The sequence below is a fragment of the Pagrus pagrus genome (genome assembly GCF_965226575.1).
Source record: "Pagrus pagrus genome assembly, chromosome: 20".
In the NCBI taxonomy this organism is placed as follows: domain Eukaryota; kingdom Metazoa; phylum Chordata; class Actinopteri; order Spariformes; family Sparidae; genus Pagrus; species Pagrus pagrus.
Window position 1 is genome coordinate 1203799 of NC_140207.1, and position 60948 is coordinate 1264746.

The 60948-nt window shown below is 41.4% G+C and overlaps 2 protein-coding genes across 2 annotated transcripts; both read right to left on the minus strand.

Annotated features, from left to right (window-relative positions):
- Nucleotides 1-4171: 4171 nt before the first annotated feature.
- On the minus strand, nucleotides 4172-59820 carry LOC311249183 (NLR family member X1-like). Its single transcript, XM_084340023.1, has 14 exons — nucleotides 59659-59820; nucleotides 59101-59259; nucleotides 58191-58289; nucleotides 33020-33210; nucleotides 31026-32805; nucleotides 30371-30544; nucleotides 17494-17667; nucleotides 16442-16615; nucleotides 15391-15564; nucleotides 13009-13182; nucleotides 10518-10691; nucleotides 6436-6609; nucleotides 5384-5557; nucleotides 4172-5244 (listed from the first exon to the last, which is right to left on the minus strand). The coding sequence occupies exons 2-14, from the start codon at nucleotides 59226-59228 to the stop codon at nucleotides 5238-5240; spliced, it is 3597 nt and encodes a 1198-aa protein (XP_084196149.1). The 5' UTR covers nucleotides 59229-59259; nucleotides 59659-59820; the 3' UTR covers nucleotides 4172-5237.
- On the minus strand, nucleotides 42773-56678 carry LOC311249423 (uncharacterized protein; the record flags this gene model as incomplete). The annotated part of the gene is made up of 10 exons (XM_084340439.1): nucleotides 56480-56678; nucleotides 54507-56286; nucleotides 53879-54052; nucleotides 51807-51980; nucleotides 50790-50963; nucleotides 46445-46618; nucleotides 45666-45839; nucleotides 44629-44802; nucleotides 44045-44218; nucleotides 42773-43673 (listed from the first exon to the last, which is right to left on the minus strand). The coding sequence occupies exons 1-10, from the start codon at nucleotides 56652-56654 to the stop codon at nucleotides 42773-42775; spliced, it is 4074 nt and encodes a 1357-aa protein (XP_084196565.1). The 5' UTR covers nucleotides 56655-56678.
- Nucleotides 59821-60948: the final 1128 nt, after the last annotated feature.

The following is a 60948-nucleotide window of genomic DNA, read 5'->3' on the forward strand; positions in this document are numbered from 1 at the left end:
AAAGCTAGAGACAGAAAACACAGTATAATACATTTGGGAATCTTTATAGTTGATAAAAGTTATTTTTAGGTATATGTTAAAACCAGTGTTGAGGGTGACGTGCTACAAAAGTCAAATGTTACAGTAATATATTACTTTAAGCAGTAACAGAGTAATATAACACATTTCTAAAAGGATTTGCTGTAATAATATTACAGATATTCTGTCTGGTAACATGAAATTAAGAGCAGGCAACTTGTTTAATCTGGTTCAAAGCAGCTCATAACAATAAAACATTTTTTTTAACTTTTGTCAGTACCAACATGCTATACATGGCTAGATTCTCCAAAATCCAGTCGTTCAGTTCATTCAACGGGCTAGCAAGCAGCTAACATTAACTGACAGTCTTTACTTTTGAGTCACAGGTAACATCAGAGCCTCTCTTTAAGGGAATCTACAGGAAATGCAGTGGAAGGAAAAGATCGACTTGATGAAGCACATGTTCAACACTGAGATGTGTTTTTACAGTCTGAGCTGTGACCACCAACAGCTAGCTTCACTTAACGGACTCCACTTCTTCCAGCAGTTTTTTCTAACGTTTGCTAACAAACATCCAAATAAAACACACCAACTGGTTTATGTGGAGTGAGTGTGTTCATCCAAACCTGTAACTCAGTTAGTTTCTCACATGTTCCTCCTCTCCTTTATGTTCTCCTCCTGTCGCTGTTGCTTGGCTTCCTTCTACTGTGTCAGCCATCGACAGTGTGCACAGCAGTGTCAACAATTCATGCCTAACCCACTCAGCATAAAATCTACCTAGCAACAGTCAGCCGCTCCAGATACTACAAACAGACAGAAATAGTTTTGATAATCAACATTTAAACTTTCTAGCATCACTTACAGCTTCAATACGCGAGTGGGAATTTCATTTAAGAGCTTTCTCGTCTGAAGTCTTCTGACTGCCAACGCCCTGATAGATCAGATAACAATCATGATACCTGCACGTCTACAGTCCACAAGGAGACTGAAAATATGATAACAATAATGTAAAACTTACGCTGTGTCCTGATGTCCCTCAGCCTGAAACTTCACAGTCCAAGTTCAACAAAGCACTTGTCAAAAATCCCATATTGTCTCATGTTTGTGGACAGAACCGAGGACTCAGAAGTCTTTTCTACAAAATGGTGTCAGTCCGACCAGGTGATCCAAGTAAATGTTTGACAGGGAAAAAGTTCAAAGTTCATTTTATAAGGACGTATCATTTTATATGACATTAGTTTATGACTTAATCTGTTACTTATGTCTTCAAGTTTGTTTCTGTCCCTTACAACAGAACTGGGAACTATAAAAGAAAATTAACCTGCTGACCCCAGACCTGCGAAAACTAAACTTGTTAGACTTAAGTGATAGTGCTCCTTCAATCAGCTCCAAGTCAGACTTTATAAACCCTTTAAAATAACTGCTTCAAGAGACTTGATACAGCTCACATGTCGACCTCGACACTGGGCAGCATTTCTGTGAGTTCCAGGGAGGAAACTCTGGTGAGCTGCGTTTTCCTGTTGACAGCCTCACTCATCAGTCCTGACATGTACAACTGTGTAACTACAACAGAAGCCTGAAACTAAATTAATCTACACAACAATACAAACACTTAACATTAAAACGTACTAAGTGTATTTCTGTCTCTGTCCAAATGAACACAGAGACCCACAAAGAGAGACAGACACACACTGTACAAGTTGGTTTTTAAAATGCATTTGTTCCTCCTCATGAACGATGAGATGTAAAGTGGAAGTAGTATTATTTAGGGGTGGATCAGATGATTAAGTACAAAGATAATTATTACCAGACTTTCTGATTCTTTTGTTCAGTTTACAATGAAGTCGAACAATGAAAGGCAGAAAGTTTGATTGTGAAAATAATCATCTTAAAAAACTTGAACAACTTATGGATATGTATATTCCAGCTGTTTAATTTCTTGTATATGTCATAGGTGCTGAAAGGCTTCTACACCTTCCACAATACACCAAACTGACAGTTTCATATAAAGGTTGAAGATATTAATGGCTCATCTATCAGTCATCTTACAACACCAGGGTTGTTAAACACAATTGATATGTAGCTGACTGTTCTTATTCACCAGCTGTGTGAAGACTGAGTGGAGGCTGTTATCTGTTAATTTAAATGTATCTGCATTCATATGAAGATATTTGAATAGAATTGACAGCAGGAAAGAGAAATCTTGGCCCAGATATCCATTATTCATATAACCAGCAGCTAAACCTGAAGCCCAGAAGAAATGTCTGTTGTCCCCAGAGGTGAAACCACCATCCAACAACAGCTGATGGGTTCCAGGTCCGGTTCTGATGTTGGATCTTAGACCTGGCAGCAGGCTAGTTCAACTCTGGCAAATGTTAGCATTGTGGTTCCACCGCAAACATGAGTGACGATTACCAACAGCGACACTGAATGAATAAATGGCGGCTGTGCTGCTGAGCTCAGATCAGTGAGACGTGTGAAGGTGTGAGCATCACTGAACTGCATCGTGCTGTTAGGTTGTAGAGACGATGTTACACCAGGTCAACATTTAGACACACTTAAAGACAAATCTCATCTTCTTATCTTATCTAAAGTTAGCTGTTACTGGAGTCTCACGCACAAAAGTAAGCTAACCTAGCGAGCTAACTGTTACTTCAAGACCGTTAGCGAGCTAGCTCATCATAAAGCGTCCTGAGTCAGACTTTACTAAACTTTACTGTAATAAAACTCCACCTTCATCTCCTCTCCTCTTCCTCTCCTCCTCCTCTCTTCCTCTCCCTCGCCTCCTCTCTGCTCCTCTCCTCCTCTTCCTCTCTTCATCTTCTTGAGGACGTTTCTTTGTCGTTTATTGTTTGGCGCCATTTTCCTCCATGAACCTTCTAGAAGCTTCCTCGCGAACAGAGGGTGGAGCCGTTAGCTGCGTCCAGTGCGCCTGCGCAGACAGCTGAGTGGGCGGAGCCTCTGAGGAAGCCCTGATGAAGGCGGAGTTATAAAACGGAGCTGAAGCTTCACCAACACATCAGGAGACATTAATAACACGAGGACATCAGCTTATTCTGATCTGTTATCTGACTCATCATGAGAAAAGGGTTTAAACAAACAGAAGCAGACTACTTTTATCTCTGTTAAACATCATATTTTATAAAGAGATGAGACTCAGCAGCTCACTGTCGATGCAGCAGCACCACCTGCTGTCCAAACCAACAAACTGCTCCTCACCTGCTCTCAGACCAGGTGTCACACAGGCTCCATGGTCTCTGCTGTGTTGGGTTGTTGCTGCTGTTTGACAGTCTGACAGCAGACAAACACTCATTTTCCTTCATCTGCAGCTCACTGAAGGACACAAACACACACCTCGGTAGGAAACTCAAACTGAACCTTCCTCCAATAAACGCACAAATTTGGAAATCCATAGAAAAAAATCAACAAGTAGATGTTTTATGACATCATGTGTGAAATACATCAGTCTGTGTACAAGTTGGACTCTTTAGTTGGAGTTTACATGACGAGACAAGTGATGAGTTGTTAATATCAGGATGTGAGTTTTCTGAAACATCATTTCACACTAAAAATAATATAATTCAGATAAAACCTCAGAGATTAAATGAAACCAGTCACCGCAGCATTAATACATAAAAACACAGGATTAGTACTAATAGTGAAGGAAGATTCAGACGCTGCAGTTTAAATGTCATTTTTTTGACAAAAGAAAAGAAGTCACACATTATGTTAACTTATTGTGGAGCCACTTTTCTGTCATCAGTTTTTTCTCTGTTTTTAATCTTGTTGACTCACCCAGTGGTTGAAGTACTGCTTGGATCTTTTATTTACATGTACTTTAGTAACGCTGTAGTGTAAATACACTAAAGTACAAGTTCTGCATATAAAATGTCATTGAAGTAACAGTTCAGAAGTATTATACCTAAAGTACTGAAACTTTACTGATGATTATTGATCAAAAATCTCACTGTCTTCGTAAAAAAAAAAGTTTCATTCAAAAATTACAACAAGGTCTTTACACTCGGAGCAACACATGTTGCACTCGGAGTTGCATTTGTCAGTGACTCGGCAACTAAACACACAACAAAGAACAACAACAACAAAGAAAGCAGTACATTCATGTAGCAACAGGGAGAGGAGACCACAATAGTTTTTTGTCCTTGTATTTTGATATGAAACAAATTACAGTGACTAATGCTTTGTTGTCGTGCTTACGATGTCTACTGCAATCATTTACTTCTTGTTTCTTAATTTTCAATTTCTGAAAGTCTGATTTACTCAGTGTCATTCTGCTTCTCTTTGTTTTTAAGTGTGTGTCCTACAGACATCTGACAGTCAAACACACAAAGCACAGAATGGATTGTGAGTGTTGTAATAGAAAAGACATCATAACACATGAAACACATTTCAAAACTTACAGAAGAAAAACAGAACAAATACATTTAAACTTTCATAGAGCACGAAGCAAGAATTAAGAACTAAGAATGATACACAATCTTACTTTCATGACTCTGCACCTGCAGTCTGGCTGCTGCAGACTGATATCAATCTGCAAGAAGTTTAGAAACACAATGTGGACATTAGCTGCAGTTCTTCATCAGACCACAAGGTGGAGCTACAACACAAAGCAATAAACAGATTTTACAGTTAAGTTCACAACAGTTTAACAGGCCTGTGTGAGACTTAAAAAGCTTCAACAATAATGATTACAAACAGTAATAATCTGTTTTGTTACTTTGGGTTCAGAGTATCTGAAGAAATGATACAAAAAGAACAAGACAAGATAAAGATCCAGGTCCAGGTCCAGGTCCAGGTGGAGGAGGTGTCTGAGTGTGCAGCAGAAGGAGTGGAGGAGTGTCAGTGTGTCTGCAGAGACTGTGTAGAAGGACAGAGCAGCAGCAGAGCAGTCCAGATACACTGATGATACTCTGTCACATCCAGAGGAACACAGGGATGATGCTGGACTGGACACTGTGTGTGACAGTGGAGCTGATCTCAGAGCAGTTCACACTGCAGCACTGACAGTCATCTCCACTTGTTGTGATTGGTCCGTCAGTCACTGCTGGATGAAGCTCTCCTCTCCACTCCACCTCCCAGTAACACGGCCCAGTCAGAGCCTCTCCACCCACCAGCTGATGGTGCTGCTTCAACCTCTCTGGATCATCAGGACACAGCTGATCCTCTCAACACCTCCACCTTCCTCATCACTCTGACAGAGATCACCAGCTGAAGAGAGAAGCAGAGAGACAGTAGAAGTGATAAGTCTCTTTCTCTCTCTCTCTGGAAATACTGGATCTTTACTTTGATACTGTGTTTAGTACAGTACTGCTGAAACCAACATGAACTGACTCAACAGTCTACTGACCTCAGAGTCTCCAGTCTACAGCGTGGACTCTTCTGCAGCTCAGACAGCAGCTTCATGTCTGAATCCTTCAGATTGTTGTCACTCAGCCACAGCTCTCTCAGATGGGAGGGGTTGGACTTCAGAGCTGAGGCCAGAGAAGCACAGCTGATCTCTGACAAACTGCAGTCAAACAATCTGAATAAAGAAGAAATGATGTAAGTTTAGAAGACAATGTTCCTGCTTGAAATCATTCAGTGTTTAATAATCTGTTCAGAGCTGAAGAAGGTTCAGAATGAAGAAGTTTAGAAAATGTAAACTTTAAACACCTGAACCCAACAGGATGCAGGTTCAACACTGTCAAACACACAAAGTGAAACAGAGCTCTCATTAATATTAATGACAACGTGCTGCTGCTTCAATAAAGACGTAGTGACTTCACCTCTTAAACTCTGCAGCTCCACCAGAGGCTCCATCTATACAAACTCATGTTGTGCAGCCAGACACAAAGAAAAACCCTCAGAAACTGATTTAAGATTCAACTCAAGATCACAAAGTTTATAAAGATGACAAACGTGTCAGGATGAATTTAGGACAATGTGAATAAAAGACATCTACAATATTTATTTTAGGAACAGTGGAGTCATCAGATCAAAGCATCTTCATTTTAAAGTATTCAGTCAGTATCAGCATCATGTAACTTCATAAACATGTTGGTAAAGAAAACACTGAATATATTTGTTATTGTCTGATAGTTGAAATACAGATTATTTATTCTTTGTATTTATTAAACTTCATTTAGATTTAAGGAAACATTTAAGATAAAATCCAGAGTTTCAGAGGTTCACAGTGAATTATCCAGGAGAGACTTTTCTTGTTATATGAAGGTTTTAAATGTGCAGCTCAACATTGTTCTGCCACAGACAACAGACTAAACCACAGAAGAAGAAGTGGACTTTAGCATTAAGATACTCAGTGTGGATCAGTATAATATCAGCCTTATGTCTGCAGTTTAGTGTAATCACAACTTTCACATCATAGTAATCTGAGCAGAGAAGTAAAACATGGTGTCTGACCTCAGAGTCTCCAGTCTACAGTGTGGACTCTGCAGAAAATCACACAGCAGCTTCACTCCTGAATCCTGCAGCTTGTTGTCACTCAGCTTCAGCTGTCTCAGATGGGAGGGGTTGGACTTCAGAGCTGAGGCCAGAGAAGCACAGCTGATCTCTGACAATCTGCAGTTCCACAATCTGAAAAAAGAATACATGATGTAAGTTTAGAAGACAATGTACCTGCTTGAAACCATTCAGTGTTTAATAATCTGTCCAGAGCTGAAGAAGGTTCAGAATGAAGAAGTTTAGAAAATGTAAACTTTAAACACCTGAACCCAACAGGATGCAGGTTCAACACTGTCAAACACACAACGTGAGACAGAGCTCTCATTAATATTAAAAGGTCCCATATCATACTGTTTTTCATCAATTCCACTCAGCTGTCAGAGGTCCAACAACACTGTATTCGAAATGTATTGACCCAAACCCATCCGTGGTCCTGAATATCGGCTGTCTAAAAGTTGCTCTACTGAGCTCTGCTGAGAGCAGGCTGCTCCGGGCCTGCAGCTTTAATGCTAATGAGCTCCATCCTAACACACGTCCCTCTCAGGGAGAGGATGCCGTTCACGCTAGCGATAGCATGTGCTAATGTTTACGGTGGATGTATCACTATGGCTCGCGAGATGCTGTCGTTCAACCACACCAGTTTGACCCAGAATGGGACCCAGAAGGAGAGGCTCAGAAAAATACAGACTCTGCGGCTGCAGCGGGACTCCCCGACACAACCACCCGGCTCCCATCCCCCACTGACCTGCAACAGGTAACATCTAAAAACAGCTAGCGAAAGCTGTGTTTGTCTCCAACACAGTCTCCAAACTCTTGGACACTGTCCGCATAGTCTCCGTCTCCAGTCTGCACGTTTCCAGACTTTTCACTGTGACAACCAAGCTCCCTCGTAATGTTATCAACATTAAACTTGCTTCAAACGCCGTTGCATAGCGGACCGAAGTGGAGCTAACTAGTTAGCCAGTTTCAAGCTGACTTCACTAAACTCGTAGGCAACTGTAAATACTATCAAAACGCTGCGACACTTACCTGTGGCTCGGGTGCAGTTGCTGGGTCCCGTATGGTTGAGACTGATCCTTTTATGAGGGTCAGTGTCGAGGCAAAGCCAGCTTTGTACTGACCCTCGTTACTGAAGCAGTCCGATGTGAAGTGGTTAGCACACACAAACAGACTCACAAGAACTGTAGCCGGCACGTTGTCATTAAAAATGAAACGCAACCACAGTCTCTTCTGTAGCTGGGACAGAGTATAGGCACTTATGTTGATTTTTACAAACAAAAACAGAGCACTTCTCGTTGCGCTTCGACATGGTGCTTTCGATAGCGTAATAGCGGATCTCTGAGACGGTAGCGCTGTACCTGGTGGGTGGACACAGTGGGTGGGATTACTCAAATGACCGAACTTTGACTCGCTCGTCTGGAAACTGCTGGCAAGACACCGTCAGAAATCTGTATCTCACTCAAAAAAGCACGGATGGTCTTTTTTCAAAGTTTGTATGCGTGTGGCAGCACCATAGACCCAAAATAATACCCCAAATCCCAGAAAAAGTGAGTTTTTCATAATATGGGACCTTTAATGACAACGTGCTGCTGCTTCAATAAAGACGTAGTGACTACACCTCTTAAACTCTGCAGCTCCACCAGAGGCTCCATCTATACAAACTCATGTTGTGCAGCCAAACAAAGAAAAACCCTCAGAAACTGATTTAAGGTTCAACTCAAGATCACAAAGTTTATAAAGATGACAAACATGTCAGGATGAATTTAGGACAATGTGAATAAAAGACATCTACAATATTTATTTTAGGAACAGTGGAGTCATCAGATCAAGGCATCTTCATTTTAAAGTATTCAGTCAGTATCAGCATCATGTAGCTTCATAAACATGTTGGAAATTAAAATACTGAATATATTTGTTATTGTCTGATAGTTGAAAAACAGATTATTAGAGCCTGAGCAGGAAACTCGCGAGGTCCCTATTGTTTTTCGAATGATTATTATTATTTTTCTTAGTCCGAAATGATCGCATTTTTCACTACCTGAACATATACGAAAACGTAATTTTATTTGGCAAACATATTAGGCTTGGCGAAAAATTTGATAATCTATGGTCGTCGTGAACTTCCACCACTAGGTGGCGCTATAATCAAGCAAAGTGCGTTTTGGCTCATAACTCCCACATACTTTGTGGCACATTCAAAAACCTTATATCCAAGAGTTCAGTGAATTGTGCTGAATCTTGTGGCACAGGCCACGCCCATTTCCGGTTACCTATTTTTTTCCCCCGCAAATTCGCAAAATGTCGCAAACCTACTTTTGCTAACTCCTCCCAGGAAATTTCACCGATTTGCACCAAACTTTGCAGACAGCATCTGTGGACCCTCCCGACCCACAGTTGTGCTAAGCATGTTGATATTCCAAAGATTACTCAAGTTATTAAATAACAACTTCCTGTACATTGTTCCAAACAGGAAGTGTTGCATATCTCCACATTGGTCAGTCCGAATGACATGAAACTCAGAATACTACTTCCACATGAGCCCCTAAGGCTCTGTCGAAAATTTTGGGAGATGATCACTAGGTAGCGCTCTTTAAATTGAAGTATTTTATATCTCCACATCGGTTGGTCATATTAGCACAAAATTTCTTACGTTCATTGCCACTGCCCTCCTGAGGATAGCGGATGAAGGTCTTACCGATTTGCCACTAGGTGGCGCTCTGGTGGCAGTCTAATTTTATTTTTGCCACTGTGCCCACACCATAACACTTATGGATATGAAATTGATAGCGGTGGTATAGACTGTCCCCTGTAACCTACACACCAAAAATGACCAGCAGGTGGCGCTAAATGGCTCCATAGTGCCCCCTGGAATATTTCAAACTTTAAGCCCCGCCTCCTACATGCACGTGCATGAACCAAATTTGGTACGCTTATGTATCATGACCAGACGCACAAACAACCCCCTTGGACCCATAACCTCAGTCCAACGGTAAGTCTGCCATTTTGGTTCAAAGTTGAGATTTTCGCCGCCATTGTCACCCATTTCTATGCCTCGTACATTTAACTTGGCCTACAGATTAAATGCCACAGACTCCCCAGTCACTAAGTATCATCCTCATGCCTTGATGATGACAAGTTGTGAAAAGCTTTTGCCTACGTTATTCCTGGTGGGTGTGGCAGTAGGGTCAATTTCGATGACCCCTTTATGGCTTCTCCCATTCTATACAGACCCAAGTTCTATGGCTTAACTATCTTTTCCTACAGATTTAAAATCACAGACTTCACATTCACTCAGTAGCATCCTCATACCTTCAACAGCCTGTGTTGTACCTGGTGTGCGTGACAGTGTGGTCAATTTCGATCCTTCGCCATAAGCAGGAAGTCCTTACAACTTCAACATACAATTTCCCATCTTCACCAAATTGGTCACACATGTAGAGGGGCTGGTCCTGAATACGTCTCTGCATCAATACTGTGTCATATCTATAGCGCCACCCACTGGACACAGGAAGTCACTGAAGATGTCACTGTTGTGTTTTGTGCGACATGTATCCCATTTACAGTAGGTAGGACATTTCCACAGGCAACGGGCGAGCACACATCTGAACACGGCAGTTAAGACATGTGTACACAATATTCGGGCAATGTGGCCAGGTAAGCGTCACACCCCGACAGCCGCACACCCCGACGCGCGTGGACTGCGAGTGCCCGTTCATCGCTGCTTGCAGCTTTAATTTATTGTTTGTATTTATTATACTTCATTTAGATTTAAGGAAACATTTACGATAAAATCCAGAGTTTCAGAGGTTCACAGTGAATTATCCAGGGGAGACTTTTCTTGTTATATGAAGGTTTTAAATGTGCAGCTCAACATTGTTCTGCCGCAGACAATAGACTAAACCACAGAAGAAGAAGTGGACTTTAGCATTAAGATACTCAGTGTGGATCAGTATAATATCAGCCTTTTGTCTGTAGTTTAGTGTCATCACAACTTTCACATTATATTAATCTGAGCACAGAAGTAAAAAAATGTGTCTGACCTCAGAGTCTCCAGTCTACAGTGTGGACTTTGAAGAAAATCACACAGCAGCTTCACTCCTGAATCCTGCAGCTTGTTGTCACTCAGGTCCAGCTCTCTCAGATGGGAGGGGTTGGACTTCAGAGCTGAGGCCAGAGAAGCACAGCTGATCTCTGACAAACTGCAGTCCTCTAATCTGAATAAAGAATAAATGATGACAGTTTAGAAGACAATGTTCCTGCTTGAAATCATTCAGTGTTTAATAATCTGTTCAGAGCTGAAGAAGGTTCAGAATGAAGAAGTTTAAAAAATGTAAACTTCAAACACCTGAACCCAACAGGATGCAGGTTCAACACTGTCAAATACACAAAGTGAAACAGAGCTCTCATTAATATTAATGACAACGTGCTGCTGCTTCAATAAAGACGTAGTGACTCCACCTCTTAAACTCTGCAGCTCCACCAGAGGCTCCATCTATACAAACTCATGTTGTGCAGCCAAACACAAAGAAAAACCCTCAGAAACTGATTTAAGATTCAACTCAAGATCACAAAGTTTATAAAGATGACAAACATGTCAGGATGAATTTAGGACAATGTGAATAAAAGACATCTACAATGTTTATTTTAGGAACAGTGGAGTCATCAGATCAAAGCATCTTCATTTTAAAGGATTCAGTCAGTATCAGCATCATGTAGCTTCATAAACATGTTGGAAAAGAAAATACTGAATATATCTGTTATTGTCTGATAGTTGAAATACAGGCAATTTTTTAAAATTTATTTGTCATAATTCATTTAGATTTAAGGAAACATTTGAGATAAAATGAAGTGTTTCAGAGGTTCACAGTGAATTATCCAGGATAGACTTTTCTTGTTATATGAAGGTTTTAAATGTGCAGCTCAACATTGTTCTGCCACAGACAACAGACTAAACCACAGAAGAAGAAGTGGACTTTAGCATTAAGATTAGGGCTGGGGCGACGCGTCGACGTCATCGATTACGTCGACGCAAAAAATACGTCGACGCAAAAACTGTACGTCGACGCGTCAACCGACCAAAGCAAAAAATGGTGGCAGTGAGTAGCAGCAACGCCAGTAGCCCTTTTCACACAGACGCCGTATTATCGCCGCAGCGGCGGTTCGCCAATTCTCCGCCGTTGGTTGTTTACACAGAGCCGAGCAGCTCCGACGTAAAAGACGAACCAGAGTGTAATTCACACAGAAAGCCGGCGCCGCGGCTCCAAAAGAGGCGTGACGGTACACGTCATGGTGATGACGTGTGTTTTTTTTCAACGTGTTTCCCCGGTGTCCACCTGTTAATCTAAACATGTACCTGCTGACTGTTTATCATCATATGGATGCTGTTATAATGTGCTGTGATGAGATCCTGACCCACCAAACATCCTGGAAAGTGACAAAGTTACGTTTTTCTCTAAATTACATAATTAAATAATCACCATCAGTAAACAGGACGCTGTCTGACTCTTTCACTCCCGGGGAGGGAGGCTGTTTTCTGGGGGAAAGTTCACTGAAGTCTCGGTGGAGGGCTGACCGTCCCGGTGATTTTTTTCACTGTGACAAACACTTGGTCAGTTAAAAGTTTTTTGCCGGGGACAGATGCTGTTTTTCGGCCAGAAATGTGACGAAGAGTCGGTCGGACCGACAGGCTGACAGACACTTATCCATGAATAACTGCGGTATTATTGGACCTGTTTAGTTATCACACAGCGAACACCATCAGACCGACACGCCCTCACTCCGTGCCGCCGGCTTATCTGTTCACACTGGTTCGGTTCGCCATTAATGCGCCTCTGATACCTCCGGAGGAGCATCAGAGGCGGCGGAGGGAAATTTCACCCCTCGCCGCATCTGAAACTTTCACACAGAGGCGGATGCCGAGAATTGGCGCAGGATCCCCGCATGCACATGGCAGTGTGAATGGGGCTACTGAGTCAGCTGACGCTGAACTCAGCAAAAAAAGAACACGTATTTCGAAGGTATGGGACTATTTTACAGTAAAAGGGAGCAACTCTGTTGTTTGTCAGCTTTGTAAAATGGAAATGGCCTATCATAAAAGCACGATGGCTATGCACCAGCACCTCAAAGTGCTGAAAGACATGAGGCCGCTTGCTATTCATTACTTGAATTTTATTTTGGAATTTGGTAATTAAGAGCAATAAAAATGTATTGGAATGAAGAAATTTGTGTTTTTTCATTGAGATACATAAATTAGCATATGTAAATTGCTATATAGGTCAAATTATGGGGAAATAATCGCTAATCGAATCGAATCGGAATAGAATCGAATTGAAAAATTAATCGTTAGATTAATCGATGCATCGAAAAAAAATTTGCTAGATTAATCGATTACAAAAATAATCGTTTTGCCCAGCCCTAATTAAGATACTCAGTGTGGATTAGTATAATATCAGCCTTATGTCTGTAGTTTAGTGTCATCACAACTTTCACATTATATTAATCTGAGCACAGAAGTAAAAAAATGTGTCTGACCTCAGAGTCTCCAGTCTACAGTGTGGACTCTGAAGAAAATCACACAGCAGCTTCACTCCTGAATCCTGCAGCTTGTTGTCACTCAGCTCCAGCTCTCTGAGATGGGAGGGGTTGGACTTCAGAGCTGAGGCCAGAGAAACACAGCTGATCTCTGACAAACTGCAGTTCCACAATCTGAATAAAGAATAAATGATGACAGTTTAGAAGACAATGTTCAAGCTTGAAATCATTCAGTGTTTAATAATCTGTTCAGAGCTGAAGAAGGTTCAGAATGAAGAAGTTTAGAAAATGTAAACTTTAAACACCTGAACCCAACAGGATGCAGGTTCAACACTGTCAAACACACAAAGTGAGACAGAGCTCTCATTAATATTAATGACAACATGCTGCTGCTTCAATAAAGACGTAGTGACTCCACCTCTTAAACTCTGCAGCTCCACCAGAGGCTCAATCTATACAAACTCATGTTGTGCAGCCAAACACAAAGAAAAACCCTCAGAAACTGATTTAAGATTCAACTCAACATCACAAAGTTTATAAAGATGACAAACTAGGGATGCACCGATTGTGAAATTCTGGGCTGATACCGATACCAATGTTTAACATACCAACTTGGCCGATAGCCGATGCCGAGGTTTTTTCTTTTTGTTATTTATTCCTTTTTTTGTGCCACGGAAGCATACAAGTCTTTCAGCTCTTCATCACACTATCCTTGAATGAGTAGAAATCCAATCAGACCAATTTATGAAACAAAAAAAACCCACCATCATAGATTGCTATATGAAGTCTGTGTGCCATGCAGCCAGAACCAGCCAGACCACTGTCCAGCGATGCTGATACAGCGGAGTTTCTGTTGAGCAGGCAATCTTCTTTTTTATTGTGGATGTTGTGACACAGATAACTTTCATGCCGATGCTGGCTTATGACTGTGAAAGCTGCCGTTAGTTTGTTTCTGTGTTATTAGACGGTGTCTGTCTCTGCAGTATTGTCAACACTTGTTTACTTGTTTGACGGAGATGTTAGCCTCTATGCTAGCATTGTAAGCTAACAACAAGCTGACATTGCTATCATGTTTACACCAAATTAGCCTATTTATTTGCTCGTGGAAGCTAAATGAAGCAGCAAGTAAGATGAATGAAGGGATGGATGAAACCCCAACGCGAAGCGTTATTACGAGCGGAGTTACAATGTGTGTATTTGTGTGTCTTATCTGTCATAAACAAGAGATTACGGTTCACGGGCACGTTTGTGTCGCGGCCTGGTGCTGCTCAGACAGCAGCTGGGACACACACAGCTGGTCCGAGGATCATGAAGGTTTATTTTTCAGCCACAATGTGGAAGCGATCGTTGTGATTAAAACTGACGGCAGCATCTGTTAGTCTCTTGGCCGTCAATAACTTTTAGAAGTGGCTTACTAAGCTGTTGTACCTTATTACGTACCTGTAAGGTAACGTAGCTGTAACATGCTAATGACGTTACGCTAGCTTGGCTGTGGAGCTTAGCTGTGGACATTGTAATGACTTACAAGATTTAGGTGAGTTTGACGTGCATTGTAATAACTTTACCTGTGAATCCGACATCGTTACTCCGCATTCAAAGCTGGGCTGTATTTGGTTTCTGCCGGCCGGCTTGTTGCTCTTGTTGTTTGTTGCGGGAGGCTCCGAGGGGAGAGCAATTTGAGCTCGGAGGGGAGGGGGGGGTGTGGGGGGGATGCTTTTTTCAAACCTTTCTCAGATCGTAGACCAGAGCTTTAAATCAAGATATAAACATCGGCCACGGCCATCGGCGAATGTCATTTTTATTTGCCGATGGCAGTTAACGAGGCAAACATCGGCCGATACCGATGTTCCGCCGATGCATCGGTGCATCCCTATGACAAACATGTCAGGATGAATTTAGGACAATGTGAATAAAAGACATCTACAATATTTATTTTAGGAACAGTGGAGTCATCAGATCAAAGCATCTTCATTTTAAAGGATTCAGTCAGTATCAGCATCATGTAGCTTCATAAACATGTTGGAAAATAAAGTACTGAATATATTTGTTATTGTCTGATAGTTGAAATACAGATTATTTATTGTTTGTATTTATTACACTTCATTTAGATTTAAGGAAACATTTAAGATAAAATCCAGAGTTTCAGAGGTTCACAGTGAATTATCCAGGAGAGACTTTTCTTGTTATATGAAGGTTTTAAATGTGCAGCTCAACATTGTTCTGCCACAGACAATAGACTAAACCACAGAAGAAGAAATGGACTTTAGCATTAAAATACTCAGTGTGGATCAGTATAATATCAGCCTTATGTCTGCAGTTTAGTGTAATCACAACTTTCACATCATAGTAATCTGAGCAGAGAAGTAAAACATGGTGTCTGACCTCAGAGTCTCCAGTCTACAGTGTGGACTCTGCAGAAAATCACACAGCAGCTTCACTCCTGAATCCTGCAGCTTGTTGTCACACAGCTTCAGCTCTCTCAGATGGGAGGGGTTGGACTTCAGAGCTGAGGCCAGAGAAGCACAGCTGATCTCTGTCAAACTGCAGCCAATCATTCTGAATAAAGAATAAATGATGTAAGTTTAGAAGACAATGTTCCAGCTTGAAATCATTCAGTGTTTAATAATCTGTTCAGAGCTGAAGAAGGTTCAGAATGAAAAAGTTTAGAAAATGTAAACTTTAAACACCTGAACCCAACAGGATGCAGGTTCAGCATTGTCAAACACACAAAGTGAAACAGAGCTCTTATTAATATTAATGACAACGTGCTGCTGCTTTAATAAAGATGTAGTGACTCCACCTCTTAAACTCTGCAGCTCCACCAGAGGCTCCATCTATACAAACTCATGTTGTGCAGCCAAACACAAAGAAAAACCCTCAGAAACTGATTTAAGATTCAACTCAAGATCACAAAGTTTATAAAGATGACAAACATGTCAGGATGAATTTAGGACAATGTGAATAAAAGACATCTACAATATTTATTTTCGGATCAGTGGAGTCATCAGATCAAAGCATCTTCATTTTAAAGGATTCAGTCAGTATCAGCATCCTATAGCTTCATAAACATGTTGGAAGAGAAAAAACTGAATATATTTGTTTTTGTCTGATAGTTGAAATACGGACTTTTAATTTTTTTATTTGTTATACTTCATTTAGATTTAAGGAAACATTTAAGATAAAATCCAGAGTTTCAGAGGTTCAGAGTGAATTATTCAGGATAGACTTTTCTTGTTATATGAAGGTTTTAAATGTGCAGCTCAACATTGTTCTGCCACAGACAATAGACTAAACCACAGAAGAAGAAGTGTACTTTAGCATTAAGATACTCAGTGTGGATCTGTATAATATCAGCCTTATGTCTGCAGTTTAGTGTAATCACAACTTTCACATCATAGCCATCTGAGCAGAGAAGTAAAACATGGTGTCTGACCGCAGAGTCTCCAGTCTACAGTGTGGACTCTGAAGAAAATCAGACAGCAGCTTCACTCCTGAATCCTGCAGCTTGTTGTCACTCAGGTCCAGCTCTCTCAGATGGGAGGGGTTGGACTTCAGAGCTGAGGCCAGAGAGGCACAACTGATCTCTGACAGACTGCAGCCACTCAGTCTGAATAAAGAATAAATGATGTAAGTTTAGAAGACAATGTTCCTGCTTTAAATCATTCAGTGTTTAACAATCTGTTCAGAGCTGAAGAAGGTTCAGAATGAAGAAGTTTCGGAAATGTAAACTTTATACACGTGAACCCAACAGGATGCAGGTTCAACACTGTCAAACACACAAAGTGAAACAGAGATCTCATTAATATTAATGACAACGTGCTGCTGCTTCAATAAAGACGTAGTGACTCCACCTCTTAAACTCTGCAGCTCCACCAGAGGCTCCATCTATACAAACTCATGTTGTGCAGCCAGACACAAAGAAAAACCCTCAGAAACTGATTTAAGATTCAACTCAAGATCACAAAGTTTATAAAGATGACAAACATGTCAGGATGAATTTAGGACAATGTGAATAAAAGACATCTACAATATTTATTTTAGGAACAGTGGAGTCATCAGATCAACGCATCTTCATTTTAAAGGATTCAGTCAGTATCAGCATCATGTAGCTTCATAAACATGTTGGAAAAGAAAAAACTGAATATGTTTGTTATTGTCTGATAGTTGAAATACAGATCATGTATTCTTTGTATTTATTAAACTTCATTTAGATTTAAGGAAACATTTAAGATAAAATCCAGAGTTTCAGAGGTTCACAGTGAATTATCCAGGAGAGACTTTTCTTGTTATCTGAAGGTTTTAAATGTGCAGCTCAACATTGTTCTGCCACAGACAACAGACTAAACCACAGAAGAAGAAGTGGACTTTAGCATTAAGATACTCAGTGTGGATCAGTATAATATCAGCCTTATGTCTGCAGTTTAGTGTAATCACAACTTTCACGTCATAGTAATCTGAGCAGAGAAGTAAAACATGGTGTCTGACCTCAGAGTCTTCAGTCTACAGTGTGGACTCTGAAGAAAATCACACAGCAGCTTCACTCCTGAATCCTGCAGCTTGTTGTCACTCAGCTTCAGCTCTCTCAGATGGGAGGGGTTGGACTTCAGAGCTGAGGCCAGAGAAGCACAGCTGATCTCTGACAAACTGCAGTTAACCAATCTGAATAAAGAATAAATGATGTAAGTTTAGAAGACAATGTTCCTGCTTGAAATCATTCAGTGTTTAATAATCTGTTCAGAGCTGAAGAAGTTTAGAAAATGTAAACTTTAAACACCTGAACCCAACAGGATGCAGGTTCAACACTGTCAAACACACAAAGTGAAACAGAGCTCTCGTTAATATTAATGACAACGTGCTGCTGCTTCAATAAAGATGTAGTGACTCCACCTCTTAAACTCTGCAGCTCCACCAGAGGCTCCATCTATACAAACTCATGTTGTGCAGCCAAACACAAAGAAAAACCCTCAGAAACTGATTTAAGATTCAACTCAACATCACAAAGTCTATAAAGATGACAAACATGTCAGGATGAATTTTGGACAATGTGAATAAAAGACATCTACAATATTTTTTCTTTCTTTAAAAACATTTTTTTTTCTTTTAAATTACAAAGGATAAAGAGATTATTCAAAACAAGTATTGCTTTTATTTAAAAAATAAAATTAACAAAGGCATAGGGCTGTGCAATTAATTGAAATTTGACCGTGATTTTGATTTTTGGGTCAAACGATCTCCAAAATAATACAATCAAATTGAAACGATTTATTTGGCATTTTTTGTTGTACAGTAAGCCAAGAGATTTTCTGAAAGAGACGCGCATGCGCAATTCAGTCCCTCCCCCAAAAGCATTCAACGCGGCCCTGCTGACTGGCACTCCCTCAAGTTATGTTTTTCTCTAAATTACATAATCGCCATCAGTCAACAGGACGCTGTCTGACTCTGTCACTCGCGGGGAGGGATACTGTTTTATGGGGGAAAGTTCACTTAAGTCTCGGTGGAGGGCTGAATCACCGCGACAAACAGTTGGTGAGTTACGTCTTTTTGCCGGGGACAGACGATGTTTTTCGGGCAGAAATGTGACAACGAGTCGTTCACAGACACTTCACGTATAACTGCAGTATTTTTTTCCTCATATAAGTTGCCAAAGACATGACCAGTTACTACGTTACTGTTGTTTGGTCCTGTAACGTTGCTTTGTGGGACATTTCTCTATTTTGTTGAGTGTAGGTACTATCTGGTGAGATGTTGATGTTTATGTTTGTGTTGGTCTAAGCTGTCAGTTTGACACCTTTCACGCATGGGGTGTGGTTAAGGAGCAGTGATTGAGTGATTGAGTGATTGAATGAATGGGCATGTATTCACCTGTTCACTGCGGCGGCTGCATGGAGAGGGGGTGAGTAGGGAGAGCGTATTTTTTGTTGACCGCTTAATCTAACTGCAGACTGAGTTTCAAACATCTTGCCTTGCCTTACCTTACCTTGCCTTGCTGTGTCTTTTTTGTTCGGCGCTGGAAATAAATACGGACACAGTCGGAAAATATGGAAATGGCTTTGTTGTTTGTGTAGGGAGTCAGCAGTGCAATGCTCCCTCACTTAGCCTCTCAGTGACTTCGCTTTTTGTTGGGAGTCACTACATCTTTGTCAACAAAAAAACTACACCCAAACGGCATATGTGGACACACGGATCACGCCACACGGTGCATAACTGATCGCAAAGCGGACTTCAGACCGGTAGGCCTGTATCACTCGCATTCATTCATGCTGTGTATGTTGGATTGAACGCAGTTAGATTGACAGCGCGTCTATTGGAGAGCGCTGCCTGTATGCGAAAGTCTGCTGAGACATAATGTCCTGCTCGTTGAGAGTGATTATCTGTGGCATTTTGGAATACTTATGGATGTGAAATAAACGATCCGTGGAAAAATTAAAACTATGCTCGGTGTATTGTTGATTCACTGCGCCTATCACTGAGTTGCTGAGCTTCAAAAGGCAGTATGAGTCAAATAAATAAACAAGTGGAAAACAATGGGTCTGAAGCAGTGGATGCTAAACGAAAGGTCAAACTTACTGCAAAAGCCTTGGCAAATAAAATTGAAAGTCTGCAAAATGAACGTAAAATACATGTGAATAAAATAAAATGCTTGATACCTGCAATGAAAGAGCTTATGAAACGAAATGAAAATGCCCAAGAGTTGAAATCCCAGTTGCAAACTCTCACCAAGGGATCTTGTAAGAAGCTGCCAACATATAGACCCAGATAGGGGCTATGCTCAGGCTAAAATCCTACTACAGGAACATTTTGGGGATGAACAAAGGGTTGCAGCAGCCTATATGGACAAGGCATTGTCATGGGGCCCGATTAAAGCAGAAGATGTTAAGGCGCTCCAAGACTACAGCTTATTTCTCCAAAGCTGCTCGAATGCAATGAACGAAGTGCAGTACATGTTTGAAATGGATATGCCTGCTAATATGCTGACAATAGTAAAGAAGCTGCCTTACAAGCTGAGGGGTCGATGGAGGACAACTGCTTGTGAAATACAAGAGAGGCGTAACAAAAGGGCTACATTCAATGATATTGTTCATTTCATTGAAAGGCAAGCAAGGATTCTAACAGACCCAGTATTTGGTGTAGGAACACATGTCCATCGCCTCTACATTCCATTGAGGTTCTGCTCTTGCACTAATTACTCCTCTCATCTGCAAGCTGACCTTTTTTCAGGAAAGAGACGCCATGAAGTCTCTCACCTCTTCACCTGACTTGTTTTGCTTCCAATGAACCCGTCAGGTTGACGCATCACAGGAAAAACCCCTCTTCTTTATTTACAGCTTGAATAACCCTTTTTGCCCTCTCCCCACTCAAGATGAACACTCCTTTCTCTCAGATCGGTCGAGTTCATCATCAAATGAATCTCCTTTCAGAGATGAAGAGGAACAGAAGAACTGTCATAATCATGTGTTATAACTTATTTCTTTGCAATTGTAAATTAGGTAACGACTCTGATGTTCTGTGTCTTCTTGTCTTCTTGTGACAAGAATTATCAAGTACACCCTCCAGAGTAAAAGCACTCTGGGCCTCTCCTCTGTTTTCCTAGCCCTCCTGCCCAAATGGTTTACGACTATGCCTCTCTTATCACACATTCCAACCTATAATGGTTTCTGCACTCATCCAGATTTTAAGCAAGTTCTAATTGTCATTAAACCAGGAATTTATGCTCTTAATTTTAACAGATTAAGAAACAGCAAAAGAAGTTGATGACACTGAACTTTTCCCCGTTTCTCTGTGATGAAATTTGACTGAAATCAAGTTTAATGTTTAATGTGTCCTGTATTCGGTGAAACCACAGCACCTCCTGATGATAAGCCCTGGTACGATTGGGACAGACCTTCAGGAGATCTTTTGTGCAATAAGTTCCTTGATAACCAGCAAATGTCTCTGATATGTTTTGTTTTAACAAGTATTAAGCTAGAACTAGGAGGAATAAGTATAAGTGATCAATTCTACCAGTTCTATGGTATATTCAAGTGTGTTTTTATTTTGATCCAGTTTTAATTTCCTTTAATTGTTCAGTGATTTTTAATCATGATATAAACCTTTTTTCACGATAGACAAAGTCCATCTATTGAGCCATGGTGAGATTCTGTGAAAGGTGAAGCACGGTTTTGAAACATTTAAAACTATAGTTAAGTTTCAGTGAGTTCCTGTGGATCTTCACACTTTCCACTATCTACTTGGAGACAAAAAGCTGGCAGTCCTGCCCCCAGGCCCGCCCGCTTTTTGGAGACAACAAAACAGAGAGACATCACTTCTCTCCTCAGTTTTCAAGAGTCTTTAAGTTTTGTTTTCAGTTCAGTCTTTTAAGTTATTCTTAGTCTCACTCTTATTTTTGAAACTCTCGTCTTCAATTTTTCGCTCTTTACTTTTACTTTGAAACACGCTTCAAGACAGCGATATCAGCAAGTGCTCACGCATTGATTTTTCTCATTTTTATATTTTTCGCAATATTGATTAGCTTCTTTTATTAAGTTTGTACCAGAACGAAGTTCTGTTTTAATTTGTTTTATACAGTTAAGTATCGTAACCTGATTTAGAGGAAGTGAACTTAATTCAGATTATCTTGTATTAAGTAACAACGGAAGATCCGCCTGATCAACATATCATCCTCCGTTATTTTATCCAAGAAGTTAAATTTAGTTTATAAAATCAGAGCCTGAGAACCACCACTCAAAGCAACGAAGAAGAACATCTTTATTAAAATCATCATCAAGACACTACAGCAACTTGCTGTGTCCGAAACCGTGCAAGCGGTTTCCAACAAAAGACAGACTTTGACAAGCCAGAACGGCTCTGACCCACCACGCTCTCAAGCGGTAACTCTCCACTGGGCATTGAACCAGGATTGTCAACGGCTCGGTACTGGACCAGCCACACTCCTCCTAAGACATCGGACCGTGGTCCCCAACCAGCTGATACCGGACGAGCTGACACTCGGCCATTGGACCGGGACTTCCGGCTAGAGAAACCCTCCGCCGCTGACTCCGCCACTCTGCTAAGAAAGTAGGCTCTCCATCACCCATAACAGCTGGATTCACACATGATGAGTTGGTTTCTTAAGGTTCTGATCTTTTAGTTTAAGAGAAATTCAGTTAGGATTTGTTAGTATTAAAATTACTCTCGTAATATTTAAATGCTTCAACCTAACTTGTGATCTCACCATCAGCCCATATTCCATTAATAACCCATTACTTAGTTATTCCACATTTCCTGTTACCTGTTGTTATTCATTTAAATTGCCATTTCATTTATTTAATCTGAATTATTTAGTCAATCAACACATTTAACCGTATGTCGTTGTCTGTGCAGGTTTGTTTTTAATGTGGAGAACCGATGGAAACTGTGTAGAATTCACTACTTCATTTATGAGATTGAATAAATTGATCTAAAATTGATTAGAATTGATACAAGTTAACCTTGTTTAGTCTGATTTGATTAATTATCTCCAGATTATTCAAATAGACAAAACATCGGAGGTGGTGCCCCATTAACAAGTGTTTTATTAATCGCCAGTGATTAATAAATTACAATTATTACTAGTGTATCTCCTACATTGGGGACATCCAAGATGCATCACCGGCATTAAACAGAGGCATGAACAGAACCAGTTTGAAACCTAGATCTAGGCCAAAAGGAAGTAGTTTTGCTACAACCGTGACTACTGTAGAGAATAATAAAACTGCAACAAAGGGAAGGAGAGCAGACACGATCTCATCAGACAAGAAAGTCTGTCTGTTTTGTGAGGGTGGACACGCCTTGGAGTTTTGCCCTCGATTGGAGAAAAGGGCTCACGCTGAGAAGATCACCTTTTTAAGGGAAAAGGGAGTGTGCTTTGGCTGTTTGTGTATAGGACACGTCAGCAAGGATTGTCGAAAGCGTCTCTCATGCAAAGTGTGCAGTTTGAAACACCCCACAATGCTTCACATCCACTCAAAGGAAAAGGATCCAGTGACAGAGGGAGAACCAGGCACTGCAGTGGGCTGTGCTCTGGTATCCAGTGGGCTTACTGGGGCTGGTGATCATAACTGCAAGCTTCCCATAGTTCCGATTAAATCAAAAAAAAATTAACCACACAGTGGTTACCTATGCCTTCTTAGATCAGGGTAGCACGGCTGTTTTCTGCACAGTTAACCTCATGAACAAGCTCAACCTCTCAGGGAAAAGGATACAAATTCTTTTACGGACAATGGGTCAAGAGAAGGTTGTTAATAGCAATGTGATTGCAGGACTGGAGGTGGCTGGCGTAGACGGGGAGACATACTGTGATTTGCCCAATATCTATACCCAGGAGTGTATGCCAGTGCATAGGGGAAATATTCCATGTCAAAGAGATCTTCGGAGGTGGCCTCACTTGGGAGATGTTCACTTATCTGAGATTGACTCCGTGGTTGAGCTGTTGATTGGAACAAATGTACAAAAGGCACTGGAACCACTACAAGTCATCAGTAGTGTGGACGATGGACCTTACGCCATTAAGACTATTCTGGGTTGGATTGTTAATGGACCACTGGGAGGAGACAACAGTGAAGGAATGGATGTTGCAACCGTTAACAGAATCTCAGTCCTGAACTTGGAGGAGCTCTGGCAGCAGCAGTTCAGAACAGATTTCCCAGAGTGCGGTTATGATGAACAACCTGGTCAGTCGAGGGAAGATCAAAGGTTCATGAAGCTGGTCCAGGATTCAGCCAGATTTGTAAATGGCCATTACCAGGTTGCATTGCCTCTGAGGAAAAGTTGTGTGAACATGCTGAATAACAGGAAGGTTGCAGAGCAGCGTGCCCTAAACCTAAAGAGGAGGTTCAAAAGAGACTCATCATTTCAACAACAGTACACAGATTTTGTGAATGATATGGTCGCCAAGGGCTACGCAGAGCAAGTACCTTCAGGTGAGCTGGCACGTAATGATGGGAGACACCATGGTGTTTACCACCCTCAGAAAGGAAAAATCTGTGTGGCAGACATAGTCTGTGTTTCACCAGGTAACGGTACCAAGGGAAGATGCCGATCTGCTGAGGTTTCTCTGGTGGCCTGACGGTGATTTCACCCAAGACTTGGTGGACTTCAGAATGCTGGTACATCTTTTTGGTTCGACTTCCTCACCAAGTTGTGCTAACTTTGCATTGAGGAAATGTGCTGAGGACAATGAAGATCAGTTCTGTCGGGAGACCATTGAGAAGCTTTTGCACTGCTTCTATGTGGACGACTGTCTGGTATCGACAGCCAGTGAGGAAGAAGCGGTGGCGCTTTACCATGACCTGGTCTGCATACGTGGCAAAGGAGGCATTAAGCTGACAAATTGGATGAGCAACAGGCGAGCAGTGATGGCAGCAATTCCAGAAGGCCAAAGAGCAAAGGGCATAAAGGATTTGGATCTGGACCATGACCCATTACCTGTGGAGAAAGTTCTTGTAGTGCAATGGTGCATTCAGTCCGATGCCTTCAAGTTTAAGATTGTGGTGCAGGACAGGCCTTTGACGAGAAGGGGGATCCTCTCTGTTATCAGTTCAATATACGATCCCCTAGGAATCTTGAGTCCCATTGTTCTCTCTGCTAAGATCATCTTGCAGGAGCTGTGCAGGCAGCAACTCGGGTGGGATGACCTTATACCACCATCAGCTGCACAGGAATGGACAAACTGGTTAAAGGAGCTCCATCAGCTAGAGCACTTCCAGGTTGCTCGGTGCCCCCTAAGCCCCCAGATTTTGGAGAAGTCACTGCAGCACAACTGCACCACTTTACAGACGCAGGCGAAAATGGTTATGGTGCAGTGACCTACCTGCTTCTGCAGAATGCACATTCACAGGTGCACAGCAGCTTTATCATGGGAAAATCCAGGGTGTCTCCTTTGAAATCGGTATCAATACCTCGCATGGAGCTTACAGCTGCTACCATGGCAAGTCGCCTGGACACATTCTGGAAAAGGGAGTTGCACATGTCATTAAAAGAGTCAATGTTTTGGACAGACAGCACTTCTGTACTAAAGTACATTAAGAACGAGACTTCAAGGTTCCGTACCTTTGTTGCCAACAGGATCTCAGAAATACTCAAAGTATCGCAGCCATCTCAGTGGAGGTATGTAAACACCCTAAGCAATCCTGCAGATGTGGCCTCCAGAGGGCTGAAGGTGGACGTGTTTCTGAGGAGTGAGACCTGGTTGTTAGGACCTGCGTATCTTCTGCATCCTGAACAGGACTGGCCCGTGAGTCCAGATTGTTTGGGCGAACTTCTGCCAAACGATCCAGAAGTCAAGGTCAGTGTTGCAGTGGATGCGGTGCAGACCTCAGAGGATGTGGACCCAACCACTCGGCTGATCCATCATTTTTCCTCTTGGACCCGTTTGAGAAGGGCTGTGGCTTGGGTCATCAGGCTGAAGAACTTGCTGCGGTGTCTCAGCCAGAAGAGGAAATGGTCTGACACAGCCTCCACCCAGTCTGACTCACGGGAACAACAAAGATCTTCATTGAGAGGTTTGCTCACAGTTGATGAATTGCTGGATGCTGAAAGGGAAATCACATCTCAGACATTCTCCTGAGGCACATACATCAACAAGTTGGTCATGGAGGACGCAACTACATGTTGTCCAAATTGCGTCAAAGGTACTTGATTCTAGGGGTTGGCACAGCCATAAGAAGGATTTTGTCGAAGTGTGTTGTCTGCCGCAGGCTGCAAGCTACTCCAGGGTGCCAGCTGATGGCAGATCTCCCAGTTGACAGGGTCTGTCCAGACGAAGCTCCATTCACCAGAGTTGGTGTGGACTACTTTGGACCGTTTGAGGTCAAGAGCCGGAGGAGCGTGGTAAGAAGATATGGAGTTATATTCACCTGCTTGGTAATACGAGCTATCCATATCGAAGTGGCTCCTTCTCTGGATACAGATTCCTTTATCAATGCACTATGACGATTCATGGCAAGGTGTGGCCAAGTCCGGGAAATACGGTCTGACAATGGCACAAACTTTATTGGAGGAGAATGTGAGCTGAGAGAGGCCATCATAGGTTGGAATCAAGCTCAGATAAACAGTGTTCTTCTTCAGAAGGAAATAAAGTGGGTTGTCAACCCTCCAGTTGGATCGCACCATGGTGGCGCCTGGGAAAGGTTGATCAGATCTGTACGGAAGGTCTTGAATGCCATCCTTAAAGTGCAAAATCTGGATGAGGAGGGACTGCACACTGTCCTTTGTGAGGTAGAAGCCATCATTAATAGTCGTCCAATCACCAAAGCCTCGACCGACCCTAATGATCTGGAAGCTTTAACGCCCAATCATCTCTTGCTGTTGAAAACCTCCCCTTCCCTACAACCAGGGGAATTTCAAAGAAATGACATCTACGCTCAGCGACGCTGGAAGCAAGTCCAGTATATGTCCAATTTGTTCTGGAAGCGATGGACCAAGGAATATTTACCACAATTGCAGGAACGTTTGAAGTGGACTGGTATCAAGCGCAACCTTGTGCTTTTTGTGGATGAGACAGCACCGCGGAACTCATGGGTCATGGGTAGAGTCAGCCAAACCTTTCCAGAAAGAAGAGGATTCGTGCGACGGTTGCTGATCAAGACCAAGACCAGCTCCTTGGAAAGGCCCATAACCAAAGTCTGTCTTCTGCAGGAAGCGGAAGCCTGATCCCTCAGTTCTGAGAGGATGATTTTGCTGGGACAATTAGACTGGCTTTACTGACTGACAGTGTGACATGGTCAAGATTACTCCATGAAGCTGTGAACTTTTGGACTTGACTAGACTTGACTTGCATTCCAGGTAGAAGAGCGCATTGATGAACTATACTGATGGACTATAAAAAGGGACAATTGTGGATTTTCGTGATTTCATGTTTCTTGTTTATTTGTTATGTTTTATAATTATTACAGTGATAATAATTAGGGGCTGGGTTGTAGGTGCTATATGGTGAGATGTTGATGTTTATGTTTGTGTTGGTTTCAGCTGTCAGTTTGACACCTTTCACGCATGTCACGGGGGTGTGGTTAAGGAGCAGTGATTGAGTGATTGAATGAATGGGCATGTATTCACCTGTTCACTGCAGCGGCTGCATGGAGAGGGGGTGAGTAGGGAGAGCGTATTTTTTGTTGACCGCTTAATCTAACTGCAGATTGAGTTTCAAACATCTTGCCTTGCCTTGCCTTGCCTTACCTTGCCTTGCTTTGTCTGTTTTGTTCAGTACTGGAAATAAATACGGACACAGTATTGTATGTCAGCAGTGCAAAGCTCCCTCACTTAGCCTCTCAGTGACTTCGCTTTTCGTTTGGAGTCACTACATTGAGTGATGGACCTGTTCAGTTAACAGACAGTGAACACCATCAGATTGACACACCCTTGCTCCGCGCCGCAGGCTTATCCGTACACACTGGTTCGGTTCGCCAATACTGCGCGTCAGACATCGATCTCAGACACACTGTATAATGCGACTCCTTATCCGTCAAATTCGGACAGGCACAAGAAAATAACCCTGCCATTGGATACTTTTTAGCTAAAGATATGCACCCTATCGTTTGTCTTACTTGATTTTCTAAGTATATTTATTTTATTCATTAAATGTTTTGGAAATTGCAGAACAGCTGGATACATATTTGTACATTACTTTCGATTTGAACATTTTGTATTTTTCGATTTGAACATTTCATGTATTTTTTTTGAGAGAAATGTTGAATAAATTCATCCTGTTTCCAAACTCAAAAAAAAAAAAATCGTTTAAATAATCGCGATTATGATTTTTTCCATAATTGAGCAGCCCTACAAAGGCAAACTGATTTTCCTTTCTGGGATTAATAAATTGAACTGAATTTCCCTTTTGGGGTTAAAATGCAACCAAACACAAGCCCCGAAATATGCTTGTAAACAAAATGGCAGGCCCTGCCATTGTAAACAACACTGACAATGTAACTTTTCAGCTGGCTTTCTACTAGCTTCAAAGAATCTCCCAACTTACAAGGACCAAACTTTTGCTTCTCTGAAAGTTATTTCCTATATATTTAGTTTCTTATGTAAATATACCTTAGACAATGTTCACTTCTCTGACAGTCACACAGTGCACTTTCAAACACACTTCAAAAAATTAATAAAACTGCCTCCGCTTGAAAAAACTATGTGTCCCTTTTTGATAAAACACTTTTATAAACATAAATATAACATGTCAGATTGCATGCTATTACAAACACATTTCAATTTTCCCATTGGGATTGATATAGTGCAACCATAACTTTCATTAAACTTCACATTTTTTGCAGATAAATAAAAGGTGCCTCTTGTACTGTGTACAAAAAGTATTTTGTACCCCTGATATGTAAACAAAATCAAACATCTGCATATATTGCATTGCATTGTAGGGGTGGGGGAAAAAAATCGATTCACATAAGAATCGCAATTCTAATCATCCACAATTCTGAAACGATTCATAAACTTCAAAAATCGATTTAAAAAAAAAATGTATTTTTTTTCTATTTGGAAAAATCACACAAAACACCAATTTGTGTTATTTGTGTACAGTTTATTTTTGTAAATTCTGGGAGAAAAAAGCAGCTAGCCTAAGCTTTTATTCAGGCAATTGTATGTATGCAAGTTATTTCTTGTACGGTAAGTAAGTTTTTATTTGTTTAGCATGAATAAATGTTACCTTTTGTCTTAAGTTTGCCTTTGTGTGATTACATCATTGGAATCAGTTTATATAAAAATCACATTATCTTATACAAGCTGTATTGTTTTGATGCCATGATTTGCCTTAACACACTAAGCACTGTATCAATTTCTGAATCGAGAATTGTTTGAATCGTGAATCGGTTGAACTGAGAATTGGTTGAATCGAGAATCGATTTTGAATCGAATCGTGACCCTAAGAATCGGAATCGAATCGTGAGACACCCAAAGATTCACACCCCTATTGCATTATAGACATCACATGTTGGTGGATGTACAGGACATCAGGTGCATGCTTTTTCGGCCTGTTGCATGTAACAATGCCGGCAGCGATTGCATCCTTAATAGCTTTCCAGCGGGCCACTTTCTCGTCATAGGGAATACAATGGCAAAATGATTCAGCTAATGTTGGCTGCTTCTTAGCGGGTGTTTGTCGGCTGTCAAGGTCTTGTGCATCTCATAGTGAACAACATTTCTCCCACTCGGCTGCATGACTCTGTTTGAGATGCTCAAATAAATTGGTCGTGCTGCTGCCTTTAGTTGCAACAGCCTTTAAACAAACTTTGCAGCCGTGGTTTGTTCGAGGTCTGACGCCACAAAACCAAATCAGTTCCAAAATACTGAGGAAACTGTGCCTTCTTTGGGAACAAACATTCCTCTGCTTGCCACAAAAAACACACATTTTAATTAACTGATCAAATCGATTTCCCAGACTTTTCTTGTTATATGAAGGTTTTAAATGGACAGCTCAACATTGTTCTGCCACAGACAAGAGGGCTGAGGCCGGAGAAGCACAGCTGATCTCTGACAAACTGCAGCTCCTCAATCTGAATAAAGAATAAATGATGGAGATAAAAGTCAATTTTATAAGTCAATCAGCTGTGTTCAGGTTTTAAATGTGTAGCTCAACATTACTGTGTCCTCATCAATGAGCTTTCCCTAAAAATGAGTCAAGTGACTTTGTCATTGTGTTATTGTGGATCATCATCAGCCTTCTACAGACATCATCCACATGTCAGCACAACATTCACACAGCTGTTCATATCAACCCAGATTAATCTGGGTCAGGACATAGATCGGTGACATCAGTCCAATATCCAATGAGTCAGTTACATCTGTATCTGAACCCTGTACCGATACTGGATCGGACCCATCTCTAATTATAATTGGATCAAATGTGCACTAAGCAAAGTGACTTGTATGTTCTCTTAAGCTTACATGTAACCTAGTACCTTCCTGAAATATAGTGAATATAAATTAAGTGTATTTTTAGTTATGCTCCTGTTCACTGGTTGAGTCACACAAAGTAGCATAATCTTCTGAATAAAAGCATCAATACATGTTGAGATGTCATCAGTCAGTGGTGACAGATCAGACCCAATAATTCAAACATCTGTATTTGGAAATATGCTTCACACTCTGTGTCTGTGCTCATGTTTCTAATGAGAGAGAGAGAGATGCTGCAGTATGAATGTACAAGTTCCTAGAAAATACTGTGTTCAAAAGGTTTTGAATAAAAAGACATTATTCGTGATAATCTGTTGAACTTCTTCCAATTTTTTGTGCATAGATTTGTCTCAAAAATTCTAAATATTGGTGAATTTTGCAGCAGCGTAAATCCTACATTTCCCATACTAAGAGCAACACAGTTTGCAAAGATATATGAACTGACCTTAGTGTCTCCAGTTTACAGTTTGGACTCTTCAGTCCAGAACACAGCAGCTTCACTCCTGAATCTTTCAGGGTGTTCTTGTTCAGGTCCAGCTCTCTCAGAAGGGAGGGGTTGGACTTCAGAGCTGAGGCCACGACTTCACAGTGAGTCTCTGAGAGTCCACAGCCAGAAAGTCTGTGATGAAAGAGAAAATAAAACTTAAACTATAATACAGTTTGACACTTAAACAGACACAGATTGAACAGATAATGTAAATGTGTCATATTTTAATTAACAGGGTACTGTCATTTGTGTTTGTTAAAGTTAATTTTGACATGTTGTTCAATGACCTGAATGTAAATGTATTTACTTCAGTCGTGTGTTAATTTTGTGCATCTTTGATTATCTCATTATGTCACTCTGTCTGATTTTCATCAACTATTAAATTACTTTAATGACTCCTATTGCACTCACAGTATAATTAGTACTGAAGATTATATTATTATAATTGTATTAGTAAGTTCTTCCTCAAGTGGCGTTTAACAAGATCATTTCTTCTCTGAGCTTGGTGATGATATCATTTTGTGGACGTGTGTTAAGTGTTTATCTTCACTCTAAAGTTGATGTCTTCAGCTTTATGATGGTTTATGATGTTCATAATCACATCTGGACTCACAGAGCCTTTCTGCAGTTCCTCACAGCTGGAATCAGTCTCTGTCGTCCCTCATCTGATGTTTTGTACTTCTTCAGGTCCAACTCATCCAGAACCTCCTCTGACATCTGCAGCATGTAGGCCAGAGCTGAGCAGTGGATCACAGAGAGTTCCTTCTCTGATCTGTTCTCTGACTTCAGGAACTCTTGGATCTCCTGATGGACTGAGTGGTCGTTCATCTCCATCAGACAGTGGAAGATGTTGATGCTTCTGTCAGGAGACATTTCATCAGTGTTCATTTCTTTTAGGTTGTTGATGACTCTCCAAATGATTTCTGGACTGTCATCTGTCTGACCCAGCAGACCTCCTAAGAGTCTCTGGTTAGACGTGAGAGAGAGGCCATGAAGGAAGCGAACAAACAGGTCCAGGTGGCCATTTTTACTTTCAAGGGATTTCTCCATGGCTTTTTTCAGAAGGACATCCAAAGAAGTCTTCCCCAAGAAAGCCTCCAGTACCTCTCTGTTCCTGTTGGTGTAACAGTGGAACATGTAGACTGCAGCCACAAACTCCTGAACGCTCAGATGAACAAAGCAGTAGACTGTTTTCTGGAAGATCACACTCTCTCTTCTGAAGATCTCTGTACAAACTCCTGAGTACACCGAGGCCTCTGTGACATTAAGACCACACCGCTCCAGGTCTTCTTGGTAGAACATGATGTTTCCTGTCTCCAGATGTTCAAACGCCAGCCTACCCAGCTTCAGAAGAACTTCCCTGTCAGCCTCCATCAGCTTCTGTGGACTCGTCTCACGTCCCTCATCGTACTTCTGCTTCTTCCTCTTTGTCTGAACCAGCAGGAAGTGTGAGTACATGTCAGTCAGGGTCTTGGGCAGCTCTCCTCTCTGGTCTGTAGTCAACATGTGGTCCAGAACTGTAGCAGTGATCCAGCAGAAGACTGGGATCAGACACATGATGTGGAGGCTCCTGGAGGTCTTGATGTGTGAGATGATTCTGCTGGACAGATCTTCATCACTGAACCTTCTCCTGAAGTACTCCTCCTTCTGGACGTCAGTGAAGCCTTGTACTTCTGTCACCCTGTCAAAACGTGAAGGAGGGATCTGATTGGCTGCTGCAGGTCGGGAAGTTATCCAGACAAGAGCCGAGGGAAGCAGCTTCCCCTCGATGAGGTTTGTCAGCAGCACGCTGACTGATGACTCTTGTGTGACATCAGACACGACCTCATGGTTCTTGAAATCCAGTGAAAGTCTGCTTTCATCCAGGCCGTCAAAGATGAACAGAAGTTTACAGACAGCGAGCTTCTCTGCTGTCACCTTCTGTAATGTTGGATGGAAAACATGGAGCAGCCTGAGAAGACTGTACTGCTCATCTCTGATCAGGTTCAGCTCCCTGAACGAGAGCAGAACCAGCAGACTGACATCTTGGTTTTCGGAGCCCTCTGCCCAGTCCAGAGTGAACTTCTGCACTGAGAAGGTTTTTCCAACTCCAGCGACGCCGTTGGTCAGAACCACTCTGATGCGTCTCTGTTGGTCAGGTGAGGCTTTAAAGATGCCGCTGCACTTGATTGGAGTGTCATGGAGGGTCTCCATCTTGGAAGCTGTCTCTAGCTGGCTCACCTCATGTTGGGTATTAACCTCTTCACTCTGTCCCTCTGTGATGTAGAGCTCAGTGTAGATCCTGTTGAGGAGGATTCCACTTCCTGTTCCATCACTTCCTTCAGTCACAGATTCACATCTCCTCCTCAGACTGATCTTATGTTCATCTAAAACCTCCTGCAGAACACTATCTGCTGAAAGAGAAGGAAAAATATGAGTCTAAAGAAAGAGTTTAAGAATCTGGTGATCGTTTTCAGGACGAAGACCAAAACTAAAGAATGATTCTATCAAAATCTTTAATGTCTTTGCTGAACAAGACAACAAATGAATGAAGAAGAATCCAGTTTTCAGACATGATGACATCAGCAGACAGATGTTCAGTCTTACCTTGTACAGTGCTGCTCTGACTGACTGATCTTTCTCCACACTGGGGACAGGAGGAGTGTCCTGATGAAGCAGACTGGCCCCAGTATGAGGTGATGCACTGTTTACAGAACCAGTGTCCACAGCTGGTAGAGACTGGATCCTTCAGGACGTCCTGACACAAAGAACAGCTGGACATCTGCTCCTCCACAGAAACATGACTCTTCTTCTTTTCTCTGTGGAGATGAACAGATGCTTTACAACACATTACATTACTGGTGACCAACCGACACCTCACATGTCGAATGCAGCTCTTACTCTACATATGGAGTTTGATATTCACATGCTGATATTTTTTTAATTCACTTTATAATCAAATATCATCAACACCATAAATGTGAATCATTGTCTGGATATGAAGGAGTTATTTGGTGTAGGCTATTACTCTCTTGCAATTTAACACAAATAAAGTTTCCACATCTTAACATGATATGTAGTCATAGCGACACGAGGCCACAGCTACAAATACCATACGCTCTAACTAGCGATGGTAGGCTACGTTAAATTAGCTAACATCAATGTTTACGTTAGCTTGTGTCAACGACGCTTGGTGAGCTGGTGTTAACAACTGGATGCTTTCGGTTCAGATGTTGAATCGTTGTTGACGTGCTGTTGCGGTACGCCAGTTCTGCATTGCAGTAGACACATTGCACTTTGTTATCTTCTTCTTCAAGTGTGAAATGATCCCAAACTTTGGACCTTCTCTGTCTTTTACGGACGGTTTCTTGGCTCAACGCCATCGCGCCCACTCAATTCTGAACGTAGAGGTGTGTGTCCGCAATAACAGTCTGTGTGGAAAAATTATCCCTGAGCTAAGCAGGCTACATAACGCGGGTGACAGGAATTAAACGAAGCCTCGAGGCAGATTTTGCTTCGATCATTTTTTTGTAATCGAATTATTCAAGTTACTCGAGTAATCATTTCAGCTCTACATTCAAGTTTCATCCTTTCTTTCCATATTTTGAGTCTTTGAACAGGAAAACATGAAACTATATTGAATTCAAACAATAAACACTGAATCTTCATCAGGTTAGCTTAAAGTGGAAACCATCTCTGATGACTGTTTTTGTCTGAGGGTCCAGGTTCATCACTGAATTACTTCATGAATTCTACTGAGGTCCTGTACTGATCTCTGCTAGTGTTGCAGCCCTTCTCTCCTATGACTCATGTACTGTAACTGTAAATCGTCCTTGCAAACATAATTAAGTTTTCCCTCTCAGTTATTTTCTTTAGTTATATTTGAATGCAGTCTTTTTTTCTTCCATTATTTAATTCCATTCTAACTTACATGTTTTAAACTCTATTTATACATTTTCTGTGTGTGTAACATGGTGGAGGCCAAAATTGCATTTCATTGTGCAATTGTGTATTTATGATGATAATAAAGCTGAACCTTGAACCTCCATTTGGATCAAGTTGCATGAAAAAAATAAGGTGTGCCAAACGAACTAGCTACTGCTGTTATTTCAGTTGTCAGATATATATTTAATATAACATTTAACATTGAAGCAAATATAAGGAGTCGGGATCGGATCAGGTTTGAAAAAGTTTTATCAGGACATAATAAACACCTAATGACTGATCAAAAAACACTCAATTATATAAGAACAGCGTTGTGAAGTAGATTATCAGATAACATTAAAAATGTCTCTTACTTTATATCAAAGGGTTCATTACTGAAGAGTGGATTGTTCATTTTGGACCGGTCACTCTTCAGAGACAGACAGCTGGACACTGGAGACTCTGATCTGTCCTCTTTTACCCCCAAGTCACTCATCTTCTCAAGTCTGAGAGGTCAACCAGCAACACTAGAGGCAGAAAACACAGTATAATACATTCGGGAATCTTTATAGTTGGTAAAAGTTATTTTTATGTATGTATTAAAACTAGTGTTGAGGTTGACGCATTACAAAAGTAAAATATTACAGTAGTATATTACTTTAAGCAGTAACAGAGTAATGTAACACATTTCTAATATGATTTGCTTTAATATTATTACAGATATTCTGTCTGGTAACATGTTGCCTCGTGAAATTAAGAGCAGGCAACTTGTTTAATCTGGTTCAAAGCAGCTCATAACAATAAAACATTTTTTAAACTTTTATCAGTACCAACATGCTATACATGGTTAGATTCTCCAAAATCCAGTCGTTCAGTTCATTCAACGGGCTAGCAAGCAGCTAACATTAACTGACAGCCTTTACTTTTGAGTCACAGGTAACATCAGAGCCTCTCTTTAAGGGACCCTAGAAGAAATGCAGTGGAAGGAAAGATCGACTTGATGAAGCACATGTTCAACACTGAAATGTGTTTTTACAGTCTGAGCTGTGACCACCAACAGCTAGCTTCACTTAACGGACTCCACTTCTTCCAGCAGTTTTTTCTAACGTTTGCTAACAAACATCCAAATAAAACCCACCAACTGGTTTATGTGGAGTGAGTGTGTTCATCCAAACCTGTAACTCAGTTAGTTTCTCACATGTTCCTCCTCTCCTTTATGTTCTCCTCCTGTCGCTGTCGTTTGGCTTCCTTCTACTGTGTCAGCCGTCGACAGTGTGCACAGCAGTGTCAACAATTCATGCCTAACCCACTCAGCATAAAATCTACCTAGCAACAGTCAGCCGCTCCAGATACTACAAACAGACAAGAAATAGTTTTGATAATCAACATTTCAACTTTCTAGTATCACTTACAGCTTCAATATGCGAGTGGGAATTTAATTTAAGAGCTTTCTCGTCTGAAGTCTTCTGACTGCCAACGCCCTGATAGATCAGATAACAACCAGGATACCTGCACGTCTACAGTCCATAAGGAGACTGAAAATATAATAACAATAATGTAAAACTTACGCTGTGTCCTGATGTCCCTCAGCCTGAAACTTCACAGTCCAAGTTCAACAAAGCACTTGTCAAAAATCCCATATTGTCTCATGTTTGTGGACAGAACCGAGGACTCAGAAGTCTTTTCTACAAAATGGTGTCAGTCCGACCAGGTGATCCAAGTAAATGTTTGACAGGGAAAAAGTTCAAAGTTCATTTTATAAGGACGTATCATTTTATATGACATTAGTTTATGACTTAATCTGTTACTTACGTCTTTAAGTTTGTTTCTGTCCCTTACAACAGAACTGGGAACTATAAAAGAAAATTAACCTGCTGACCTCAGACCTGCCAAAACTAAACTTGTTAGACTTAAGTGATAGTGCTCCTTCAATCAGCTCCAAGTCAGACTTTATAAAGCCTTTAAAATAACTGCTTCAAGAGACTTGATACAGCTCACATGTCGACCTCGACACTGGGCAGCTTTTCTGTGAGTTCCAGGGAGGAAACACTGGTGAGCTGTGTTTTCCTGTTGACAGCCTCACTCATCAGTCCTGACATGTACAACTGTGTAACTACAACAGAAGCCTGAAACTAAATTAATCTACACAACAATACACACACTTAACATTAAAACGTACTTAGTGTGTTTCTGTCTCTGTCGAAATGAACACAGACCCACAAACAGAGACAGACACACACTGTACAAGTTGATTTTTAAAATGCATTTTGTTCTTCCTCATGAACGATGAGAGATGTAAAGTCGAAGTAGTATTATTTAGGGGAGGATCAGAAGATTATATACAAAGATAATTATTACCAGACTTTCTGATTCTTTTGTTCAGTTTTGCAACAACACAACCTGTTGAGATAGAACAGCAAAATTAACTCATTTAAAATGTGACGACAATTAAATACAAAATGTGGCAGAGCTGCAACATTGGTCTGTTGTTTTGTTATAGATGAGGTTTTAAACAATGAAAGGCAGAAAGTTTGATTGTGAATATAATCATCTTAAATAACTAATACATTTTATGGATACTAAGGAACATAACTGTAGAGTCATGGTTTGTATATTCCAGCTGTGTTTCATTTCTTTTGTATAGATGCTGAAAGGCTTCCACAAATGACACACCTGTTCATGCTCGCTCGTAGCTCCCTCGACATGCCTCCTGATGTATTTTAAGGATTGAGACATCTGTGAAGGTGAAACGCTGAGACAGATTCCCAAGTTGCAAACAGGAGGACGTCTGAGGAAGAAGAGGAGGAACACAACTGAGAAATGAGAAAAACCCAGTGAAATAATAATGATAATGTCAAATTTATGCTGTCACCGAAGTTCCTTCTCCAGCAGCTACAATCACACTTCCTGCCAACCTCACAGTCTTAGCTTTGAGTCAGTATCATTATAAAAACCATATACTGGTAATTCTCTGTAGTTTCTAGATGCAGGGCTTTAGCCAAGATTATAGAAATACTGAGGAGCTCATAATTCACCCAAATTATCCACAAGTTTTGATCAGTCACCAAAAAGATATCCCCCCAATATTTGATATTTTAAAAAATGCCTTTAAATTCTACACCAATTGTTCAACATTAAATATTAAAATTCAGACTGCTCTTCATACAGACCTATTAGTCTTATGGGAGTAGACACAAAAATATTGAGTAAAATTCTTGCTAAAAGGCTAGATCCACATATCCCTTTTTTGGTACATAGTGATCAGAATGGGTTTGTACAGACTCGTCAGGGATTTCATAACATAAGAACGGTCCTCAACATAATCCACTCTAAAAATAATACCAGGGATACAGCGCTGTTATCTCTAGATGCTAGACAAGCGTTTGATAGAATTGAGTGGCATTATTTGTTCAATTTGCTACCAAGATATGGACTTGGGGGAAAATTTATGAAATGGATAGAATTATTATATACTAACCCTACAGCACGCGTAATGACGAATAATAATTTATCAAGCCCGTTAACGCTAGAGAGGTCAACTCGTCAGGGCTGTCCTCTCTCCCCACTATTGTTCATTTTAGCCATTGAGCCTTTAGCCATGTCCATTAGAGCCGAAGCTAATTTATCAGGAATAACAATTGGAGATCATGAACATAGGATATCGTTATATGCAGACGATGTGATTCTTTTTTTGTCAAAGTTATCAAACAGTGTCCAGACATTATTACATTTAATTAATAGGTTTGGTCAGTTTTCTGGATACAGTATTAATAATACAAAATCTTCTATACTTTTCCTGAACAAAGATGAAAGAAGTAATCCAGTCATAACAACACCCTTTTTTAATGCGAGGGAAGGCTTCACCTATCTTGGAATTAAGATTACCCCCCAAATTAATACAGTCGTTCAAGCAAACTATGACCCGTTGATGAGAGAGGTACAAGAATTACTTGAAAAATGGACAACAATGCCAATATCAATGATTGGCCGGATCAATATAATCAAGATGACTATCTTGCCGAAATTCTTATATCTATTTCAATCACTTCCAATGCCACTACCAAAATCTTTTTTTAAAGAAATTAATAACGCATTCTGTAGGTTTATCTGGAACAATCGAAAACCTAGATTAAGACTCAGATTATTGTACTTGCCATATGATAGGGGAGGATTACAGATGCCCAGTTTACAGTGGTATTACTGGGCCGCTCAGCTGCGTAGTGCTATGTTTTATTTTGTCACACATTCTCCTCCAGCATGGGTTCATATTGAACAAGCATCAATATCTAAGCTGCCACTAAGCCTATATTTATATTCAGCAGATCTTAAAACTTTGAAGAAAAAAACAACAAATCCTTTCCTTAAGAACTCTATTGATATATGGTTTAAAGCTCATAGACATATTGGTAATACACCTCCCATCTCTCAATTTTCACCTATTTGGAATAATGCATGGTTCACTCCTGGCCGGGCAGATGGTGGTTTTCAAATTTGGGCCGACAGGGGGGTGCAAAAAATTGGAGACTTATATGCTCAGGGCACCTTACTTACATTTAATGATCTTTGTTTGAAATATTTAATTCCAAAAAAACACTTTTTTAAATACTTGCAATTGAAGCATTTCATTTCATCAAAGTGTCATCAGGATACACAAGAACCGCCGCTGTCCTGCCTTGAGGACATTGTGTTAAAACACATGAATGGGAAACGCCAAATCTCTATACTATATACAGTACTTGTCTCACATGATGAGGAATCTAGTCATGACAGAAGGAGGGCATGGAGTTCAGTAGCTTGTATAAAAGCTCAAACACAAACCATTAATACTCGCATGAAACTGCTACAACACAAATGGTTAATGAGAACATACATAACCCCTGAGAAACTCAATAAATGGTCCCCTGACACTCCAGATACTTGCGTGAAATGTTTGACTGAGAAAGGTACTTTGATTCATTGTGTATGGGAATGTCCTAAACTGGTAACTTTTTGGAAAATGGTTGTTCACACAAAATTACAGGTATTCAGGTACTCTGTGTAGCAAAACTTTGTATTTTAGGGATATACCCAGATTGTTTTTCTGTTAACTCCAAGTGTAAGACTCTGATCAACTTTGGCCTCCTGCAGGCCAGGAGGAGGGTTGCTTTGTCTTGGAGAGACACTGAAATATCATCTACACAATCTTGGATTAGAGAGATGGCAATGTATGTTACATTAGAAAAGCTAACCTATGTAATCAGGGGTAAAGTACAAGAATTTGAAGAAGTGTGGGCACCCTTAATGGACTTCCTCAAGCAACAATAGATTATATTTATCTGTAGAGCTATTCTGTGTGTGACTATTTTTTATTTTTATTTTTTTTTATTTATTTATTTATTTTATTTATTTATTTATTTTTTATTTATTTTAATTTATCTCATTCTATTTTATTTATTATTGTAATTATTTTATGTGGATATGTATGTTTGTGCGCGTGTTTATCTTTTCTGTATGTATGTGTATGCAGCGAGGTTCACCTGCATCTCATTGCGTAACTTGTGTGGCATATGTCAATGTGCTTTGTATGTTCTTATTGGAAATTAATAAAAACATTGTTCAAAAAAAAAAAAAAAAAAATTAAAATTCACCAAAGTGACAGTTTCATATAAAGGTTATTAAAGATAAAGATATTAATGGCTCATCTATCAGTCATCTTACAACACCAGGGTTGTTAAACACAACTGATATGTAGCTGTTCTTATTCACCAGCTGTGTGAAGACTGAGTGGAGGCTGTTATCTGTTCATTTAGTGTTTAATTAGCTTTTTTAAAAATGTATCTGCATTCATATAAATATATTTGAATAGAATTGAAGCAGGAAAGAGAAATCTCGGCCCAGATATTCATTATTCATATAACCAGCAGCTAAACCAGAAGCCCAGAAGAAATGTCTGTTGTCTCCAGAGGTGAAACCACCATCCAACAACAGCTGATGGGTTCCAGGTCCGGTTCTGATGTTGGATCTTGGACCTGGCGGCAGGCTAGTTCAACTCTGGCAAATGTTAGCATTGTGGTTTGGCGCGCAAACATGAGTGACGATTACCAACAGCGACACTGAATGAATAAATGGCGGCTGTGCTGCTGAACTCAGATCAGTGAGACGTGTGAAGGTGTGAGCATCACTGAACTGCATCGTGCTGTTAGGATGTAGAGACGATGTTACACCAGGTCAACATTTAGACACACTTAAAGACAAATCTCATGTTCTTATCTAATCTAAAGTTAGCTGTTACTGGAGTCTCACGCACAAAAGTAAGCTAACCTAGCGAGCTAACGGTTACTGCAGGACCGTTAGCGAGCTAGCTCATCATAAAGCGTCCCGAGTCAGACTTTACTAAACTTTACTGTAATAAAACTCCACCTTCATCTCCTCTCCTCCTCTCCTCTCATCTTCTCCTCTTCTTCCTCTCTCCATCTTCTTGAGGACGTTTCTTTGTTGTTTATTGTTTGGCGCCATTGTCTTCCATGAACCTTCTACAAGCTTCCTCGCGAACAGAGGGTGGAGCCGTTAGCTGCGTCCAACAAACTGCTCCTCACCTGCTCTCAGACCAGGTGTCACACAGGCTCCATGGTCTCTGCTGTGTTGGGTTGTTGCTGCTGTTTGACAGTCTGACAGCAGACAAACACTCATTTTCCTTCATCTGCAGCTCACTGAAGGACACAAACATACACCTCAGTAGGAAACTCAAACTGAACCTTCCTCCAATAAACGCACAACTTTGGAAATCCATAGAAAAAAATCAACAAGTAGATGTTTTATGACATCATGTGTGAAATACATCAGTCTGTGTACAAGTTGGACTCTTTAGTTGGAGTTTACATGACGAGACAAGTGATGAGTTGTTAATATCAGGATGTGAGTTTTCTGAAACATCATTTCACACTAAAAATAATATAATTCAGATAAAACCTCAGGGAGGAAATGAAACCAGTCACCCAGCATTTATACATAAAAACACAGGATTAGTACTAATAATGAAGGAAGATTCAGACGCTGCAGTTTAAATGTCATTTTTTTGGCAAAAGAAAATAAAGTAACACCTTATTTTGTTAACTTATTGTGGAGCCACTTTTCTCTCATCAGTTTTTCCTGTTTTTAGCCTTGTTGACTCACCCAGTGGTTGAAGTACTGCTTGGATCTTTTACTTACATGTACTGTAGTAACGTTGTAGTGTAAATACACTAAAGTACAAGTTCTGCATATAAAATGTCATTGAAGTAACAGTTCAGAAGTATTATACCTAAAGTACTGAAACTTTACTGATGATTATTGATCAAAAATCTCACTGTCTTCGTAAAAAAAAAAGTTTCATTCAAAAATTACAACAAGGTCTTTACACTCGGAGCAACACATGTTGCACTCGGAGTTGCATGTGTCAGTGACTCGGCAACTAAACACACAACAAAGAATAACAACAACAAAGAAAGCAGTACATTCATGTAGCAACAGGGAGAGGAGACCACAATAGTTTTTTGTCCTTTTATTTTGATAGGAGACAAATTACAGTGACTAATGCTTTGTTGTCGTGCTTACGATGTCTACTGCAATCATTTACTTCTTGTTTCTTAATTTTCAATTTCTGAAAGTCTGATTTCCTCAGTGTCATTCTGCTTCTCTTTGTTTTTAAGTGTGTGTCCTACAGACATCTGACAGTCAAACACACAAAGCACAGAATGGATTGTGAGTGTTGTAATAGAAAAGACATCATAACACATGAAACACATTTCAAAACTTACAGAAGAAAAACAGAACAAATACATTTAAACTTTCATCGAGCACGAAGCAAGAATTAAGAACTAAGAATGATACACAATCTTACTTTCATGACTCTGCACCTGCAGTCTGGCTGCTGCATACTGATATCAATCTGCAAGAAGTTTAGAAACACAATGTGGACATTAGCTGCAGTTCTTCATCAGACCACAAGGTGGAGCTACAACACAAAGTAATAAACAGTTTTTACAGTTAAGTTCAAAACAGTTTAACAGGCCTGTGTGAGACTTAAAAAGCTTTAACAATAATGATTACAAACAGTAATAATCTGTTTTGTTACTTTGGGTTCAGAGTATCTGAAGGAATGATACAAAAAGAACAAGACAAGATAAAGATCCTGGTCCAGGTCCATATCGAGGTTCCAGGTGGAGGAGATTCAAAGATTGAAAGATTTATTCATCACATGCAATTGTACAAGTACAGCAGCAGTGAAATGCAATTGCAACGACTCCGTTTACTGTGCAAAATAAAGTGCAACCAGAAAATAAAATTTAAATAAGAAAATAAAACTGAAAAGAGAATAAAATAAAAGACCTAAATTTAAATAGAAAAAAATTAAATATTATATATATTATTATTATATTAACCGTGTGCAAAGTAGCAGGGTGCGTATGTGTGTGATATATGGTGTGTGCTGAGTGTGTGTTATGTTGGTTTATGAGAGTTTATTGTCCGAATGGCCTGTGGGAAGAAGCTCCTCCTCAGATGCTCAGTCCTGGCCATGACACTGCATAGGCGCTTGCCAGAAGGCAGCTTCACAAACAGTTCATGGTTTGGGTGGTGAATGTCCGTCATGATCCTGGTTGCTCTGGACCTGCACCGCCTGGTGTAAATGTCCTGAAGGCAGGGCAATGCAGTTCTAGCGATGTGCTCAGCACATCGGATCACTCTATGGAGAGATTTCCGGTCCTGGGCGCAGCAGTTGCCATGCCAGGCGGTGATGTTTCCAGAGATGACAGACTGGATGACGGCAGAGAAGAAGGTTTTCTGCAGCCCTGTGGAGATCTTAAATTTCCTCAGCTGTCTGAGGTGATACAGGCGCTGCCTAGCCTTCTTCACCAGTGAGATGATGTGGGTTGTCCATGTTAGGTCCTCAGAGATATGAGCTCCGAGGTACCTGTAGCTGGACACCTTCTCCAACGGGGTCCCGTAGATCTGTAGTGGTGCGTAATGGGACCTCTGCTTCTCCCTCATGTAATCTACCACCATCTCCTTGGTCTTGGTGACGTACAGGTCCAGGTTGTTGGTCTTGCACCATGATGTCAGCAACTCCACCTCTTCCAAGTAAGCCGTCTCCATGTTGTTGGAGATCAGGCCAATCACCACTGTGTCATCTGCGAATTTCATGATGGTGTTGGTGCTGTGTGTGGCTGTACAATCATGGGTGTACAGGGAGTAGAGCAGAGGGCTCAGGACGCAGCCTTGGGGGGCGCCGGTGTTGAGGGTGTGGATGCTGGAGGTGCATTTCCTGATCTTCAACACCTGTGGTCTGCCGTCAGAAAGTTCAAGGACCGGGAGCAGAGTGAAGAGCTCGGCCCCAAGGTGTCTGAGTGTGGAACAGAAGGAGTGGAGGAGTGTCAGTGTGTCTGCAGAGACTGTGTAGAAGGACAGAGCAGCAGAAGCTCTCCTCTCCACTCCACCTCCCAGTAACACGGCCCAGTCACAGCCTCGCCACCCACCAGCTGATGGTGCTGCTTCAACCTCTCTAGATCATCAGGACACAGCTGATCCTCTCAACACCTCCAGCTATCATCACTCTGACAGAGATCACCAGCTGATGAGAGAAGCAGAAAGACAGTAGAAGTGATAAATCTCATCTCTCTCTCTCTCTCTGGAAATACTGGTTCTTTACTTTGGTACTGTGTTTACTACAATAGTACTGAAACAGGCATGAACTGACTTCAAATCTCTACTGACCCCAGAGTCTCCAGTCGACAGTCTGGACTCTTCTTCAGATCAAACAGCAGCTTCACTCCTGAATCCTGCAGGTTGTTGTTACTCAGCTCCAGTCCTCTCAGATGGGAGGAGTTGGACTTCAGAGCTGAGGCCAGAGAAGCACAGCTGATCTCTGACAAACTGCAGCGACTCAATCTGAATAAAGAATAAATGATGTAAGTTTAGAAGACAATGTTCCTGCTTGAAATCATTCAGTGTTTAATAATCTGTCCAGAGCTGAAGAAGGTTCAGAATGAAGTTTAGTTGAAATACAGACTTTTTTTTTTATGTATTATAATTCTTTTAGATTTAAGGAAACATTTAAGATAAAGGTTCAGAGTGAATTATCCAGGAGAGACTTTTCTTGTTATATGAAGGTTATAAATGTGCAGCTCAACATTGTTCTGCCACAGACAATAGACTAAACCACAGAAGAAGAAGTGGACTTTAGCATTAAGATACTCAGTGTGGATCAGTATAATATCAGCCTTATGTCTGTAATTTAGTGTAATCACAACTTTCACATCATAGTAATCTGAGCACAGAAATAAAAAATGGTTTCTGACCTCAGAGTCTCCAGTCTACAGTGTGGACTCCACAGAAAATTGCACATCAGCTTCACTCCTAAATCCTTCAGCTTGTTGTCACTCAGCTGCAGTAGTCTCAGATGGGAGGGGTTGGACTTCAGAGCTGAGGCCAGAGAAGCACAGCTGATCTCTGACAAATTGCAGTCCATCAATCTGAATTAAGAATAAATGATGTAAGTTTAGAAGACAATGTTCCTTCTTGAAATCATTCAGTGTTTAATAATCTGTTCAGAGCTGAAAAAGTTTAGAAAATGTAAACTTTAAACACCTGAACCCAACAGGATGCAGGTTCAACACTGTCAAACACACAAAGTGAAACAGAGCTCTCATTAATATTAATGACAACGTGCTGCTGCTTCAATAAAGACATAGTGACTCCACCTCTTAAACTCTGCAGCTCCACCAGAGGCTCCATCTATACAAACTCATGTTGTGCAGCCAAACACAAAGAAAAACCCTCAGAAACTGATTGAAGATTCAACTCAAGATCACAAAGTTTATAAAGATGACAAACATGTCAGGATGAATTTAGGACAATCTGAATAAAAGACATCTACAATATTTATTTTAGGAACAGTGGAGTCATCAGATCAAAGCATCTTCATTTTAAAGGATTCAGTCAGTATCAGCATCATGTAGCTTCATAAACATGTTGGAAAAGAAAAAAAATGAATATATTTGTTATTGTCTGATAGTTGAAATGCAGATTATTTATTGTTTGTATTTATTATACTTCATTTAGATTTAAGGAAACATTTAAGATAAAATCCAGAGTTTCAGAGGTTCACAGTGAATTATCCAGGAGAGACTTTTCTTGTTATATGAAGGTTTTAAATGTGCAGCTCAACATTGTTCTGCCACAGACAACAGACTAAACCACAGAAGAAGAAGTGGACTTTAGCATTAAGATACTCAGTGTGGATCAGTATAATATCAGCCTTATGTCTTTAGCTTAGTGCAATCACAACTTTCACATCATAGTAATTTGAGCAGAGAAGTAAAAAATGGTGTCTGACCTCAGAGTCTTCAGTCTACAGTGTGGATTCTGAAGAAAATCACACAGCAGCTTCACTCCTGAATCCTGCAGCTTGTTGTAACTGAGGTTCAGCTCTCTCAGATGGGAGGGGTTGGACTTCAGAGCTGAGGCCAGAGAAGCACAGCTGATCTCTGACAAACTGCAGTCTACCAATCTGAATAAAGAATAAATGATGTAAGTTTAGAAGACAATGTTCCTGCTTGAAATCATTCAGTGTTTAATAATCTGTTCAGAGCTGAAGAAGGTTTAGAATGAAGAAGTTTAGAAAATGTAAACTTTAAACACCTGAACCCAACAGGATGCAGGTTCAACACTGTCAAACACACAAAGTGAAACAGAGCTCTCATTAATATTAATGACAACGTGCTGCTGCTTCAATAAAGACGTAGTGACTCCACCTCTTAAACTCTGCAGCTCCACCAGAGGCTCCATCTATACAAACTCATGTTGTGCAGCCAGACACAAAGAAAAACCCTCAGAAACTGATTTAAGGAAACATTTAAGATAAAATCCAGAGTTTCAGAGGTTCATGGTGAATTATCCAGGATAGACTTTTCTTGTTATATGAAGGTTTTAAATGTGCAGCTCAACATTGTTCTGCCACAGACAATAGACTAAACCACAGAAGAAGAAGTGGACTTTAGCATTAAGATACTCAGTGTTGATCAGTATAATATCAGCCTTATGTCTGTAGTTTAGTGTAATCACAACTTTCACATCATAGTAATCTGAGCAGAGAAGTAAAAAATGGTGACTGACCCCAGAGTCTCCAGTCTACAGTGTGGACTCTGTAGAAAATCACACAGCAGCGTCACTCCTGAATCCTGCAGCTTGTTGTAACTCAGCCACAGCAGTCTGAGATGGGAGGGATTGGACTCCAGAGCTGAGACCAGAGAAGCACAGCTGATCTCTGACAATCTGCAGGTACTCAATCTGAATAAAGAATAAATGATGTAAGTTTAGAAGACAATGTTCCTGCTTGAAATCATTCAGTGTTTAATAATCTGTTCAGAGCTGAAGAAGGTTTAGAATGAAGAAGTTTAGAAAATGTAAACTTTAAACACCTGAACCCAACAGGATGCAGGTTCAACACTGTCAAACACACAAAGTGAAACAGAGCTCTCATTAATATTAATGACAACGTGCTGCTGCTTCAATAAAGACGTAGTGACTCCACCTCTTAAACTCTGCAGCTCCACCAGAGGCTCCATCTATACAAAAACTTAAAGGATTCAGTCAGTATCAGCATCATGTAGCTTCATAAACATGTTGGAAAATAAAGTACTGAATATATTTGTTATTGTCTGATAGTTGAAATACAGATTATTTATTGTTTGTATTAATTACACTTCATTTAGATTTAAGGAAACATTTAAGATGAAATCCAGAGTTTCAGAGGTTCACAGTAGAGTTTGAGTTTGAATACACCTTCTGGTGCTACTTGGATACGTCATCAGTGAAGGACCCGGGGTCATAGGGTGTTTCGGGTCTTTAATCTTCATACGCCCTCGCCCGGGTGACCCAGCCGGGGGTGATCAGTCCCCGGCTTGTGTCCAAGTGCCGTGTTGCTCCACGGATCCCCCTACGGATCCACAGCCACCTCGAGGCCCTCTCTGCGGCCTCAAGGATGTTCCTGATGGCTCTCTTCGATTGCAGTCCTTTCGCTCCCAGGAGTTTGAGGGTTTACGGAAGTGAGTAGCCAGCGAAGCCTCGGCCCCCGACCTCGACTGGCTGGCAGTGGGTTTTCCAACCGTCGTACCGGCACTCTGCGCTGAGCTCTGCGTACTTGGCCCTCTTCCGCTTGTTGGCCTCTTCAATCCGGTCTTCCCAGGAGACAGTCAGTTCCAGGATGACCACTTGCTTGGTGGACTCTGATGTTAGTACCATGTCTGGGCGGAGAGCAGTGGTTGTGATGTTCTCTGGGAACTTGAGCTGTCTTCCGAGGTCGACTTGAAGCTGCCAGTCACGAGCGGTAGAGAGGAGCCCTCCTGTAGAGCTAGGCTGGTGATGTTGTGCCTTTTGCCCCGCTCTAATGAAGGTGATTGACTGTTTGGGGGCTGCCTGGGTCCTGCTGTGCTGGATCGCTGTGCAGATGGAGTCCGCCAAAGCTCTTAGCACTTGGTCGTGGCGCTAGCGGTACCGCCCCTCCCCTAGTGCTTTCGAGCAACTGCTTAGAATGTGCTCCAGGGTGCCCCTCTTGTGACACAGCTTGCACTCGGGAGTGTCTACTGGGCCCCAGGTGTGCAGGTTGGCCGGGCTTGGGAGGACATCATAAACTGATTGGACGAGAAACTTGATACGAGATGGTTCTGCTTTCCAGAGCTCTGCCCAGGTGATCTTGCAGGGATCTGCATGCTCCCACCTGGTCTATGCTCCTTGTTTGGACATGCTGACCATCTTGCTGTAGCGTTCTTCCTCCACCTCTGCTCGTATCTCGTCCTGGATCAGTTGGCGCTTCTCCTTTCCACAGGCTAGATCGTAACGTGGCTTGGGGAAGCAACCGAGACCTGCTCGTCCCATTGCCACGGAGCCCACCAGCGTTTTATGCCTCAGTCGCGCTTCGGCTTTAGTGACGGCCTCTTGCGCCTGCCACTTCCTCCGAGTCTTCACAAGGATTCCTGCTGACGTGACTTTGGCGTCTGTGGAGTCCCTGTACATCAACACCTCTCTGGAGCGGGTGACTTTAAACTCCTCTGTTAGGCCACTGAAAGGGAGGTGCAGCTTGGTGGAATGGCCGTACAGGGCGATGCTGCTTAAAGACCGAAGGAGCCCCAGCCATCTCCTGAGAAATTGGCTGATGGACTTCTCCAGAGCCTCTACCGTTGTTACTGGTACTTCGTAGACTAACAGGGGCCAGAGTATTCTTGGCAGGTCTCCTTGTTGGTAGATCCAGGCTTTGAATTTTCCTGGGAGGCCAGATTTGTCGATTGCTGTGAGCCAGGTGGTCAGGTCGCTCTTAGTTTGTTGTATTGCGGCTGAGTCCTTCAGGGAGCTGTCAAAGATCTTGCCCAGGCTCTTGATTGGTTTTTCGGTCATTGATGGGATTCTGGTCTCTCCAAGCGCAAAGTGGAACTGGTCACACACTTTACCGTTTTTCAGGACCAGAGACCTGGACTTGGCGGGTTTGAAGCTCATCCTTGGCCAGGAGATGAGCTGTTCAAGCCCCTGAAGGAGCCACCTGCACCCTGGAACGGATGTTGACATAATTGTTAAGTCGTCCATAAAGGCTCTTATGGGGGGCTGCCGGGTTCCAGATCTTGACTTGGGTCCTCTGCATTCCACTTCGGCAGACTTAACAATCATGTTCATGGCCAGTGAGAAGAGGGGTACAGAGATCATGCAGCCGGTAATTATCCCCTTCTCAAGACGATGCCAGGCAGATGTTGCTTGGCCTGAGGAGACTCACGCGCTGAAGTTGTTGTAGTAGTCTATGATGAGGTTGCTGATCTTGTCAGGAACATGGTGTCTTGCCAGTGCGGTTTCAACAAGCTTGTGTGGAATAGATCCATAGGCGTTGGCTAAGTCGAGCCAGAGAGCTGCCAGGTCTCCTTTGCTCTCTCTTGCCTCCCGGATCAGCTGCGTCACCACGCCCGTGTGCTCTAGACATCCAGGTACTCCTGGGACTCCTCCCTTTTGGACTGAGATATCAATGTATGTGTTCTTCAAGAGGAAGTCTGTCAGACGTTGGGACACGATCTTGAAGAAGATCTTGCTCTCGAGTCTCGACACTAAGCAGCGAGATGATGCGAAACTGCTCAATGTTGCAAGAGCCCTCCTCTTTCGAGATCCAGACTCCCTCAGCATACCTCCATTGCGCAGTGACTTTCCCTCTCCGCCAGCTCACCTTCAGGATCTTCGAGTGACGTTTGAGGAGCTGTGGGCACTGCTTGTAGGGCACACCGCTGGGGCCGGGTGCCGAGCTACATCTTGCAGCTCTGACAGCGTCTTTCACCTCCTTCAGGGTGGGTTCAGTGCTGTTGAATTGGGTCCCTGGTTCTGGTGGTTCCACCAGTTCCCTCCAGGGTCCAAGCTCATGTTCTCTCAGGGTGTCGCTGAAGGTGGTGTGGAGATGATGGTTGATCTCCTCTACAGGGCAAGTGAGGTGGCCGCTTCGCTTCTGGCCCAGTAGCTTTTGGTAAAGCCAAAGGGGTTGCCAATAAAAGCACTGCATTTCCGAGCCCTCTCCTTACCCTTCCTTCGGTGCCATTCCGCCCTCCTCAGTGAAATAAGCCTCTTCCTTATGATGTTTGTGAGATCTGACAGGGCAGGCCTTTCGTCTTCCTTGGCCGTCTTGAACTGACGTCTCAGGGACTGTAGCTCTGTAGTCTCAGCTGACTGATCTTGGCTTCTCGCTGGTTGAGCTTCGCCGGATTGCTTGCTCCTCGTCTTTCTTCAACCCCAAACCGCTCTGCTCCCATGTTCATTATGACGGTGCACATGGTGTGGAGTTTCTGGTCAACACTGCCCTTTGAGATGGAGTCCAGGCACTTGTCAACATCCTCATCCAGCTTTAGCCACTCCTTGTTGTTAGCGGCAGGCCACTTCACCCTACGTCATTCCGATTTCCTGCTCGGTGGGGGTACTTGCATTGCTTGGAGGTTCCGGGTGCTGTGGGAAGATTCCAGACCTGGCTCCTCCTCCGTCTCACCAGGTTCTGCGGCCGGCGCAACGGTTCATGTTACGTCGGTTACCCTTCCTGAGCGTTGCGTTGCTTGTTCCCTCCTTAGGCAGGCCATCCTTGCCTTGTGGATCTTCAGGCCCTTCAGGTTTTTGCAGACCTTGCCGCAGATACAGACTGCACTTGTATTCCGTTGTCCGTTTGCTTGGGTCTTTGCCGGTAATTCCGTCCGATTGGGATGCTCATCCTCCCCCCCACTCGGGCATCCCTGGGGGTATATTTCTGTGGGGTTTATCGTAGCTTGATTGGGTGCTCAACATAGTTCTGCCACAGACAATAAACTAAACCACAGAAGAATAAGTGGGCTTTAGCATTAAGATACTCAGTGTTGATCAATATAATATCAGCCTTATGTCTGTAGCTTAGTGCAATCACAACTTTCACATCATAGTAATCTGAGCAGAGAAGTAAAAAATGGTGTCTGACCCCAGAGTCTCCAGTCTACAGTGTGGACTCTGAAGAAAATCACACAGCAGCGTCACTCCTGAATCCTGCAGCTTGTTGTAACTCAGCCACAGCACTCTCAGATGGGAGGGGTTGGACTTCAGAGCTGAGGCCAGAGAAGCACAGCTGATCTCTGACAAACTGCAGTCCCTCAATCTGAATAAAGAATAAATGATGTAAGTTTAGAAGACAATGTTCCTGCTTGAAATCATTCAGTGTTTAATAATCTGTTCAGAGCTGAAGAAGTTTAGAAAATGTAAACTTTAAACACCTGAACCCAACAGGATGCAGGTTCAACACTGTCAAACACACAAAGTGAAACAGAGCTCTCATTAATATTAATGACAACGTGCTGCTGCTTCAATAAAGACGTAGTGACTCCACCTCTTAAACTCTGCAGCTCCACCAGAGGCTCCATCTATACAAACTCATGTTGTGCAGCCAAACACAAAGAAAAACCCTCAGAAACTGATTTAAGATTCAACTCAAGATCACAAAGTTTATAAAGATGACAAACACGTCAGGATAAATTTAGGACTGTGAATAAAAGACATCTCCATTATTTATTTTAGGAACAGTGGAGTCATCAGATCAAAGCATCTTCATTTTAAAGCATTCAGTCAGTTTCAGCATCATGTATCTTCATAAACATGTTGGAAAAGAGAAGACTGAATATATTTGTTATTGTTTTGTATTGTTTTTGTATTTATTAAACTTCATTTAGATTTAAGGAAACATTTAAGATAAAATCCAGAGTTTCAGAGGTTCACAGTGAATTATCCAGGATAGACTTTTCTTCTTGTATGAAGGTTTTAAATGTGCAGCTCAACATTGTTCTGCCACAGACAATAGACTAAACCACAGAAGAAGAAAACAGACTTAAGCATTAACATACTCAGTGTGGATCAGTATAATATCAGCCTTATGTCTGCAGTTTAGTGTAATCACAACTTTCACATCATATTAATCTGAGCAGAGAAGTAAAAAATGGTGTCTGACCTCAGAGTCTCGAGTCTACAGTGTGAACTCTGCAGAAAATCACACAGCAGCTTCACTCCTGAATCCTGCAGCTTGTTGTTATTCAGCCACAGCACTCTCAGATGGGAGGGGTTGGACTTCAGAGCTGAGGCCAGAGAAGCACAGCTGATCTCTGACAAACTGCAGTCCTCCAATCTGAATAAAGAATAAATGATGCAAGTTTAGAAGACAATGTTCCTGCTTGAAATTATTCAGTGTTTAATAATCTGTTCAGAGCTGAAGAAACATGTTGAAGAAACATTCAAACATGTTGGTAGATGTACAGGACATCAGGTACATGCTTTTCGTATTTAGTTTCAACTTTCTTCTTTTTTAAACACATTTTTGGCAAAGAAGACAAGCCTGTCTACTACCTCTGGCTTGAGGCATGCCCTGTTGCATGTAACAATCCCAGCAGCGATATGCAACTCAATTGCATCCTTAATAGCTTTCCACCGGGCCCCTTTCTTGTCAAAGGGAATACGATGGGAAAATGATTCAGCTAATGTTGGCTACTTCTTAGAGGGTGTTTGTCGGCTGCCGCTGTCTTGTGCATGACATAGTGAACAACATTTCTCCCACTCTGCTGCATGACTCTGTTTGAGATGCTCAAATAAATTGGTCGTGCTGCTGCCTTTAGTTGCAACAGCATTTAAACAAACTTTGCAGTGAGCCGTGGTTTGTTTGAGGTCTGACACCACAAAACCAAATCACTTCCAAAGTACTGATGAGACTGTGCCTTCTTTGGGAACAAACTATTCTCTGCTTGCCATAAAAACACAGATTTGAATTAACTGATCAAATGGATTTATCACCCAGACTTTTCTTGTTAAATGAAGGTTTTAAATGTGCAGCTCAACATTGTTCTGTCACAGACAATAGACTAAACCACAGAAGAAAAAATGGACTTTAGCATTAAGATACTCAGTGGGGATCAGTATAATATCAAACGTATGTCTGCAGTTCAGTGTCAACTCAACTTTCACATCATATTAATCTGAGCACAGAAGTAAAGAATGGTGTCTGACCTCAGAGTCTTTAGTCTACAGTTTGGACTCTGCAGAAAATCACACAGCAGCTTCACTCCTGAATCCTGCAGCTTGTTGTTGTCCAGGTCCAGCTCTCTCAGATGGGAGGGGTTGGACTTCAGAGCTGCGGCCAGAGAAGCACAGCTGATCTCTGACAAACTGCAGTCCTCCAATCTGAATAAAAAATAAATTATGAAGATAAAAGTCAATTTTATAAGTCATCAGATGTGTTCCGGTTTTAAATGTGTACCTCAACATTACTGTGTCCTCATCAATGAGCTTTTCTCTAAAATGAGTCGAGTGACTTTGTCATTGTGTTATTGTGGATCATCATCAGCCTTCTACAGACATCATCCACATGTCAGCACAACATTCATACAGCTGTTCATGTCAACACAGATTAATCTGGATCGGGAAATAGATCGATGACATCTGTCCAATATCCAATGAGTCAATTACATCTGCACCTGAACCCTGTACCGATACTGGATTGGATCGGTCCCATCCCTAATCATAATTGGATCAAATGTGCACTAAGCAAAGTGACTTGTATGTTCTCTTAACCTCACATGTAACCTAGTACCTTCCTGAAATATAGTGAATACAAATTAAGTGTATCTTCAGTTATGCTCCTGTTCACTGGTTGAGTCAGAACACAAAGTAGCATAATCTTCTGAATAAAAGCATCAATACATGTTGAGATGTCATCAGTCAGTGGTGACAGATCAGACCCAATAATTCAAACATCTGCATTTGGAAATATGCTTCACACTCTGTGTCTGTGCTCATGTTTCTAATGAGAGAGACAGAGAGAGATGCTGCAGTATGAATGTACAAGTTCCTGGAAAATACTGTGTTCAAAAGGTTTTGAATAAAAAGACATCGTTCATGATAATCTGCTGAATTTCTTCCAATTTGTTGTGCATAGATGTGTCTCAAAAATTCTAAATGTTAATTTTGCAGCAGGGTAAATCCGACATTTCTCATACTAAAAGCAACACAGTTTGCAAAAATATATGAACTGACCTCAGTGTCTCCAGTTTACAGTTTGGACTCTTCAGTCCAGAACACAGCAGCTTCACTCCTGAATCTTTCAGGCTGTTCTTGTTCAGCTCCAGCTCTCTCAGATGGGAGGGGTTGGACTTCAGAGCTGAGGCCACGACTTCACAGTGAGTCTCTGAGAGTCCACAGCCAGAAAGTCTGTGATGACAGAAGTATAAAACTTAACTATAACACAGTTTGACACTTAAACAGACTGACTATAATGTAATTGTGTCATATTTTAATTAACGGGGTGCTGTGATTTGTGTTTGTTAAAGTTTATTTTGACATGTTGTTCAATGACCTGGATGTAAATGTATTTACTTCAGTCATGTGTTAATTTTGTGCATCTTTGATTGTCTTATTATGTCACTTGTGTCACTAAATTAATTTAATGACTCCTATTGCACTGATAACATAATTAGTACTTAAGATTATATTATAATAATTGTATTAGTAAGTTTTTCCTCAAGTGGAGTTTAACAAGATAATTTCTTCTGAGCTTGGTGACGATATCATTTTGTGGACTTGTGTTAAGTGTTTATCTTTATTATAAAGTTTATGTCTTCAGCTTATGATGGTTTATGATGTTGATAATCACATCTGGACTCACTCAGCCTTCCTGCAGTTCCTCACAGCTGGAATCAGTCTCTGTCGTCCCTCATCTGATGTTTTGTACTTCTTCAGGTTCAACTCATCCAGAACCTCCTCTGACATCTGCAGCATGTAGGCCAGAGCTGAGCAGTGGATCACAGAGAGTTTATTTTCTGATCTGTTCTCTGACTTCAGGAACTCTTGGATCTCCTGATGAACTGAGTGGTCGTTCATCTCCATCAGACAGTGGAAGATGTTGATGCTCCTGTCAGGAGACATTTCATCAGTGTTCATTTCTTTTAGGTTGTTGATGACTCTCCGAATGATTTCTGGACTGTCTTCTGTCTGATCCAGCAGACCTCCTAAGAGTCTCTGGTTAGACAGGAGAGAGAGGCCATGAAGGAAGCGAACAAACAGGTCCAGGTGGCCATTTTTACTTTCAAGGGATTTCTCCATGGCTTTTTTCAGAAGGACGTCCAAAGAAGTCTTCCCCAAGAAAATCTCAAGGACCTCTGTGTTCCTGTTGGTGTAACAGTGGAACATGTAGACTGCAGCCAGAAACTCCTGAACGCTCAGATGAACAAAGCAGTAGACTGTTTTCTGGCAGATCACACTCTCTCTTCTGAAGATCTCTGTACAAACTCCTGAGTACACCGAGGCCTCTGTGACATTAAGACCACACCGCTCCAGGTCTTCTTGGTAGAACATGATGTTTCCTGTCTCCAGATGTTCAAACGCCAGCCCCCCCAGCTTCAGAAGAACTTCCCTGTCAGCCTCCGTCAGCTCCTGTGGACTCGTCTCACGTCCCTCATCGTACTTCTGCTTCTTCCTCTTTGTCTGAACCAGCAGGAAGTGTGAGTACATGTCAGTCAGGGTCTTGGGCAGCTCTCCTCTCTGGTCTGTAGTCAACATGTGCTCCAGAACTGTAGCAGTGATCCAGCAGAAGACTGGGATCAGACACATGATGTAGAGGCTCCTGGAGGTGTTGATGTGTGAGATGACTCTGCTGGACAGATCTTCATCACTGAACCTCCTCCTGAAGTACTCCTCCTTCTGGGCGTCAGTGAAGCCTCGTACTTCTGTTACCCTGTCGACACATGAAGGAGGGATCTGATTGGCTGCTGCAGGTCGGGAAGTTATCCAGACGAGAGCCGAGGGAAGCAGCTTCCCCTCGATGAGGTTTGTCAGCAGCACGCTGACTGATGACTCCTGTGTGACATCAGACACGACCTCATGGTTCTTGAAATCCAGTGAAAGTCTGCTTTCATCCAGGCCGTCAAAGATGAACAGAAGTTTACAGACAGCGAGCTTCTCTGCAGTCACCTTCTGTAATGTTGGATGGAAAACATGGAGCAGCCTGAGAAGACTGTACTGCTCATCTCTGACCAGGTTCAGCTCCCTGAACGAGAGCAGAACCAGCAGACTGACATCTTGGTTTTCGGAGCCCTCTGCCCAGTCTAGAGTGAACTTCTGCACTGAGAAGGTTTTTCCAACTCCAGCGACGCCGTTGGTCAGAACCACTCTGATGCGTCTCTGTTGGTCAGGTGAGGCTTTAAAGATGTCGCTGCACCTGATTGTAGTATCACTTGAGGTCTTCTTCTTGGAAGCTGTCTCAAGCTGTCTCACCTCATGTTGGGTATTAACCTCTTCACTCTGTCCCTCTGTGATGTAGAGCTCAGTGTAGATCCTGTTGAGGAGGGTTCCACTTCCTGTTTCATCACTTCCTTCAGTCACAGATTCACATCTCCTCCTCAGACTGATCTTATGTTCATCTAAAACCTCCTGCAGAACACTATCTGCTGAAAGAGAAGGAAAAATATGAGTCTAAAGAAAGAGTTTGAGAATCTGGTGATTATTTTCAGGACAAAGACCAAAACTAAAGAATGATTCTATCAAAATCTTTAATGTCTTTGCTGAACAAGACAACAAATTCATGAAGAAGAATCCTGTTTTCAGACATGATGACATCACCAGACAGATGTTCAGTCTTACCTCGTACAGTGCTGCTCTGACTGACTGATCTTTCTCCACACTGGGGACAGGAGGAGTGTCCTGATGAAGCAGACTGGCCCCAGTATGAGGTGATGCACTGTCTGCAGAACCAGTGTCCACAGCTGGTAGAGACTGGATCCTTCAGGACGTCCTGACACAAAGAACAGCTGGACATCTGCTCCTCCACAGAAACATGACTCTTCTTCTTCTTCTTCTTCTTCTTTTTCTTCTTCTTCCTGTGGAGATGAATAGATTCTTTACAACACATTACATTACTGGTGACCAACCGACACCTCGCATGTCGAATGCAGCTCTTACTCTACATATGGAGTTTGATATTCACATGCTGATATTTTTTTAATTCACTTTATAATCAAATATCATCAACATCATAAATGTGAATCATTGTCTGGATATGAAGGAGTTATTTGGTGTAGGCTATTACTCTCTTGCAATTTAACACAAATTAAGTTTCCACATCTTAACATGATATTTAGTCATAGCGACATGAGGCCACAGCTACATATACCATACGCTCTAACTAGCGATGGTAGGCTACGTTAAATTAGCTAACATCAATGTTTACGTTAGCTTTTGTCGGCGACGCTTGGTGAGCTGGTGTTAACAACTGGATGCTTTCGGTTCAGATGTTGAATCTTTGTTGACGTGCTGTTGCGGTACGCCAGTTCTGCATTGCAGTAGACACATTGCACTTTGTTATCTTCTTCTTTAAGTGTGAAATGATCCCAAACTTTGGACCTTCGCTGTCTTTTACGGACGGTTTCTTGGCTCAACGCCATCGCGCCCACTCAATTCTGAACGTCGAGGTGTGTGTCCGCCATAACAGTCTGTGTGGAAAAATTATCCCTGAGCTAAGCAGGCTACATAACGCGGGTGACAGGAATTAAACGAAGCCTCGAGGCAGATTTTGCTTCGATCATTTTTTTGTAATCGAATTATTTGAGTTACTCGAGTAATCATTTCAGCTCTACTTTCAAGTTTCATCCTTTCTTTCCTTATTTTGAGCCTTTGAACAGGAAAACATGAAACTATATTGAATTTGAACAATAAACACTGAATCTTCATCAGGTTAGCTTAAAGTGGAAACCATCTCTGATGACTGTTTTTGTCTGAGGGTCCAGGTTCATCACTGAATTACTTCATGAACTCTACTGAGGTCCTGTACTGATCTCTGCTAGTGCTGCAGCCCTTCTCTCCTATGACTCCTGTACTGTAACTGTAAATTGTCCTTGCAAACATAATTAAGTTTTCCCTCTCAGTTATTTTCTTTAGTTATATTTGAATGCAGTCTTTTTTATTCCATTATTTAATTCCATTCTAACTTACATGTTTTAAACTCTCTTTATACATTTTCTCTGTGTGTAACATGGTGGAGTCCAAAATTGCATTTCATTGTGCAATTGTGTATTTTATAATGATAATAAAGCTGAACCTTGAACCTCCATTTGGATCAAGTTGCATGAAAAAAATAAGGTGTGCCAAACAAACTAGCTACTGCTGTTATTTCAGTGTGTCAGAAATATATTTTATCAACATTTATCAAATATAAGGAGTTGGGATCGGATCAGGTTTGAAGAGTAAAAAGTTTTATCAGGACATGATAAACACCTAGTGACTGATCAAAAAACACTGAATTATAAAAAAAAACTTGTGAAGTAGATTATCAGATAACATTAAAAATGTCTCTTACTTTATATCAAAGGGTTCATTACTGAAGACTGGAGGGTTCCCTTTGGACCGGTCACTCTTCAGAGACAGACAGCTGGACACTGGAGACTCTGATCTCTGTCTGTGGAAACAACAGGAGATATTTTACATGGAGCACTTTCAGATGTACAGAGGTAACATTAACATTAACATGACACATGATTGTGTTTGTTTCTCCATCAGCATGTTCTGAACATACATTCTACATACATACATACATTTATCTGCAGCTGGAAACATTTTTAAGAGTCAAGAGTTTCTACATCTAGACTACATGACTGAGGTCGATTTAATGCTCCACCAACAAAAAGAAGGGGAACAGGGCCGATCCATATTTTAATGGATCATATCATGTAAAAGAAAGCTGATCAGAATCTGACACTTTCTTCACTCGGCTGTGTTTTGTCCTCCTCACCCTGCTAGTATTAAAGTTCTTCTTGAATATTGAGAAGCATATATACAGTATATACTGCAACTGTTTATCTTCCTTGTAAACATAATTTAGTTTTCCTTATTTTTCTTTAGCTCTATTTGTAAGTACTGTTCCATTTCAGTGTCTAATTATATTCTAATTCTAATATTTGATTATCTCTTCATACATCTTGTGTGTGTAACACGGAGGAGGCAACAGCTGACGAATGGTGACAATAGAGCTGAACCTTGAAGCTGCACTTGGATGATGTAGAAAGTAAAAAAAAGGGTTTGCCAAATTTAGTAGTTATAAATATCAAGCTAGAAGCTATTAGTAATAAGTAGCTACTACTGTTATTTCAGTGTGTCCGATACATATTCATATATTTAATCAATATTAAGGACGTCTAAGTGTTGAAGAGTACATGACTAGATAGTTTAATAGTTTTCAGGTCAACTAACAGTAATAAACATTCTCTTACTTTGTGTCTGAGGGTCCAGGTTCATTACTGAAGACTGGAGGGTTCCCTTTGGACCAGTCACTCTTCAGAGACAGACAGCTCGATCCTGGAGACCCTGATCTGTCCTTTTCTTCCCCCAAGTCACTCATCTTCTCAAGTCTGAGAGGTCAACCAGCAACACTAGAGACACAAAACACAGTATAATACATCTGGGAATCTTTATAGTTGATAAAAGTTATTTTTAGGTATATGTTAAAACCAGTGTTGAAGTTGACGCACTACAAAAGTCAAATGTTACAGTAATATATTACTTTAAGCAGTAACAGAGTAATTTAACACATTTCTAAAAGGATTTGCTGTAATAATATTACAGATATTCTGTCTGGTAACATGTTGCCTCATGAAATTAAGAGCAGGCAACTTGTTTAATCTGGTTCAAAGCAGCTCATAACAAAACAAGCAGCTAACATTAACTGACAGTCTTTACTTTTGAGTCACAGGTAACATCAGAGCCTCTCTTTATGGGAATCTACAGGAAATGCAGTGGAAGGAAAGATCGACTTCAAAAATCATCCAAACCTGTAACTCAGTTAGTTTCTCACATGTTCCTCCTCTCCTTTATGTTCTCCTCCTGTTGCTGTTGCTTGGCTTCCTTCTACTGTGTCAGCCATCGACAGTGTGCACAGCAGTGTCAACAATTGATGCCTAACCCACTCAGCATAAAATCTACCTAGCAACAGTCAGCCGCTCCAGATACTACAAACAGACAAGAAATAGTTTTGATAATCAACATTTCAACTTTCTAGCATCACTTACAGCTTCAATACGCAAGTGGGAATTTAATTTAAGAGCTTTCTGGTCTGAAGTCTTCTGACTGCCAACGCCCTGATAGATCAGATAACAACCAGGATGCCTGCACGTTTACAGTCCACAAGGAGACTGAAAATATAATGACAATAATGTAAAACTTACGCTGTGTCCTGATGTCCCTCAGCTCAACAAAGCACTCGTCAAGAATCCCATACTGTCTCATGTTTGAGGACAGAACCGAGGGCTCAGAAATCTTTTCTACAAAATGGTGTCAGTCCGACCAGGTGATCCAAGTAAATGTTTGACAAGGAAAAAGTTCAAAGTCCATTTTATAAGGACGTATCATTTTATATGACATTAGTTTATGACTTAATCTGTTACTTATGTCTTTAAGTTTGTTTCTGTCCCTTACAACAGAACTGGGAACTATAAAAGAAAATTAACCTGCTGACCTCAGACCTGCCAAAACTAAACTTGTTAAACTTAAGTGATAGTGCTCCTTCAATCAGCTCCAAGTCAGACTTTATAAAGCCTTTAAAATAACTGCTTCAAGAGACTCGATACAGCTCACATGTTGACCTCGACACTGGGCAGCATTTCTGTGAGTTCCAGGGAGGAAACACTGGTGAGCTGCGTTTTCCTGTTGACAGCCTCACTCATTAGTCCTGACATGTACAACTGTGTAACTACAACAGAAGCTTGAAACTAAATTAATCTACACAACAATACAAACGCTAAACATTAAAACGTACTTAGTGTGTTTCTGTCTCTGTCCAAATGAACACAGAGACCCACAAAGAGAGACAGACACACACTGTACAAGTTGGTTTTTAAAATGCATTTTGTTCTTCCTCATGAACGATGAGATGTAAAGTGGAAGTAGTATTCTTTAGGGGAGGATCAGAAGATTAAGTACAAACAATGTTCAAGCTGCTTCGCAGAGACAGAAGGAAAGATAACAAGACAACTGCCTCAACACGTCGAAGCCCGAGATGATAAAGTCTTGTGACTACTGCTGGGTCATTGGATGCAGTGAATCCCGATAATATACACTCACAT

Bases quoted from the DNA above. Each gene is read 5' to 3' on its own strand.
- LOC311249183 (XM_084340023.1), bottom strand. From the start codon at position 59,228: ATGAGTGACTTGGGGGAAGAAAAGGACAGATCAGGGTCTCCAGGATCG. The intron at 17,668-30,370 runs GTCAGTTCATAT...TTCTTTATTCAG, and splicing joins TGTAAACTGGAGACACTAAG to ATTGGTTAACTGCAGTTTGT. The intron at 5,558-6,435 runs GTCAGACACCAT...TTCTTTATTCAG, and splicing joins TGTAGACTGGAGACTCTGAG to ATTGTTTGACTGCAGTTTGT.